We start from the raw sequence: 72,089 nt of genomic DNA on the forward strand, positions 1-72,089 counted from the left end.
TATTCTAAGACATACTGTTAGTGGGCAGGGATTTTGTCTTACGAATCTTTGTACCTCAATAAATATTTATAAAATTGAATTCTCAGTTTTGTGCAGCTGAAATAATGCCTCATATTATATGGTCACTCTGGCAGAAAACACCCTTTAATTTACTTGTAGGAGACTAAAATTAATTTTACGAAAAAGGATTAAAAAAAAAAGCATATAAAAGTTTGCCAAGGGGGGGAGGATACTTGCCTTCAAGTATATCAGTAACAATAAAGACTTCCTGATTTTTATCATTCCAAGCTTCATAACTACAGACATTGAAGCTCAAATTCTTCTACATAATTAATTCCCATTCTGTGTAAATATACTGGTAGATGTTATGAAATTGTATTTGCCAGCACTCAACTTAGTCTGTTTTGAGGAGTAGAAGCTTTTGCTCCTGAACAGTGAAACAGAGCAAATGCAGAGCCCAGAAGTTATTTTAACTACAAACAGTGCTTAAACCTTTAATTAGCTTAAACATGTCTAGTTAAGTCACTGTGATCAGTAATTAGAAGACCTGAGTCTACTTAGCCAGCTAATCTTAGTCTATAATTCTGAACAACCTAAATCTCAGGACTGCAACTTCACTTCAGAACTCTGTAGAGTATACAAGATTTGGAAAGCTTTGAATTGTCCAGAAACTCCCCACAGATCAGTACAACTCTGTGTCTACAAAGTTCAACTATTATACGTCTCATCTCAAATAATTTGCAGTCTTGTAGTAACAAAAACAATCAGATTATTATCAAAACATCATTATGAGAACTTCTATATACTGGGCTTCTTAATATACATGCTAAATTTGATAAAAACGCAGAGCATTATTTCACTTTGGAAACCAATAATTAAGAATGATCTTTCCAGTTCAAAACCATTAATCTCAGAAATACAACATCTCACTTTGGCCTCCATTACCATTTTATAAGAGTTAGAAACATGACAATGGTTCATTCCTGGGGGTTAGTACCAAAAGAACCCCAACCAACCAAACATACACACACACACAAATGATGACAATGCTGCAGTGCAAGAGAAGAATGCAGAAAGAAACCCCACCTACACCTTGTTCACAGTTGTTAAAAAAAAAAAAAGTACTGCTTAGATTCTGTTGCTAAGAATCACAACAAAAAGAATATTGAAAAGTGTCAAGATGTAGAACTCTTTTTCCTAAGGGGACCTCATCACAAGTCTGCCAGCTGTAGGAGGAACTGGTCAACCTGCTCTGTGAAGGGAGGGAGCATCCTGCAGGTTGAAAATCCTGTCACTCAAGCATCAGGGAAGAGGAACTCAAGGGAAATAAGCATTTTGCAAAAGGCAATAGAAGGGAGATTCGGATCAGGGAAAGAAATGTTTTCTGTTGTTTTAGAAGTACTAAGGAGGCGGAAGAGTGAAGAGTGACCATAGAAGTGAATTCCCTTCCTATTTTGGTCTATGCCTGCCTTAGGGAAATCTATTTATAAAGATCAACACTAAAACTAGACATATCTTTAAACTTGGTTTTTAAATTGTGGGGCAAACAAAAGTCTATTTATTATAGGGTGTGATAGAGATGAGGCCTCACTGCTCCCCTTTTTAAAGCCACTAGGGGCCTCAGAAGAATAACAGCAAACCCAAGAGCAACACCTTGCGTTAGTACAATACTTGACAATGAACAAAAGGACTTTCACATACATTGTCTCGAATGAGCACCAGCGGCACCCTCTATGTGGACAAGGCTAGTTAGCATTTCCCTTTTACAGAAAAGGACACTGAAGCTTTGAAGAAATTGCCAGTTGTTCTAAAAAAACAGAGGTCATTCTTGAGAAAGAGAAGTCTGACCACATTAAAAAAGAACCACATTCACAGAATTGGGAAGTTTGTCAACAACAGCCTGCTCTTAAAGCTACATTTTATGGTACTCCTTTTGTTCTACAATGGGATTTTATGACTGTTGTTCTTGTTTTTACAAAGCAAGAAGTTCGAATACCTGACCAATGGCTTCAAAATCAGAAATCTGGTGGCTCCTAAGCTGTGAGAGTTTAAGGGAATGGATCATTTGTAGCAGACAAGGATTCTGAACACTTTGCACTAACCGACAGTGTTTCCCCAGAGAAAGGAAGTCACCTTGCCTGTTCTGCTTGCTTCCTGGTAACTCCCCAACTGTACCAACTGTCCAGACTATAAGGGAACCGTGGCTCAGGGAAGGAGATGGGAACCACCAGGTGTACGGACCCTTCGAATGGGTCACAAGGTACTACCTCTTTCGTACTTCCAGCTGCCACACTACGTTTATTCCCAGAGGGGTGGAACTTGGCCTTGCAAAGCTAGGTCTAATTCTGTTCCTGGAGGTGATGCAGAGAAGTTAAAGCCTCTGCTGTGTTTGCTGAGTGATAATGGGATATTTATAAAATAGCTAGGAGACAGGATTTCATAGGGTTTAGTTCAAAGCATTTCTCACTGATATTTTTTCCACTCATTGGACAGTCTTTATTTTTTACCTGCAAGGAACTCTGAGGTAAGAGAAATGCTTGGAATAAAGTTTTTTAAAAAAATATTTTATTTATTTATTTGTCAGAGTCAGAGAGAGAGAGAGAGAGCGCGCACGAGCCGGGGAAGTGTCACGCAGAGGGAGAAGCAGACTCCCCGCCGAGCAGGGAGCCCAATGTGGGGCTCGATCCCAGGACCCTGGGATCATGACCTGAGCCAGAGGCAGACGCTTAACCACTGAGCCACACACACGTCCCTTGGAATAAAGGTTTGATACTGATAATTCTTAAAATTTTATTTATAATTGAGAACCTTCTTCTGACTGATATCTTTGACTTCCAATGTTTAATACCAGAGCGTGAACACTGGCCTATACTTTATTTTCTCCTGAGCTAAATGATGTTGCCTTGTAAAGGGGAAGAGTACATCTCAGTCACAAACTTCATGAAGAAGATCACCTAACTGGCACTATATGAACTTCTGGCATCTGTGTCCAGGAATGTGCATGTAGTACTATTTCAGGTCCTCTTTACTGATAATTTAATGCTGCCTCTAAATTTAATGCCTATTGCTTTTTCACCAGAAAGCAGTTTTTACTGATGATAATGATGATGGTCATTAGGGCCTGAGAGACTTTTAAAAGGATCTAAGGATGAATGAATAAATAAAAACCATGATGACTTATTCTGCACCCAGTGCCATTAACTTAACACACATGGCCTGAGCACACATGGGCACGGTTCTTCTCCCTCACAAAACTGCACTATTTAAATACATGTTACATTTATTTTTCAAACAGAATGAGTATAATTTATTCAAAGAATATCATGAAATTGTGGAATGTTAGCAATCAAGTAGGCATGCTGCAAAAAGAAAATATGTTTTACCAGGTTGATTTTTTTTTAAAGATTTATTTATTTATTTATTTGAGAGAGAGAGACCACATGAGAGGGGGGGAGGGTCAGAGGGAGAAGCAGACTCCCTGCTGAGCAGGGAGCCCGATGCAGGACTTGATCCCGGGACTCCAGGATCATGACCTGAGCCTAAGGCAGTCGCTTAACCAACTGAGCCACCCAGGCACCCCCAGGTTGATTTTTTTTTCCCCTAAAACTAGTCCTGGTAGAACAACCACCAGATTCTGTCAGGCTCTATGTTTATTCCTTCCTTCCTAAATGAAAGGAGTTTATTCTTTGCTACATTTTCATTGCCTTCTTTATTTTATGTTTTAAATATATTAAAGAATGTCATGTCGAATTTCCTTCTAGTATTGCTTCAGGTTAAGTGGGGAAAAAAGTGGGGATCTTAGAGCATCATCTTTTACATTATTAAATGAATACAGATCAATTAATATTTCATATTCATATTCATAAAAATGTGAATGTATAGACCCTGACCTTAAATACGAATATACAGGTACAAAGAGATATTCCGGAATTATTTTTATAAAGACATACGTAGTTTTTTCTCAAAGGTAAGGTTGTCACAAGGTGGTATGTTATGGCCATTATGGTGTATTTTATTTCACAAAGGATTAAAATATAGAAAAATCCCAAGGCTGCAAAAAGATTTAGTTATGCTCATCAGGCACTGAGTTTATTAGTACAGTCTCTGTTTTTCCCTTTATGAGCCAATTTCAAAGCCAATGGATAGGCCTCCTAATGACATGTGTAAAAGTAGCCACTTCTCTATTTTCCATATACCTATTTTCCTTTTCTTCTTGTGGCAGACACTGTAACAGTGAAAAGGACATTAAACCAGAACTCAGATAACAAGGATTCTATACCTAACTATTCACTCAGGGACCAGGGGACCAATCATGGGATGGTGACCAGCACCACCTGTGACTTGCTGTCTTCCCCACAGCATAAAGAAAATAGCACCACAGGGTTGTCATAATTCTGTTTAGTCTGCAAAAAAAAACCAATCACCAACAGACCCAAAGAGAAGAAGTGAGCTACAGAAAGGTTCTGGCTTTAGACAGATCCAGTGTATTAAAATTTGTATTTAAACAAAAGATAAATGAGGAGGTAGTTATTCACTTTACTTTAGAAATATCTGATATAGGAAATGATGCATTTTAAAAGCTCACTCCCATAAAATGTTCAAAGCACAATTCAATTTGCAAATATTGAATTAAAATACACCTATAGCAAGGCCCGAGGTACTGCTGCGTTTTAAAACCCACCGAGAGGCTTTGTACACAATTTAGGCTAATACGATAAAGGAATAGTACATCAAATTGGGATTGATTGTTCTGAATCAAATTCAGTCAGTCTTATTTACATGCGGCTGGTCCAATGAAAACCAAAACTTCTATCCGCCTGGAAAGACTGAGAACTCCCCGTTGCGGGAAACTGGAAACGAGCCAGTTGCTAGGCTTTGAGTTTGGACTCTGGCGCATGACTTGCTTCAGGAGAATGAAATGTGCCTTTTGGTTCAACCCCCTTGCATTGGTAGCCAGCCACGAAGTGAAAGATACCAAGTGCGCATTGCTGCATTTCTCTCTTGGGAGGCTGGGTCAAAGCCCTTTTAGTAAAATGCTTTGGGAACATGAGGAGTTGAGCTCCCGTTTGAGTCAGAGCTGGTTTGGGGGTGAGATTTTGGCTCTCTGCTACGTGTGTGTACCATGGAGTCAGATTTACTTTGGGTTGATCTACACACTGTAAGTCATCTCTAAAGTGCAGTGTTCATGGCACTGTGTACACAAACCTCTGCACTAATATGTATGTATATCATGTATACAACATGGTTTGGAATACAATAGAGGGTTATAGAGTCGAAAAGAGTAAATTTCTTTAAACACTTTAATCACTTACCGGGTAGTGAAGGGTTCACATGAAAGGTGTAAGAGAAGTGAGATGAGCAGAGGAAATCGTGGACTCCCACCCCCCACTCTCTCACTGACTGGACTGGGGGCCAAGCCTCCCACACTGCTCAGGTCCTTCTCCCTCTCTCTCTGACAGCCATCGATGATGGGATCCCACAGTGTGTACTTCCTTTCAGCTTTCTATTAGCTCTCTTACCTGCCTCTGGTACTTTGTCATGAAAGCTGTCTTTTTGTAGAATCTTCTAAAACGCAGTGGTGCGGCTTGGCTATCTTCAGAGTCTTCTTGCTTGTGGAAACACAGTCATCGGGTCTTCTAAAATCCTGTTTAAATCAGGTGAGGAAGTAGAAGGTGATGTCTATTTTAAGGAAATGGACTTCGGTGTCCTGGATGCAGAACTGGGTGCCACAGCTTCACATTCAACTTGAAAGCCCTCAAATATCTTCACTCAAAGTAGAGTGCTTCCTTCTAAGTAGTTCGCTGGCCCCTGCAATAATGCAAACTGTGCCACTCAATCACAGCCTCTCTGGGAAGATGGAGAGTTACCATGACCACCAGGATATGACCCGTGTCATCGGCATTGCCATGACACTCGTGTTCTTCCTGGAGTAGAAGAAAACAAGCAGGATGTTGATGTCGGACTGGATCTGCTAGTATTTCAGAAACCTTATTAGGTGTCTGTATACACACCTAAGTAAATTTTTAGCAAATTAAATAAATATGTAAGAAATGGGAATAGATTAAAATACAGAGGATATATAAGGTGTTTCAGTTTACTAGCTCTTGACTAATTAATTAATTAATAGGTGTTGCCCATAATCACCAATATAAATTATAAGCCTTATTATGTATGTTTGCATTCTGAATAGCTTTTGTATCTTCACTTTAATGTGTTTGGCAGAACCAAGACAGAAAAGAGAAAAAAATTATATTACATTTAAAAACAAGTGTGGGCTTATACATTCAATTCAACATATTCCTTTAGTATGTCATCCAACTGTAAATGCAAAAATACTGAAGTGTATTTATCTGTGCAGATATACTCATACTTAACTCATAAGGGCACAGCATATCATCTGTGGTGACTTAGTGTGTGGTGTCATGCTTTTCACTGACTAGTCACAATTCAGGGTCATGACAATAACTTAACTCTTAGAAACAGTTTGCTTTTTGTATACCTTTACATTTCATAAAGACTTTTATGAGGAAAGAAGAATATTTTTATATTGAAAAATGCAATTTGTTGTGTATGTAAGAAAAGTATGCTCATAGCTACTATGATAGGTACTTGGATGTGTTTCATGCATTTGTAATGGATTTGTGTAAATCGAGGCTGAGACTACAAGAAGGAGGGGACAGGAAAACATCCTGGGCTCTGACGACATGATGCTTTAAACAACTCAGCATAGCCAAAAATAAACCAGCCCCTTTCCCTACCCAACACCTCTTCCTCATTTTGGGAAATGGTATCTGTCCACTCGGTTCCCAAGGCTGGAGAACTGCCTCTCGTCCTTGTCTCTCTGTCTTCCTTAGCAGCCTCTCCCAATCTCATTCCAAGCAGCCACTGAGTCTTGTCATCTCCAGCCCCTTAAAAGCACTTAAATATGTCCATTCATTCTGTCTCTTTACGTTTACCTTAATTTAGGCCACTGTCATTTATGTTGCTTATATTTCTGTGAAGCCTCCTAATGGGTCTCCCTACCTGTTCCCAGTCTTCTTCAATCCATCTGCCACACTTCAGTCAATGTAATTTTTTCTAAAATATATCTGCCTTATTTTTTTTTTAAGCCCCTGCATGCTTAATATCACTCAGTGGTTTTTGATCTAACATTCAAGTTCCTTAGTGTGGCTTACAAGGCCCTTCAGGATCTGGTCTCTATTTATCTCACTCAACTGTACATGCCCACCCCTCACTCATAGATGGGGCCATGGACAATTAAGAGCTGTTCATCCAACTCTCGATTCCAACTTCATTTTTGGTACTGTCTACTCCCTTGATACAGAAGGACTTGTTCTAACTCTGTCTGGCTTCATTGTTCCTGAGTTTAGACCTATCTTTCACTGGGAAAGTCTTCCCTGGATTTCCCGCAGTCTCTTAAATGCACTGTGGGTGCCCCAATTACATACATTCAACATCCAACAAATATCTGTCAGGTGTCCCCTGTATGCCCGGTAGTAGTTTCAGAGGTAGGCGGTGTTGAAGATCACAAATAGATAAAGATCTTTGCCCCCACGGAGCTTTCATTCTCCCAGAATTAGCATGGTGACTTAACTCACTATCTACCTGATTTTCTTCCTCACTAGATGAAGAAGGGCTCCCCTGAAGTTTTTGTATTATTATGATTGGCAGTGTCCAATCAGTAAATGTTTAAAGACAGACTAGCAAATGTGAAGCAAAGAAATGCCAATATATTTCTTTTATCTTAGGTCATTATAGTTATTTTGAAGCCAAAATAATTGTTTGGAAGTAAAAGAACCCAAACCTTTTTACATGACATGGGGATTTGATGAAAGACATAGGAACATGTCTTCAAAATTATATATAACCCTTTCTCGCCCTAACTTGCTTTTAGCCAGAGTCCTATAACCTCTTTTAATATCTAGGCCAAACTGTTAATTTTCTGACCAACAGAGTGTATAACGGAGTCTGTGAGAATCAATATCAAAGATAAAAACACTAGACTTCTGAAAGAGAAGAATCAACTGTTTGAACAATAGTATTAAATATATGCTTCCAATGGGCCTGAGGTGAAAAGATAGATATTTTTCTTGCAAACCTAAAGCAGCCACACTAAACTCTTAAGCTGTCCTTCAGAATTAGAAATAAAAATCTAGAAGACAAGAAAAGGGTTTTTGATGTTTTGAAGCCTCGTTTTCTTTTTCTAAAGCGAAAAGAGAGACCACAGCAGTGTTCTGCTTTTGATAAGAATACATTGGATGGACTTGAAAAATCAGAAGCTAATTACTTTTAAGATGATCTTGGGCAGGAAAAAATTTAAGGTGACACGGAGAGCTGGAGTATCTAACATTTAGTATTCAGGTCCCATAATTCCTTTGCAAAGCAAATAAGATTAATATGTGATTTTTAAAAATGGTCACTAACATGCATATTTCTTATCTTCATATGCACCTTCTAAACATATGCATCTTTATTTATTTATTTATTTATTTAAAGATTTTATTTATTTGGCATAGAGACACACAGCAAGAGAGGGAACACAAGCAGGGGGAGCGGGAGAGGGAGAAGCAGGCTTCCCGCTGAGCAGGGAGCCCGATGCGGGGCTCGATCCCAGGACCCTGGGATCATGACCTGAGCCGAAGGCAGACGCTTAACGACTGAGCCACCCAGGCGCCCCATATGAACCTTTATTTAAACAGGTTTATATTTTCTGCCTTCTAGGTGCTTTATATTTATAAGCCTATGCTATTCTTCCGAACACTGTTGCTTGTTTCGTTTTTGTAGAGATCACGAGTCCACTTGATATTAGTGACTTAGACTTTCTTCTGCTTTGTGAGTGTGGGTAATAGCTTTTTTGTATACCAACTCGCTTACACTGCAGTCTATGCTGGTAATACTGTACATTGCCTGACCTCTGAATGGAAAAATAATAACAAGTTAAAACAGTCATTTTACCTGAAGTCGATAAGGCCGTAACACTCAACCTGCTTTCAATTCACATACTCAATTTTCATCCACTCACTCTCGACTTTAAGAGGAAGGAATAATGACAGGTTACAGGCACTTTATTTCAAAATTCACTCACAAAGTTATTGACAAGCATTTTTCACAGAAACAGCTCTTCTCTCTGACCCTCGTGAGCTGTTTACATGAAAAATGCTCTTCCTTGTAGATTAATGAGAGTGGAACCTAATTCCATACCAAACATGTAGCAATTGCTTTAGCATCTCTGTTTTTGATATAGGAACAAAAATAGGGATAATTTGCCTCAAATTGCAGTCACTTCAGTCATAATAAAATCTCAGAGAGTACTGTTTGCTTTCAACTTTCATTAGGTAAGCTGGGGCTGTTATTAAGGCACCAACACATAAATGTTATATTAGCACTTAACAGAAGCATAGCATTCTCCTCTAGGAGATAAATTCTACCCTTGTCAATATAATTCCTTACTGAGCGCAGTAAAAGAGTTTGAAAAGATGAAATAGTGAAGCTTTGCACTAGAGGAAAAAAAATACCCTGTTCATTCAAGCTTAAAGGCCATTTTACTGGCCCAAGGTGCCAGGGTACTGTTTAGAAAATAAGTCCCAGAGAAACTCTTGTAGGTCAAGTCAAACATTGAGACAAACTTTCAGACATGTTCTCTTTGCCTGAGGTTGTTAAATCAGTTACTTTAAATTTCTGAATGCTTTCAACTGGCATTTCAACTCTGTGTAGAAATATAAGGATTTAAGGCCAAGATGGAGTTCATTTCCAGAAAGCAAATGATAATCCTTACGTGTAAACCACTGTACACACAGCACCCACACTTTTTTTTTTTTTTTTTTAGTTTGGTAAGCCCTTTCAAAATGTCAGGTATTGTGTATAATCATCGTGATAGAGCTGTTGAAATTTAATCTGAGTTTATCCATACTCTTACCGCTACGCGTCTTAGGCATATTAAAAATAACTGTCTCCTATGTAGGCCTAAGAGAAGTGCTGTCACCTTTGGAGAAATGAGGACCACTTAGTCATCTAAAATGGAAAATAAAGGAAGGGGAGGGGCATCTACCAGCTTGGCCATTGCTAGGCCTATCATTGCCACGATCCACCTTCCCCAGCCTTTCAGAATCCTTTATCATACGTCATTCAATGGTCTTAAGGTCTTTTAAGAAGGTTGTTGTCATTTGGATTGTTTAGAAGCCTTAATTGCAAACAGTGGACTGTTTCAACTACCAAGTTCAAGCCATAATGTTCTTCAAGTGACATGTGAAATGTAAAAGTAGCTCCTGTATTTGTAAGACACACGATTACAGACAGCAACATACAGTACGTGATTATGCCTAACGATGGTGGTGATGAGGGCTATTTGGCTTCATGTTCTGTTCATAGGGTTGGATGTATTTGTATTTGCCGACTTAGGTTCCTAGTCTACTAATCTGGGACATTACTGTCATTCAGCCTTTCCCAGAAGGTTAATGCATTTCCATCCACCCCACCTCATATCCTTTACATTCTGGTAATTCTGAAAATGGCCTGTAAATGTTGACTGCGGCCAGACAGAAGGAGAAAAGAAGTGTTAAGTGCTTTCTGCTGAGACTTCAAAGTCATGGGTATAACAGACGTTCACTTGTAATCAAGTTTTGAAATGGTAGTTTTGATATATAACATTTATATGAACAAAACAGCAGTTTCCTCTTCAAGACCAAATTAAAATAACTTTCAATCCATAAATATGAAGCAATTATCTTTTTCTTAAAAAACACATTTTGGGTGTAAAATGGGAACTAATGAATATACCAACAGTTTAATATGCTGACAAATATTTTACATGGAAGTTTTTAGTTGGCTTCAAAACTTAGAAAGGCTTTTTTTTTTCTTTCGGTAATATATATTTAAAAAATAAATTCAGGTCAGAGCTAGCAACTTCTCAACCATACCAGTGACTGTGAATTTAAATATAATTTATAGGGAAAGTAGCAAGGGCCTACCATCTAATTAAAGCAAATACCTAACTATAAACTCTTTAGTATCTTACAGATTTTTGAATCCTCAGCACCTAGCATAGAGCCTGGTACCCAAGAAGTGGTCAATGGAGTATTCATGCTAACACTTTTCTGAAGGGCAATTTATATCAAATTCCAAAACGTTCATTCAACTTGACCCTGAAATTCTAAGTGTAGAAATTTATTCTAAGAAAATAATTAGAGATGTTCACAAAGAAAATAACCGGAGTTATACAGGATGTTTACCATAGTGTTATATATAATAGCAAAAACTGCTAACAATCAAAATATCCAATAAGAGATTATTAGTCAAACACATTATAGTATATCACATAATGAAATATTACACAACTATGAAAAACTGTGTTTTAAACATTTAAGGGAAAATAAAATATATTTTGTGGGAGAAAAAGAGTTCAAAGACTAGTAGGTATATTAATAAAGTGCATATGTAATATGTGTGTGCATATAAATACATACATATACATGCATACATAACTGAATGAGACAGGAAAAATTATCTAAGGAAAAAACCCCACATGTTTCTTGTAAGCCCCTGCTGGCTTATAAAGATAGAGGATGCTAGGATGGGTCCTTTATTTACTGAGTGAAGAGCTCCAGGTGAGGACCCAGAGAGAAGACAGGCCAGAGCTGAAGACAGGGCCGGCCCTGTGCAGCAGGGCTGGTGATGCACAAGGAGTTGAGGTAGTTGGCACTTAATAGGAATTAGAAGCTTGGCAAAGAACCCAGATGTCTAATGGAGATTTTTTATTCAGTTTTTCTATGCAATATGTATTGTATCCTTTGCCTTTGCCTCCTCTTGAAAACTTCAGAAAAATATTGTTTTTCCTCTTACCTGTGAAGGTAGGTAGGTTTGCTTTGAGGGGAGGTGACCAAGTGTTGACTCTGCTCAGGGGCAAATAGCAAGGCTGCCTAAGGGTCCTGACCACATCTGGGATATTTCTTTAAAAAGAAATGCACCAAAATATTAGCCAGTCCTTAGCTTTTGGTAGAGAGAGAAGAAGGGGATTTTCATCCCCTTCTTCATATTGTAATACATTTTCCAAATTTCTGTAATGAATGTAATGTATATTGCTATTGTAATTGTTATATTATTATTGTAATGTATATTACTATTATAATCAGAAAATAGTTATTTAAAAAATAAATTGATGTCAGGGGTGCCTGGGTGGTTTAGTCATTAAGCGTCTGCCTTCGACTCAGGTCCTGGGATCGAGCCGCATGGGGCTCCCTGCTCTGCGGGAAGTCTGCTTCTCTCTCCACTCCCCGCTGCTTGCGTTCCCTCTCTGATTCTCCCTCTCCCACTCCCCCTGCTTGTGTTCCTCTCTCGCTGTCTCTCTCTCTGTCAAATAAATAAATAAAAATCTTTAAAAAAATAATAAATAAATAAATTGATGTCACATGAGTGAATAAATGAGTCAGTGAATGAATGAATTTAAAAAGTGGTAGTTGTGAGAAAGACTTTAAAATATATTCAAAAGGAAACTCCTCTAATTTACAATGATTATAAGAAACCTCAGAGCCTCCTTTCAGTTACTGGTTACCTTCTGAAATAGGACACTTGGTTTTAGAATACACACACACACAATATATATGTTTTTGCTTAATGAGTTTTATAATGCCTGATTAGTCAAATAATAAATTTGCTTATAGTTTTTCTTGAAACAATTTTATCCTTTCAAATCAATATCTTAGTAATAAATTTTAATATATATGTATTACTTGTGCCTACAATAAAATAGGCAATGAAGGTAATTTAAAAAATTCCATTCCTATATATTTTCCATTGAAAAAGGGAATCTAGCAAAAAAAGCATATGCATTTAAGCAACTAATGAATGGAGTTGTGTTGACCTTACTGTTCTCCCAATTGTACTTCCAGTGATTGAGATCACTGATACTAGCCAGACAACTAGGGTTGACTCCTGGCTCCACCACTTATTGGCTGTGTGATCTTAGGGCAGGCATTTAATTCCTAGTGTCCTATTCTGTAAAATGGGATAACACTAATTCCTACCTCAAGGTCATCATGAGAATAATACAAAACATTTTTAGATTTGTTTAGATGATCACCTTTGATTTGGGTCCTGCCACCGGTATTTATGAGCATGTAGACATTGGGTTGATGCCCGCGATCCTGTAGTGCACCCACTGGTTAGAGCACTCATGTGGCACCAACGCCTGCAAACCTGGACACTAGATACTGCAGTTGATCTTGCATTCACTATTACTGCCCTCGGAGTCTTTTGTCAGCTCTAAAGACAAAACTTGGCTTTGTAGTAAAAATTCACCATTAAAGATATTTTAATAGAGTAAGACTTGAGTTTCTTAACTTAGGTAATAAACTGAGATTATGATTTGACATCAGGAAATTATATTGCAGTGGAGTAATGTACTACTTTAACTGTCTTACACTAACAGGGAGAGAACTTAGATGGACTTAATGTATAAATGATGCCCTTGTGCCAAGTAGAGGCCAAATGATAGGACATTCTTCTCAAAAGAAGGTTTTACAATGGTTCATATAGAGAGAATCCATGTCAAATTGCAGTATAGCTACACCAACCAGAAAAGGAGTCATACCCTAGGAGCCAGAATTTATTTGTTTAGGAGACACATTACACGAGTCCTACTTCTCAAGTATTATTTTGTAGTAGCTCATTAGCAATGCAAAGAAGTAAATATATAATAAGATATAGGATATTTTTATTTCATAATATTTATTAATCAGCATTAGGATTATTAGAATGACTGTCCTTCTAAATAAAGATGTATATACTTGTGACTGAATTTACAGTTATGTGTCACAATAAAGTGATGCTTTCAATTATAGTTGTATTGGCTTTGTAGGTTTATTTTTATTTAACCTTTACATTTGTTTTGGTTGTATAATTGATAAAAACCATAGGTAAAGGAGTTCGTGGGTAGTTTCATAGGTTCAAGTAACATTATACTAAAAATAATGCAGACCCAAAACTGGACATCTGCAAACATTTTTTTTTCTCAATTTCAAGAGTAAAAAGTTTGAGAATTGCTGTAGTAGAGTAACCTGCTTTTCTTTGCAGAATGTTTCAAACAATATCATTACCAAAAGTAACGTGCAATTTTGGCTGAAAATCTAATACATTTGGCTCCTATTCAAGAAGTCGATAGCTTTGTGGGCTTATTATCCTGACAAAGACGACAATGAGAGTGGTGAGGATGATTCTGCAAATCTACAGATGAGGATCCCACTCCCCATCAATAGGATGTGCACTGATTTATATTGACCCATGGACAATTTTCATCCGGTTATGATAATGACATGCATTTGCAAATTTCCATTCTCACATCTATGAAATGGACAATACCTGTATGATTATCTTCGAAAGTTAAGGTGAGGAACAAAGGAATATATGAAAGTAATTTAAATAGCAAGATTCTATGGCTACCCCAATGCATCATTATTATTTCATTAAGAATCATCTCAGGGCCTATTTACTCTTTGAGTTCTTCTTGTTCCTCCTGTTTAGGCGATCAGGAGTAGGTTATAAGCAGTTGGGAATAGGTAGTATATTAGTTCTTGGCGATCATAAAACGCAGCTGCTGAAATCTGATTGTTTTCAGAGGCTACACATCACGAAAACTTGGGCACCTCTTAGAGAACCAGGGAAGCTTTCAAAGGAAAAAATACTGTTACATCTCTTTGATAAATATAGAGGATATTGGTGCAGATGCCCAATGCAAAACAGAGACTGTGCCTCCCGGAAGCTGTCGCCCACAAAGAACTGAAGCTGAGAAACAACTCCAGCCTTACCACCTGAGCTTCTGCCCTTGAATTGATATTAAGTAACCATATCGCTCATTATAGCCTTTCATCTCCCTTTCTGATGCCTTTTAATTTTTAAACAGCCCGGCTTTACAAATCATCTCTTCTTTCATGTGTTCTCCCAGCAAAAGAATTAATTTTTGCAAGCAAAATATCTAAACAGTAAGCATAATAAGAATGAAACAGGTTCAAGCTCATTAGCAGCAGGGAGCAGATGTAGTAAAACTCTGCCAGTTCCCCTACATTGCCTTCTCAGCAGGGACTGGGCACCAAGCTGGGAGCTAGTTCCGCAGCACAATGCTTGGCTGCAGCGGCAGCAAGTGCACCTCTTTGGCTTCAAGTACAATCCTAAGAATTCACTTTGATTTTTGATTTGTCTTTGCAATAATAATGTCTAAAAGGACCCTGCAGAGCGAAAATGTAAAGTTAAGCACCAAGTGCCGGCTAATCAGGAGACCATAAGAATGTAAGGGATAAGAAAATAATTATAGATTATAAAGGCATTTTATCCTTTAAAAAATATTACCTTCTTGACAAACAGAGGCTCCGGAGTCTGGATGGAATCAGTAATTGCTCAAGTTAAACTTCCTTGAAATATCATGCCATATCTGACGTTCATTACAACGACTGTTGCCCAACGGATAGAAGAAAGCTGTGGATGGACCAAATCGATACACTGATCATGATACAAACTAAATGCACATGAGTTCTGTGAGAAAAAACACAATCTCAGATTATTAAACTAGGATTTCTTCCTTAAAAAGCACTGTTAAAATGAACCATCTTTTAGGAAACAGCATTATCAACCAAGCTGAAGCGGCTATAAATGTGAATATTAGCAAGGCTTTATTTTTTTAAAAAAAATCTCTGCTAGAAATTAGAATACATTCCTGGGACTATAAGTAATACTTAGATGTGCAAAACACTGTTGGACAGTATATATATATATCTATATATATCTATATATCTATATATCTTCTACAATCTATCCTGGACATTCAGAATGTGATTTCATATTAATGAATTTGTTTCTCCAACAGTGTTTTGCACATCTAAGTACTACTTATAGTCCCAGGAATGTGTTCTAATTTCTAGGAGAGATTTTTTTTTTTAAATAAAGCCTTATATATATTTTTTTCAGATAAGTGAAGATACACTGTAGAATCCAATTCATGGAATTTCCAATAAATCAAACTGCAACAGATCTAAATGTAACAATCAAAAACTTTATCTGCATAGTCTTACAACTCCATAAATTACTCGAAAAGCTGATACAGTGTGTTTATTTGCTGTGTTTGTGTGGGTTTAGTTTTTGCAACAGATTCATCCAAGTCTGATAGACAAGATGCTTTTAAGAGAATGACATTAACAGTGTTCCAGGAAAGCTACTCTAAATCTTTCAAAGAAAGAAAAAAGAAACTTAGAAGTGTAATTACTGGGAGAGAGGGAATGCATATTCTGAGTCTTCTAGGCTACTAAAATAAACGCGTAATCTTTCCTCTGAAAAGTAATAGTATTGGCTTCAAAACCTGGAGCAGATCTAAACCTACAAGCAAGAGTTAAACTTACCCATTTCATGAAAATTCACAAGGCAAGGTCAAGAGGATCATTAAGTAAGAAGAAGTTGACCTTAAAAAGTCACCTATGTACTATGGTTGATCTATGCCCATGTTGACCTTAAAAAAGTCACATATATACTAAGGTTGATTGATTCCTTTGAATTGCTTCACCCATATGCCATTGTGGAAGAAGCATAAATGGTTTCCCGACACGTCTCCTTTAATGCAAACATTTTTGAGTATCTTCATACTCAACTAGGTCCCATCAGTTTATATCAGTTGGATCATGCATTTCAAAATTTGGGTTAATTCTTCAAACTCAACAGATTGTGGGTAATGTTGGAAGTCATGGCAATAGTGACCTAGGACTTGTGTATCCTTGAAGGTACGTACATAAGACAGTGGGTCACTTTGTGGTATCAGCATTTTATTGTGCAGTTTCAATAATTAAAAACAACTGAGCTCCCTTAGCAATCTCCAGCATAGATCCTATGGACAGTTTATATATGGAAATATGGAACTGAAAACTTCCAGGGAATTCTGCTTTTAGGTTTTATTAGGAATTAATTAAGAATAATAGAACCAAACTGAAAGAGAAGACACATGTAGAGAAATTGGCAGAAAACACATCTTTTAATGTGGCAGTAAAACCCATCCACAAAAACATAACTAAAAAAAAATAGTGCTCTCTAATATTTTACAGGCATAGAAACCACGGACAATTGCTGACATTATATCTACCTTTTGGAATAATTTCGTCTGGGTTACCTGTCATCCAACCTGGAAATCAAGTGACAAGAAAAGAGTAGTAACTATAAAGTCCTTGAAAACAACCAGAAAAACAGGACTGAAGGGATGCTCATCAAAACACCATTCTGCCTACTGGTCATGTATGAGGAAGAGACAGCAGCAGGATACTCAACAAACTGGGGTATAGTGTTCTGAAGTGTGATATTTCCAAACATCAGTGAGGGCACAGAAATACTTTAAATTACTGCGGAAGCAGAGCCTAGAGCAATATGGAATTAACTGTGGATGACTATGACATTAGGTGACAGAGCAGCCTGGTATGCAGCTACAAGGAATAGAGTTGTTTTTGGTGGGGGAAAAAAAAAACCACAAAAAAACATCAGGCTGATTATTGCCTAGAACGTAGAGTTGCAAATAGTGACGAGCCATTCAGGTAGTAGCTACTGCCACGTAACATGACAATTTTCACATGAAAATGTCTGAGTGGAGAACATATTAAAGATCACGGAATTATAAAACTGTAAGATTGGACAGAGCCAAAGTCCACATCTGTTCAATCCTCTAAGGTCCTCCTTGCTCACCAGTTAGAGAGTTAGCAACTGAATCCACGTCTCTGGATGCCTGGTCTAGCCACCCACCCTAGTCACAGTGCATTTTAGAAGCATCAGCTTTAAAATAGAGGTGAACTTCTTAAATTAGAAGAAAACCTGTACCAATTCCTTTATATCTTCAAAGAAAATCTGTGGAGGGGGCCATATGCAAGGTGTGAAGTATGTATACTCAATTAAAACTTTCAAGGGATCGGGCACCTGGGTGGCCCAGTTGGTAAGCATCTGCCTTTGGCTCAGGTCATGATCCCAGGGTCCTGGGATTGAGCCCCGCATTGGGCTCCCTGCTCAGCGGGAAGCCTGCTTCTCCCTCTCCTACTCCCCCTGCTTGTGTTCCCTCTCTCGCTGTATCTCTCTGTCAAATAAATAAATAAAATCTTAAAAAAAAAAAAGCTTTAAAAAAAACCCACTTTCAGTGGATCTTTAAACATAAGACCCTGATAATGTCTTTGAATTTCTAATCCATTTTGGTGATTCTTAGTCCACCACAAAGACCTATTTTGATCTCACAGGTCACCTCGTCCAACCTTTTCATTTCAAGAAGTAGAAGGTCTCTTCACTCATTTCCACATAAGTAGCCCTTTCTATTCTCTCTATAAATGCATTCACTGATACTCAGGGCAGGATGAAAAATTTGGGCTACTAACTCTTCTCCAGAATTCCCACCACTTTGCTTCTACCAGTTGAATTGTACAGTTACAAATTATCAGTTGTCCTTATTCTGAACTTGAATATGCTAGTTGCAATTGCTATTGACATTATGTATTTTCAATTAAGTATTATATAATCCTACGGAATATGGATGTGAAACAAAGTAGAGCTGTTTCTATAAAACTTAAGTTGAATATTGTTGGATAGGCTTTAGAAAAGTGGGCTGTTACTAAAAACATGCTGTCAGTGTTGGTGAGAATATAGAGAAATTGGAACTCTTTTTTTCACTGTTGGTGGGAATGTAAAATGGTGTAGCTGCTATGGAGAACTGTATGGAGGTTCCTGAAAAAATTAAACATAGAGTACCATATGATTCAGAAATCCCACTTTTGGGTATTTATCCAAAAGAACTGAAATCAGGATCTCAAACAGATACGTGCATTTTCACGTTCATTGTAGCATTGTTCACAATCGCCAACAATAGGTGGAAACAACCTAAGTGTCCACTGACAGATTGACAGATAAATAAAATGCGGCATACACCTACAATGGAATATTATTCAGCCACAGAAAAGAAGGAAATTCAACAATGCATAAGAGATTCTTAATCATAGGAAACAAACTGAGGGTTGCTGGAGGGATGGCGGTGGGGGAATGGGGTAACTGAGTGATGGCCATTGAGGACGGCACTTGATGTAATGAGAACTGGGTGTTATAGAGACTGATGAATCACTGAACTCTACCTCTGAAACTAATAATATACTATATGTTAATTAATTGAATTTAAATTAAAAAAAGATAAAAAACCCCATCCGCCCCACTCAAAACCCTTGAAGACATCATGCAAAATGAAATAAGCCAGTCATAGAAAAACAAATACTGCATGATTCCACTTACATGAGGTGTCTGAAGTAGCCCTACTCATAGAAGCAGAAAGTAGAATGGTGGTTGCCAAGGGCTGGGGAGAGGCCGGAAGTGGGAAGTTGCTGTTCAATGGGCATAAAGTTTCAGTTATGCAAGATGAAAGAGTCCTAGAGATCTGATGTATAACATTGTGCTTATAGTTAACAAAACCGCAATGTATACTTACACATTTGTTAAGAGAGTAGATCTCCTGGTGGGTTTTTGTTTTTGTTTTTTTTACCACAATAAAAAATGCTATTAATTTGGGTGCAAAAGATTAGAAAAATTGTTAAATTCTAGAAATGTTTTTCACTCAGATTACTTCATAAGTGTTTTTAATTTGTTGCTCCATTTTAAAGAAAAAGAAAATAGAAATTGTAGGTAATGTATTATGAGTAGGATTTATGCAACAAATATCCAATACCAGCAGGACATGCCAAGACAAGACTTAGGCCCTACACCAAAAGACTAGTGAACTAATGTACATTTATTTGTTTTAATTTAAATGTTTTAGGGCATGTGTAGGTCATCTGTTAATGATCCCCCAATTTAAACAACTTATTCAATCAAATAGCTTAAGTATAGGTCCCGTGCCTAAGTTATTAGTTGAGATACCCCCCAATTTCCCCTTATAATGCATAAAAGATGATTTTGTCCTAAACTTTAAAGAATAGGTTTGATGATTTGGTCACTTCCACTATAATCTTGCTATTTATTCTGTTCAGTAACTATCTCTTGAGGGCCTGCTTTGTGCTAAGTATCATGTCCCACATTTTACTACGTAGTATGGGAGGTCTATGAAATTTGGACTAAAACTCGGGTTCAAAGCCTGGTTCTTTAATATCTACCTCATTAAGTTGCCTAGAAGATTAAATCGTAGGCTACTTGACTCATGGTAGGTGCTCAATAAATATCAGTTTCCCCAAATAAATCACTGCATTGAATCACAATGACAACTGACAAGTGGGTACTATTATCCCCATTTTATAATTATACAGCTAATCATTTGGAGAGCCTGCCTAAAAACCCATCTGTCTAAAGCCTGTGCTCTTTCCATTGCAGGATGCTGTTTCATTATGGTCTAATTTTGAGTAGGATTCCATTCTGGATGATTTAGCCAGGTTGAGTTGCAAATGCACCGCCAATGGCTGAATGAATTGGTGTAAATGCTAAAAATGATGCAGACAGAATTTCTTAGTGGTACCCATTTATAAATTGGGGAACAGCCGCCAGATGCAGTGGTTTAAATTTCATTAGTGTTTATGCCTAGCTGCTTTTTTTTTTTTCCTGGTGGGAGGGTGGGGGGCAATAATTAGGTTGTCTGGATGCTTCTTGGGTCTGCTTCTTTTATTATATTTTTGATTTATTATATTTTATAATTTAAGAAGTAATCTTACAAAGTAATTTCATTAGAAGTTTAAGAGAAGGGAGTGGCAAGGGCACAGTCCTACTTTTCACCAGTTAGAGTTCATGGTTTCCGTGCACTCTGATTTCAGGAGGACTATTGCCCTGGGATGTGAAGAAGCATTAAAAGTAACATTGTTAGTGTTGTTATTGTTCTGCCTTTCTAGTTGGAGGAGCATCATCATGGCTGGACTGGACAGAAACAGACTAGAAAGAGAACATTGGTGCCTTTTTCTTTAAACTTGGAAGTTTACAGTCGGCTTCCCAAGCAACAAGATGGTCACCTCTTTGCTCTCATTCTTACTCTAAAAGTAGCATTTAAGTGACTTGTCATGATTAGGCGTTTTTAGCATTGTCACCAGCTTTACTTCATGCTACACTTCCGTTTTTCTATCACTACTCTCAGATTGCTACCACAAAGGTACTGGTGTCTTGGTGTCCCTTTCTCCATTTTTCTCATATTCCTTTTGCTTCAGAGAGTCTGATCCATAATTTAAGAGCCAGGCAAACCCCAACACTGGAATTATCTGCTAAACTTGGAATTATCTCTCCCTGTTTGACTTTTCCATTGCATTTGTTATGGCATTGATTATAATTTATAGTACATTTGCAAATCCCTTGAAGGCACTTTTGTAATTTTTTTTCTCAAAAAATAGTTCGTTTGAAATTTTGATGAATTTCAAGATGTATCATCAATCACTTTATAATGAAGCAAATAACAAGCAAAAGTATAAATTCAATGTAATGGGCCATATTTCATTGTGCATCAAAGGCATTTTATATCAAACTGACGTGTATCTTGAGGTATATACCATTGTCATAAACTCAAGTAAGCTCTCCCTAGAGACAATGTTTTTCTTTTTCTGTTGTGTTCCAACAGCCAAGTCTTTCTTTAAGTAGCACACCCAGAAAGAAGAATGAAGCATCATTCTACGTAAATGGTGACTCAAGCAATGACCGCTTTTGAAGGCCTTCTCTGTTTCAGGCATTGATTGCACTTGTCATTTGGAAATTCCATGAGCATCTTCATCTTATAAATGATTAAGATTAGCATGAGTAAGTAACTTGCACAAGATCACCAAGAGGCAGAACAGGGATATGGATCAAAGTTCATCTCAAGTCAAAGTCTGTGCTCTTCCACTATGAAGACCCTTCCTGATACTCACTCTCCCCACAGCTGAGATGGATCTGACTTCTGATAAGGCTGGTGGGAATAACTTGTGTCATTGATTTATGCCCTGTCTTATTTTTGAAAGGACTTAAGACAGGGGTGAAACACAATCATGTTCTCTGCACAAAAGAACAGGGTTTGTATTGTACAGCCCTAGTTTAAATCCCGCGACCCCCACTTGATAGCTGTGAGAAACTTGTTTCCTCATTAGTAAAAGGGAGTAAGAGTGCCTAACTCTTAGTGCTGTTGTAAGAACTGCAGGCAGCAACAGTAAACCTCCTGGCATGGTGGCTGGTACGAGGAGAGATCATAAATCTCAGTTCCCTCTTCATTCTACCCTATCTTTTGACCATGACTTGCCTCTCTTTAGGTGGTAGTACCATTTGAAAGCAAAATAGCTCTATTTTTTCCCACTGACCATTACTGTCAAGTTTAACCATTATTGCCCTCATGTGTGAACAACTAAAGGTGCCACCCCAAGCTTTAGAAAAGGTCTTGAGTGACCACATCCATTTTGATGGAGTTACGGAACCTGCTTGGGATTAAGCTTGAGTATTGATCTTTATAGGCTTCTTTGCTGCTTCTTGATGTATATTAAGATACAGATAATTAACTGACATTATTTTTTAAGACTATTGAATTTGTACACTTATAGCAAACCTACACAATTTGTGTGCATCTGTAACATCAATATCATTCATTTATTTATTTACAGAGCATTTTTAAACACCCACTATTTGCCAGGCACCATGCCAAGAACCTATGTGTTGATAAGAAATGAACATAAGGCAGGCAAGGTTGTTGCTTTCTAGAAACTGCCAATCTTGAAAGGGGGAAAGACAGAGGTGTAAGTTAATGCTTGTAACTCAAAATGATATGTGCTATATTGAATAATATTAAAAGATCTAATAGATCAAAGAGAATATTTCACACATTTATAACACTAAATTCTTATCTTCCATCTCAAAAGTAGTATTAATAACAAGCGTAAATATAATGTATGTGTTAAGAAACTAAATTTATAATACCTATGATAAATATCTGAATAGTAAAATATTTTCATGAAATAGTATCATTGAAATAAAAAGTTTTTCCGAGCTTTCCCCTTTGTAAGAACAATGCAAAGACAGAGACATTGGGACACTCACTAAATCTGTCTTTGTTAAATGACCTCAACTTCATGAAAAAGGACTTTTTTCATTTAACATAAAAAAAGGGATTTTTCTTTAACAAAGAAAAATCGTATCAACAGACATGCAAACCAAAGATATATTACCAATATTTGGGTACTGTTTACCTGTTGCAATTATTGTTTAATACTTGCTCATATATAAAATTAGCTGCACATATTTCTCTCTTATTTTTGGCTTTCACTTATTAATCTAGACGGTCATGGAACTGTTCATGGGAAGTAATGAAGGTAGTTGCATGGAAAGAACAGGAGGAAAAGTGTTTTAAATAAGACCCTTTCAAAGAATATAAAGAAAAAATATTTTTCAAACTAAGCAATTTTAGAGTTAGAATAATACAAACAGTTTTGGTTTAGAAATCACAACCAGAGCATTCGCTGGGAGGTTGCGAAATGCACCTGAGGAATTTTTCCCACCTAATGCATGATGAAGAAAACATCAAGAAAGGTTAAGTAATTAGTCAGTGCCAAGCCAATATGTGACTGCGACAACGACACCCACTTGTGAATAAGACTTTCAAGAAGGAAAGTCAGAACACACAAAAAAGCATATCGCAAATATGATGAAACACCAAGAAGGAAGAGGAAACAAATAGACGTGGCTCAAAGAAGTTCTCAGCAAATGGTGTGGCACTCCGCTTCCTTCACACTCCTATTTTGATGTTTAGTCTTCATCAGGAGAGCCGATTATAATTGACATTTGCTCAGAGCACCTAAGATGACATGGTTCAAATGAAGACTCTGATGCCAGTAAAAGGGGATGACAAGAAACCCTTGTTAAAAATACTCATTTACTTGTTAACAGAGTTTTTCTATACACTTCTTTTTTATGCTGCCCTCTAGGATTCATTTTTATTTATTTCCTCCTAAGATTCCATATCTCTTATGACAGTCTTCTCATTCATGTTGCAGAAATGAAAGAGCCTGGGGTTTCCTGACATTAGTGCTTTTAAGATATGCTCTATTCCCTGGTTTCGAGCAAAAGTCAAAGGAAAAGATAATATATAAGTACAGGGAGACCTGAAGCTTGACAAAGGATCTCCCTCTGTCTAGAGAGCAAGAATACCTCTTCCTCATTAGGAACACAAGCCCAGAAGCCATGAGCTGCCATCAGCCCCTGCTACCCCAGGCTTCTTCAAGTTGTCAAAGTACACAATAGCCCTATAGTGTCTGAAAGCATGAAAACTTCTCATACCCCAAAATAACCTACTTTCCTGGTCATCCTTTTTTCTAACACAAGGCACAGTATGTGTTCCTGTAGTCAAATGTACCAATCAGCTATGTATCTGCATACAGGATTATAAGATCTATTAACTGCAGATCCTGTGAAAAGGCGATGATGCTATAGCGCTATTCCAGGCATTGTACTAAGGGTTTCACTTGTATTATTTCATTTAAACTTCACAGTGACTGTATGTTGAAACACTAATGTACACCATTTAACAGAAGAGGAAACGAAAGCTAAGGAAGGAAAGAGGCAAAAGTTTGGGTAAACAGATACCAAAAGTCTTGCGGGCACTGAACCCATATTGGAAGCAGAAGAAAGTTAGATTCAAGTATGGGAGACAAAGAAACATTTAGACAGCAGGCTAAAATGCCCTTTTATCCACACACAACTGCCTTAAGTCTGTAGATCCAGCTTCTTATAATGGGTTGTTAAAAATAACACTCAGTGTTTACAGGTAAGGCTCCACAGATTATTAAAATATTTTAAAACTCCCCCACAGGTTGGTAAGAGTGCCCTGGCCATGCTGGCTTCTCACCCAGGATGCCCTTGGTATATAGCGAGTAAAGAGTTCATGCTCTGCTTTGCAGAAACCTGCTCTAACTCTGACTAGTTGATGCCTGAGTCAGTCAATCTCTCAAAGCCTTCCCGCCTGGGCACAGCCAGTGGCTCCTCCAGGGATGCCCACAGATTGGCTGGTCCTCATCTCTTCTGAAGCTGTGGGAACTTCAGTCTTCATGGGACTTTGGCTCTGAGGGAGCCAAGGAGAGACAAAAGAACCTGGAAGGGTGGGCTGGCTGGTGGGCCAAGAGTGGGTGCTACAGTAGATTTTAAATATTTTAAATATCATCTCCAATTGGGAGACTAGGAGAGAAATGCAAGTACTGATAAAATGAGGTATTCCTCATTTAATAGAATAGGGTTCTCAATCGTATTTATAATGGGATCCACAGGAAAAAGAAAAACTTGCTTCCAAATGCAAACATGAAATCTAAGGTAAAACAGTGTAAATAATTCTCAAAAATATTAATAAGAGGGGCGCCTGGGTGGCTCAGTCGTTAAGCGTCTGCCTTCGGCTCAGGTCGTGATCCCAGGGTCCTGGGATCGAGCCCCGCATCGGGCTCCCTGCTTGGCCAGGAGCCTGCTTCTCCCTCTCCCACTCCCCCTGCTTGTGTTCCCTCTCTCGCTATGTCTCTCGCTCTCTCTGTCAAATAAATAAAATAAAATCTTAAAAAAAATATTAATAAGAATACTGTGCTATGCTAAATAGATCATAAAATAAATTCACCACAAGTGAAAATAGACTATGGTGTCAGAAACTCTGCCACTTCTGGTGAAGAGATAAAAGAGATAAAAATGCTTTGGCAATTTGTTATTTTTTTGGGGGGGGGGTCAATATTAATCATATACCTAAGTGAAAGGAGAGATTTTAAGGTAGAGCTTTAAGATAGGCAGAGATTTTAAGCTTAGTAAGAAAAGGGTAAAGTTCTTAAATCCAGTAAAGTTCTGATTATTCATTAGCCAGAATAGCTTTCAATTGCCCCATTTTTTTGGGGGGGGGGGAGTAGCTGTGTAGCAGGGTACTTATGCCGAGGGAGAAGAAATGTCAATCAGTTGAGAGTAAGATATTAGCACAAACCTCCCAAATTCTGGGTAGCTGATCTATAGAGTAAGCTTGTAACAATTTATGCATTTTTTGACTCTGAAACTCAGTGGTGGCTCTCTGCCATGTTTGAGCTTGCTTTATAAGGCACTTGACAATGTGTTGAAAAGAGGTTTGCTGAGTTATTTGTGTCCTTGCCTTTTTTTCCCACACCACCAGCAAGTAAGTTCTTAAGGGCTGAGAGAGCATTGGCACCTAAGTATCCACTGGATGGACTTGAATTTATAACATCATTTCTAAGAAAACTGCATTTTGAGTTCAGGCAACTAAGTTATAAGCAAAGTTCTGGGAAAAACTTTATTCAGGTAAATTGGTTACTACTTGAAAGTATTATCTTCAACTGAGTAAGTCAACTTTATTTTTTATTTTTTTTTTCTAAGTAAGTCAACTGTAAATCAAACACCTCTTGGGATTCTTGAATGAATTATCTACTGCTTTTGTACTTTTGAATTTTTTGAAATTATATCATGAACTCCTACCCTGGTTACCACTAAAGATTAAATTACATTGGACTTCACTCTCCAAAGGCCCAAACAAAGAATTCCTGGACTCAGTCACATGAATTCTTCTGAACACAGTCCTCTAAAATACAAGAAATGTTAATACTATAATTCACAGTAGAGCTCTGCTATCTTTAATGTAATAAAATGCAACCAAAAACTCATATGACTGTAGGAATATTGCTGTCTAGTGTTGAAATGGATCATTTAAAAAATTGGAACTAAGTGCTGAACAGGGAAATCCACAATAAAAATGGCAGCAGTAAAGGGAAAAAGCAGCTTTCATAAAGAATGTCAACATTTCCTTTCATATGGATGCTTCTGCTAAAATATGTTAATCTGATCATTTTGATTTACTGGTTTTGCTTAATATTTACAAAAGGCCAATCATGTAGAATTTTACATCTTGTAGGAGACATTCCATGGATTTTTAGTATAATCCCCACCCCTCAAAAAGGAGGAAAAAAAATTACTGATTAATGGTTGTGGTCAGGGATATGAGTACCATAAAAATGAGACAAGATGGTAACACACTCCTTTTGTAAACCACAACTAGAACTTTAAAAGGTGGCAATGAATCTTATTTTACACATGGAAAATGTATACATGCCTGAAGTATATGCAATCGATCTATCTCCGCTTCAGGATTTCTAGGTATTTCAGAATATTTTTTGAATTAAGACACATTACCATATTAAGCAGTGGTGGTGTGTTGTCCCCATAAAAGCAGTTTTCCTTGACCACTGACCTGAGAAATAGCTACATAAAGTTCTTTGCTGTTTATTGTCAAGACAGTGAAGAGCCAAGGGACCTCCTAAAAATACAAATGGAAGAAATCTTTTGCAGCTTTCACCATCATTCATTCATTCTGGAAAGAGTTATTAAATCCCTAGAAGTAGTTGGGCTTCACCTGAGTAGCCAGTTTGTTTTCATCTCATTGACATGACAGGTTCTTTCACTGACTGCATTCCCCTTTTTTGCATAGACTGCTAGAAAGCTCCAAGCCAAATCTGACAAGGACACAAAACTTTATGGCACATATTTTTATAAAAAAGAAACAAAACAAACTAATCTCAACCCCTGCTGGTTTCATTTTATTTTAAGTTAACAAACATTTAGTAAGCATGAGAAATGAACCAGGTACTCTACTTGGGTTTTCTTTTTCTTTTTCCAATTTCTATATTTAATAAAGACAATTTTTCATATTTTATATACTTTTCTAAGCTATCGAATATAGAATACTAGGTTCCTAATTTTTAAGGGTACAGATTGCAGCCATAAGACCACACTTCTCCAAACTAGAGAATTAACTTGCCTCAATTCCTGGCAAGAAAGATGGTTTTCTATAAATTCCAATCACATCATATGGTTTGGTGCAAAATGAACTATCTATATGCATGAAGCTAATTGCTTAATAGCCCTTCTAACATATGCTTTCTGAAAAAAAATGTACACACACATACACATACAACAAATGTACTGGGTGGGATCCTTTGCTTAAAGGTCTCTGGAGTCTTAGCAGAAAGTTGTAAGCAAACCAAGAAACTTGCATACAAAATTATTCATTTATTCTATCCTTTGAGTCAAGTGTAAGTCAGGAAGAACTATTCATCTTGGAAAACTATCTATTCTTTCTTTAAAGCAGTTTCCTCAGGTGAGTAAATATGAAATGTGTTAAGTTTTTCTTGAAGGATACACCTTCCTATATTTTGAAATTAATGGCAAGCATAACAGGATCAGAAATCTTTATCTGAAAAGTCATCATGGAAGAAAGTTGCCTGCTCAGAATTCTTAAAAGTTGAACATAGGTAACATACTACCATAAGTACAACTGGAAAATGATTATAAAAAATATAAATGCATTCTTTTAAAATAGTACTCCAAGTATGTCTAAATATAGAAATTATTTTTAAAATAATTTATTGTCCTTTTGATAGAGTGATATTACAAAATTTAATGCTCTACCTTAAAAAAACCCTGCCTAGGAAGCTCAGTCAGAAGTCAAGATTCAATGTCTTAGTTATAGAATAATCAGCTCCCTCACAGTTTCATGCAGAAAGTAGTGCAACTTGTATCATGGAGGTGAGAACTATCTCTTAATTATTTCTGTATCCTAATTGAATACCTGACACAGTGCTGGAAAAATGAGTAAGAATTTGATAAATGGCATTGGTTGAATAAATAAATGAATGAAATGATCAAAGGCAATTTAGAGATAGAAGGGAATATTTTTTAAGAAAATTGAGGTCATAGTTGAATTAACTGCCATTCATTTTAACTTGTGGCTGAGAGAAAAATAATAAGGACTAGAACCCAAATTTCTTGACTTCTAGATCAATTATTTTTCATGTCGTTATTTTTTTTTCTAATGTAATTTAAGGATGACAGATTACCAAGATTTATCTGGATAGTCTTATGCCATAAAAAAGAATGGAGTAACTATAACACATTGGCTGAATATAATTCAGCAAAATGGCTGAAAATAAATGACCCCGGGGGAAGAAGATCCTTTTTGAATAGAACAGGAAAATGCTGAGTGGGATGCAGGAGGAGAATGGGTATATGATAGAAGAAAGAAAAAAAATATATATCTCATAAAATGAGGGCACCAGCGCTTGAAGAAGGGTAAGGGTCTGCCATTGTGATGCTATTACAATGTAGACTCCAGGCAGTTGGTTTAATGCAGAAAGATTCGGTAAGAATTAAAGGTCGAGCTCTTCAAAGGGGAGGTTCAGTAGATTGGTTTCTCTTTCCCCATTGGAGAAATATTGGCTTCCTCAAAGAAAATAAGGTAGATTCCAAGCAATGGGGAACTTAAGCCAAAGGCCCAGAGATTCTCTAGAAAACAAAGAAAGAAAGGATAGAAGAGAGAGGTTTTGAATAATAGGTGTCATGGTGGCATAGTCTGAGGGGCGGTTAGGTTTCCAAAACCAGGAAGATGACAGAATTCTAGGGCTAGCATGGCAAAATGGAAGGCAGTAAAATGTTTCTTTGGTGTTCTTGCCTTGTGTACTAGCCTACTTGTACCTAGGTTAAATTAAAAGAGGAAAATTTTTAATTAGCTCAAATTAGATACTAGACACTGGGGAGGGTATGTGCTCTGGTAAGCGCTGTGAATTGTGCAAGACTGTTGAATCTCAGATCTGTACCTCTGAAACAAATAATGCAATATATGTTAAGGAAAAAAAAAAAGAAGAAGAAGAAGGTAGCGGGAGGGGAAGAATGAAGCGGGGGAAATCGGAGGGGTAGACGAACCATGAGAGATGATGGACTCTGAAAAACAAACTGAGGGTTCTAGAGGGGAGGGGGGTGGGAGGATGGGTTAGCCTGGTGGTGGGTATTGAGGAGGGCACATTCTGCATGGAGCACTGGGTGTTATGCACAAACAATGAATCATGGAACACTTCATCTAAAACTAATGATGTAATGTATGGGGATTAACATAAGAATAAAAAAAATTAAAAAAAAAAGCCTAAAAAAAAAAAAATTACTAAAAAAAAAAAAATTAGATACTAGATAATCAAAGAACTGTCATTCCTTGATTAGATTGTACCTTAAAAAATGACTACTGTGGGAAAAAGATCATTCTAAAGAATCAATCCATTAATATTTTTGCAAACAGATGAGTTTTGTATTGATTAACTAGGTATTTCTTTAGTCAAATATTTATTGCATGCCTACTATGTATCAGGCATTTTTCTGGGTCACGTGGCTGGCTCAGTCAGAAGAGCATGAGACACTTGATTTCAGGGTCCTGAATTCGAGCCCCATATTGGGTGTAGAGATTACTTAAAAAAAAAAAAGCATTATCTAAATGTTGGAAATGTAATGGTGAGCATTGCTGTATGCTCCCTGCTTATAGATAGTATTCCAATTGTACATTGCAAAAGGAAAAGAAAAACAACAACAACAAAACTGTACCTTCATGAAGCAAGTCTGTACTTATTTTGTGCTGGGAAATGTATAATATTTATTACATATTAGGATAACATGATGGCTGCTGTATGCATCCATTTATTTGAGAGAGAGAGAAAGAGCACACATGCAAGTGAGGAGGTGGGGAAGGAGAGGGACAAGCAGACTCCAGCCAAGTAGAGCCCAACTCGGTGCTCGATCCCACAACCCCACCAAGATCATGACTCCAGCTGAAATCAAGAGTCAGGAGCCCAACTACTGAGCCACCCAGGCACCCCATGATGGTTGCTTCAAAATCCAAAGACAAAAACTTTTATTTTTCTGATTATATAACATACTATAATTGAAGAAAGAAGCTGGAAATTACAAATGTGTAAAGAAGAAAATTAAAATCACCTGCAATCATACCAACATCCCCCTCTTTTTTTTTTTTTACTATTTACATCATTCTGGTATAATTCCTATCAGTTTATTTTACAAATACACACATGCATATGTATTTTACCTGACTAAACTCATATTGTATAAAAATTTTCAATTTTTTCTTTGTTTTTTTTAAGTGGGGTCCACTCCCAGCATGGAGCCCAATATGGGGCTTGAACTCACAACCCTGATCTCAAGACCTGAGCCAAGATCAAAAGTTGGATGCTTAACTGACTGAGCCACCTAGATGCCCCTAATGTTTTTCTATTCTATGAGCATTTCTATGTAATTAAAATTTCTTAAAAATTATATTTAATATCTGAATTCTACTGTCTCACTCTTTTTTTCTTTCCAAACTCTAGCCAAATCTCTTACTATCATTAACTGAATAATCCATCCTATCTACATTATTAGGAGCTTCTGTCATATTTGGTTCATGGAAATATAAGGTTAATTTTGTGTTTATCTCTTCCATTTTATTAATCTGGCTGCAGTTGTACCATGCCATCTTAAACATTGTTGTGTCAGAAAAATATTTTCATATTTAATTGGTCATATCACTCCTTATCAGTATTTTGAAAACCGTCCTTTGCTATTTTGAATCCTAAACATTTTAGAATAATTTCTTCATGTTTCTAAAATAATCCCACTAGAATTTTGACTGATGTGCTCAAGTTATACCTGTAGTTAAATGCCATCTTTACAATATTCCCATTCAGAAGCTTTCGTTTTGTATGTTACACAGAAAGGTTTTCTAATTCCTTCCAGACAGGGGTCTTGTGCAATTTTTAAGAATATAACCAATTATCTTGTAATTGTGATTATTGTATGAACTTATTTTCCCACTTCCCCACCCCCGAATCAAGATATTATTGGTGGATGAAAAATTTAAAAATATATTATTTATATTGTATCCTGCAATTTTAGTTAATTCTCTTTTTAGTTCAAGTAGTTTTCCCAGTTGATTCCCTTGGATTCTCCATGTGAGAATGTGCTCAACACAAATATACACTTACTTAAGGCAAGAGTCTGCAAATTTATTAGAAAAAGTCATATTACATAAGGCCATTCCCATTATCCCAATTTATCATATTCTTCTGAAACAGGATGAGTAAGCCCTGGGCAATTTTAGGTATGTTTGACCTAAATTATATTGTATGTGGTTATGCATTTCATGAAAATGATAATTTGTTCTTTTTTCTAATAAATCTTAGTATTTAGGTGCCTTGCTGAATTGTCTAGAACTTCCAGAATAATCTTAAATTATAGTGCTATTGCTAGGCATTTTTGACTTGTTGCAGATATTGATGTGGACTGTGTCTGCTATGTACAATGTAGTGGCTGTTTTTTAGGCACATCTGAAAGGCCTTCATCAAGCATAAATAATGAATAGTAGCTGTAGTGATACGTTAACTCTTTTTTTTTTTTTTAAAGATTTTATTTATTTATTTGAGAGAGCGAGAATGAGAGAGAGTACATGAGAGGGGGGAGGGTCAGAGAGAGAAGCAGGCTCCTCGCCGAGCAGGGAGCCCAATGCGGGACTCGACCCCGGGGCTCCAGGATCATGACCTGAGCCGAAGGCAGTCGCTTAACCAACTGAGCCACCCAGGCGCCCCTGATACGTTAACTCTTAATGGCACTGGGAAGACACTCTTTGTTTCCCGAGGTAATGTCTGGATTTATCAGTATCTTCAAACAAGCTTCCATGCTAGAATGTGCTCAACACAAATACATTTTCACTTAGGGCAAAAGCCTGTAACTCTTTTGGAAAATGTTGTATTATTTTAGCCTGTTACATTGACCCAACTTATCATATTCTTTTGAGACAGTGTAATCTAGCCTTAAGCAATCACTGGGTATGTTTTAGCACTAAAACGGTTTCTGAGTATCATTTAGAGCTCAGTGAATTTTATCAGTATTTGCATTCTTTGGTAAAGAAACTTTCTCTAAGATCACATGATATCATTCAGTCTAATATAATTTTTACATGATTTTAAGTAACTGGGCATTCAGTGACAGGCCAGTTTTTACTCACAGGCTGATCCAGTTTAGCACTCACAAACAACCAGCACAAAGAAATAATTTATTTCCTCTTGGCTTTAACCAAGTCAATGTCCTGAGAGAGAGCATAGTGCTAATATACCTGAGCACTTCAGTGAGAGATGGAAAATCACTTATGGGCTCTAATAAAAAGACTGCTTCAGGGGAAAAAGGAGTCTGGAAAAATCTGTTGTGGGCACATAGCTCTGCTGAGCAATTCTTTCCCATATCTGTGGGCAAATAAAATACAATTTTCCTCCACTTTCCCTTATGGGAATAAAAAGGAAATATTAAGAGGTTTTTTTTTTTTTAAATATACATATCTCTGGTTTTGTGTAGGTAAAGATTGTTAATAGTATCTCATGTGTTTCAAATGTATAATTATTTGATTCAGATGCCTTCTTATTTTCTAAAATTCGTTTAAGCAATTTGTGCTCTTTTCTGCCAAAGATTTCATTAGATTCACAAATAAAACAATATAACATTGTTAAACAAGGCGTGGTAAGCTTTTTCAATCCCACTGTGGAAAAATGTATAAAAAAGGCAAATTATTTCTAAGCACTTCCAGGGTGCCACTATTCTCCATTTGACCCATGTTAAATATTCTCATTACAATTACTTCAAATGAATACAAAATCTCAATTTAATCCCAACCCTAGGGAAATGAAACATACTGCTCTGAGATGAAAGGCCTAATGTTACCTAGTTATTTGAATGCACTGCATGTTCTTAACATGGATCATAAGCAAACTGTATTTTAATAACTCAAATCATTGCACATTCACAACAATATCTAGCTACCAAATAAATGTCATAAACCTGATAATGCAGAATAAATAAACAGAAACCTGCATATTTTAACTGTTGAATTCAGGATGGAGTCCCACATGGTTCATGTCGATAATTTTCAAAACTCTTAGCTTTCTCTTAGTAACATAACCAATTATATAATTAATCAGTAGGAGTTAATTGACAATGAAATCTAGAGCATAGCTTTTTGATTATCTAACAGCACAATTTTTGTTATGTCCGCCCTCTCTGTGTATCTTTTAAAATTCTACTTTTACGTTAATTGTCATACTCTTGAGTAATCTTCTCGTGGAAATTTTACATTATGTTTTCAAAAAGGAGACCTAATTTCAATTAACATTTCCTTGACAAGGTATAACAATATTGTACATCTAAATTTTTATTTATTTTCCCTTTCATTGTTGGCAATCCCCTAAGCTTGAAAACATTTTTCTTCTCTCTGATTTGACATTTGGCAAACATCAATCTTTCTTGTACTTAAATGCACCATAGTTGACAGGCTGCTTTTGTTCAAGAACTTCAGCTTATATACTGCCTTAGTATGCCAAAATTTCCTTCTTTATTCACAGAATGATCAGTTACTATCATCCCATCTTCGGAAATTAAGTAGGTAGCCTGAAAACAGATCTTTTTCCCCTGACAAAACTGATTAAATCAAAGTCCAACTGACGAGGGACTAAATTTAGAAATTTATTATTGAGCACTCTTATATTTCTTCTGTAAGAGTATTACATCTTAAGAAGATTAGTTGGATAAATATTCCAGTGCTCTTAAATATTATAAAGATAATTTGCTTCCATACAGGTCTTGCTTGTTTAAAACACAATTTTGATACTGTTTGTCTTTAAATAATTTGGGGCCATATGAAATTATTAAGATACGAATTGAATTCTGAGGTTTAGTCTTCATGTTTTATTTTTAGGAATGTAGGGCCTTTTGTGGGGGGTGAGAGGATGGGTCATGCCCAAACTATAGATAAGAACATTCAAGAGAAAAACCTTTAACAAAATACAGTGAAAAGAGTCATTCATTTGCTATATGTGTGATTGAATATTTTTAGATATTTGCTCAGTTCTAGATATTTTTTCTCCTTTCCATCAGTGGGAAGATATAACAAATCTTCCCCAAATATACAAAATTAAAAATAAGAAAGGAAAAATAAAATTTTCTTCAAACAACGACAACCACGTAACAACGTAACTACATTGCAGTGTTGCCTGAGAGAAGTTTCCTGTTTGATGATCCAAAGGAATAGCTGATGTGTCTTTCTGTTTTTGTTTCTGTCTTTCAATGTGTGAAAGATTACCAAAGGAGGAAGGATAGAGCAGGAGAGACAAACATCAAGAATGAGAACATTAGAACAGATCAGGGAAGGGGAAATTCTGCAAACGTAGGTACAAAGATCTGAGTAAAAATTATTCCCAAATTTTATTCAAAAGCACTCATGCATGTGATTCCATAAATGAAGGAAATAAAAAGTTTTAGTGACCAGAAACAAAACAAAACAAAACCCCGTGCCTTTTATACTACTGAGATGTTGATTTTTTAAAGAAACAGAAAATATGTGTAGAATGCTTCAAATTCCATATCACTTCAATTAATGCTAGTCTTTTTCTTGGCTTATTATTGGTCCTAAGATTTCTATCAGAATATTATCTACTCCATTTTAATCAGTGCTTCCGAAACTGTCTCCTGTGTTGGAGAAATCTGGAATTGTCAGGGTGTATTTGGTTCATCTGTATTTGCCAGGGCAGTAGGAATACAAGTAGTGTTGTTTTACTCTAAGTCATATGGCCGACAGTCTATCTTAAATGGGACAGGTCTAAGTTACCATGTCCTCTTCTTGGCTTACTCAATGCTTTTGGACATTTGTGACTAAATAAAGCTTGGTCGGCTTCTTCTTTCAATATGATTACATAGTCTGTATCTATAAGAACTTTTTAAAAAGAGTGATCTTATCAAAACTTTAGCATAAAGTTTCTATTTGGTTCATGGGATCACACTATAACTTTGAAAATACTGAACTCTGTTTCCAGATGTTTGTGGTGTATAGCATCCTTCCTTGTCTATCAACTAACAAACATTGAGCTCTAGATATGTGAAAGGCAGTTAGCTAGATACTGTGTCAGTCAGTTATAAATTGATAAATCTATAACTAAATGTAAAAGCCTTTAGTTTTTATGCTTTGGTAATTTTTTCACAGTAAAAAATTCACAAATTAAAAAAAAACCACAAAACTGTTAGACAATGTATCCTAAATTTTAATTTGGAAAAAATGGTCACTATTTTTAAAGAATTTACATTACTTTCTAAATAAAATAGAAAGTTACCTGGAGGTACTGTCAGAGAGTTTTAATACATAGTATTTAAATACATAGTAGGCTTTCAATAGTAGGGGTTGATACCATTTTAAAAATAAAACAATGGCAAGAGAAGTTGGGGAATGACTCAAACTATCATTTTTTACTTTGCAATTGCAGAAGTAAAGCATGGCTATATGCATTCAGTAAGCATTTTTATTTTTTTAAAGATTTTATTTATTTTTCAACAGAGGGAGAGAGACAGCGAGAGAGGGAACACAAGCAGGGGGAGTGGGAGAGGGAGAAGCAGGCTCCCCACTGAGCAGGGAGCCCGATGTGGGACTCGATCCCAGGACCCTGGGATCATGACCTGAGCCGAAGGCAGACGCTTAACGACTGAGCCATCCAGGCGCCCCAAGCATTTTTTTTTTTTTTAAAGATTTATTTATTTGACAGAAAGAGAGAGAGAGTGAGAGCACAAGCAGGGGAAGGAGCAGAGGGAGAGGGAGAAGCAGGCTCTCTGCTGAGCAGGGAGCCCGATGCAGGGTTCGATCCCAGGACCCTGGGATCATGACCTGAGCCAAAGGCAGACTCTTAACTGACTGAGCCACGCAGGCGCCCTCAGTAAGCATTTAAACAATACAAAAGTATACACAGTTAAAAGTGAAGGTCTCTTTCCCACTGGATTTCATTTATTTCTACTAGTGCAAATGTGCTTCTGGGATGGCATCAAACATTTGTGAAGACAGTGCATTAACTTTACTACACCAGCAGTAATCCTTCCTCAAAGGACTCAATTTCAAATGGAGAAAATGAAATATAACTAGAACTTGAATCATACCATTCTGTCCTTATGTTCACACTTATATTAAAACATACTTTTAGCAAATCTATTGGGAATAGAAATTTATGCAAGACGCAAATGTATAGAGAGTCTTTAAGACTACCCCTTCCCTCTTTGCCTCCCACAGGAGGTGATATTGGTGAAGAACTGTTATGGGGTCTTGACTTCATTCACTCCTGGGATCCTATCTTTAACTTACTGTCTGCTCCGAAAACTGTTTTCAGCTTTAAAATCCTCAAGATTGAACTGATGGCTTGGTCAGAAATCAGATAAGTAAACACAAAGACTTGGTAAGAAAAATGCCCATCATGTAAAATAAAGTATTAACTGAAAGGTAATTAATGCTACAAATCACACATTGATATAATTGAATGGATACATGGTAACTGAATAAATTACTTAATTTGCTAGTTACTGTAGAAATTAAAGTATTAAAATTCAGAAGTTAGAGTCCCTGTGATATCATTATACAATAAATATTTGGAATATTTCCATCTATCAAAATGCCATCTGTCCTATCCAATAAAAATGGACTACAACCCATATGGCTCCTTTCCCCATTGATTACTCTGATGAATGAGAGAGCAAAACTACTCATAAAACCATCATATTATATGACACTGTCATTAAAAAGATATGGAGAAAGGAAAAACACAAGATGATACTTAATTTGAAACTGTCAAGTCAATTTAGTAAAGTTTTAACAACCAACTTTATGATCCTAAAAAGTATCAGCATGTTGAATAATATTATATCAGTCCGTACTCTCCTAGCATCTTCAAGGAAAACCAAAGAACCAAAAAATTTCTGGAAAGAGTATAATAGCTTATTATTATATGTTCGTATTACTAATTATTCCAGTAAGAATATACTCAAATATCCTTTCAGGCATAGCTAATTAAATTAAAAACACTTTTCTTTCACTATAGAAAATTATAAAATGATCATTTAGCTTCTGATAGCAAGTCATTTTTAAAGCAAAAACTAGATACTTTTCTTATAAATTAGAATACTGGCCATAAATTTCAACTCTGCAAAATGATCTCTCCCAAACTCATTTTCTTCTCAGCTATAAATGCATTCTCCTATGACAGCAAAATAATTACATACAATGATTCTGTAGCAAATGACTGTAAGCAGTACCTAAACTGACATTAACTAAGCAGGAAACTAAATACCACTAACCGGAATACTCGAATTTTCAGTTTGATATGGTAATTTGCATTACATTTAGTTGTAGAATGGGTATGGTTGGCATGCTTAGAAATTACCTTTATTTTTCGAGATCTATAAAGATGACCAGTATTTATTTTGCCCCTTAGCCTCACTGAAAATATTATACAATCTTTCCTTGGTGAAACTTTTTGAAAATTGGGACTTAACATCTGTGGATAAGTGAGAAGAGATACATTATGAATAAATACTTTTATTCTACATTAAAACTGAAGTTTAGCTTATATAATTTAAATTTTTATATCATCTTATTTTTAGCTTGCATTGAATACCAAATGAAGCCACTAGGGGCGTGGGGGAGGGGAATCTGTGAAATAGCTCAAATTCAAGTGTGTCAGCCACAGCAAAAATAAAATAAAGCACAAATCCAGGAAATATTTTCCCTATCAATTGGAAGCTCAGATATTGGAGCGTTAGAGCCTGTTGGATTCAGAGAAACTGCAAGTGTAATAATCAAAGTAAGAGGCAGTTAGTACTGACTGCTGGCAAACTCCACCTTGTTATCAGGTGCAGCAGTGAGCAGGCTCCTTCATGGAAGACAAGGCGTCTCCAAAGCAAAGTTTGCCAAATCAGTAACAGGCAGCATCTAAGGAAACACATCCACCTCTACAAATATGAAAGCACATAATTTTAAGAGCGATTTCAAGTTTGGGATTATTATCTGTTACTGTACCAATGCCACATGATTTTAATTGTATCTTTGCCTTATAGTTTAATATCTGGCAGTCTGAGGCTTTCTTATTCTTCGCCCTCTCCTTCCCTATATCCCTCTTTCTCCTCTAGTTTCTTCTTTTCAGTTTCTTTCAGGCTTTTTTTGCCTGCTTTATTCTTCCATATCTACTTCAGAATCATTGTGTTAAGTACATTCCCTACGAGACTTGATTTTAATGAAATTAAGTTTATTTTAAAAATAAAAACTATTTAAAACCTAAATCATTTCCATTCAGAAACATGGTGTATCTTTCCAGTTTTTTAAAGCTTCATCCCGCCATAAAGATTTATGGTTTTCTTTATAGAGGTCCTGAAATTTCTTATAGTTTTTTGATGCTACTGTGCGTGTTGTCTTTTTTCCTCCATTATCTTTTTAAATTGGTTACTGCTGATATTTAGAAAGTAAAAGATTTTTTCATATTTCCTTTAGCAACCTTATGAAGCTCTAAATTTACTAAAACTCTTGCTAGTTTCACTGGTTGTTCACGTCTCATAGATTTACTTGGTAGATAATACCACTGCAAATAATGATGGTATTGCCAATGTAACTTTTAATATTAACAGAGAACAGATTCTTGTAAGTTCTTTCTAAATTAAATTCCAATCATCAGCTTAATCTATTATTTATTTTAAATATCCATTACCTTCTGATGATATAATAGTATAAGTCATGGTACATTCTAAATTCAGTATATTTCAGAAATGGCTTTTGCTGTCTCTGGGATAACTAGGAGTTACAACCTCAAACCAGGGTACAGATCTCATGCTGAAAAACATCATCTCTGTTAAATATTTTAGAAGAGTGGATAGAAAAGGCCCTTTTCAAATGTCTTTGGAGAAATAAGATAAAATGTATCCCAAGTGAACAAAATATCAGAAAGATAAACCCCCATTTCCAGAAAGTACAGTATACCACATGGACAGAAATGTTTCTAAACAGAGTATTTTTCAACATTTTCTAAGAGCTCTAAGCTGCTCTTCAATGAGTTTTAACTTATTGCTTCGGAGAATTAAGATAAAGTTAGTGATGACTATAACGTTCTATTAAGCAATTTTCTTTCTCAATTGTGCACAGCCACTTACGCAGCAGAACATAACAGCTCAATCAAATCTTATTATGCCAGATTTAGTTCAAAGCCTTACGAAATGCACAGAGAAAGACTTGATATTGTCTGAAGCAAACCTTTTCATAAATTGCTCTTTTGTAGACTAGAAATAAAATAGATACTGTAGGTACCTTGTTATGTGTCCTTACGTTCTTCTGCCAGGAATCCAGAGCAGTTGCAATGAACTTGCTGCTGGTTACGTAACAGTGAGCCTCGAGAATGTGGTGAGGTCCAGTGCCTCTATGCATGGCCTCCAGAATTTTCAGGGTGTGGTTTAAGGACACGGAAGCTTCTGCTTGTGTTCTACCACTCACAAGTTTCCTTGTGCAAGGTATTAGTGCAATTTCCCTCACAAGGTACGAGACTTTTCCGACCTAAAACAGGAGAAGGAAATTAAGGTCCAAAACAACAAAGTATACTTCTCTCCTCATTCCAGCTATTTCTGAGTTTTTACTCAACGGGAAAAAAGAAGATAATAATAATAATACCCACTCTGGTGAGTTATTCTGAGGATTAGAAGTAATGTATATAAAATATTTATTTTATAGAGTTTAGGTTCAGAGTGGCAATCGAAATATGCTAGCCATCATTATTTCTAAATTAAGACTTCAAGCCTAATAGATGTAGCTCTCAGAAATTAACCACTGTATTTGTTTTACAGAGTAAAAATAATATGAGGATGAGTAATCTTATACATTGAGCATTAAAAGAAAAAAAAAGCTCTTTGGGTATATGTGATTAACACTTTTAAAATATTATATGCTTAATGCACTGGACACAGATATCACTAGGGTATTATTTATTCTTGAGAAACATCTGAAATAAGATTAGGAGAAAGACCTTGTTTTAATGCTGTGTGTCCCCCAAGGATGACACTGTGTTTCAATGGGATGAGGGGCTGTGGTGTTTGGGTCCTGAAAGAGGGTTTTCAATATGTCTCTATAAAGTTGAAAATGGATTTGCACCTTTCTGTTTCAGAGACGAAAGGCGCGGTATTTTTGGCTCCTAACGGTTGATAGATAACATTTTTTCTGTAGATCATTCTCTATAATTGGACATGAATTATATGAGACCTTTTTACAAAGCATCTGCTTCCTTTTTCTGTTGAGACATCTACTAGATCTTGCTCCAAAAGAGCAAGGAGGATAATAAAGGCTCTTAACTCTCTGATTTTCATAAAAATTCTGTGAATTTTTTTCACCATTGGAAAAAGTAAACATATGAACTGTTCAGTATATAGAGATGCCAAATACAGAGTGGTGTTGAGTAAAAACTTTTTTTTTTCTTCCCCATTCCTGGGGTGTGTAATTTCTTTAATAGAGACTTTGCTGAACTTCCATCACAACTAAAAATTCCTCAGTATTAAAGCTCAGTGAAAAGAAATCTCAGTGCCTGGAAGACAAGGCAATCAAATCATGTGACAGTCCCATATGCAACTCCAAATCTGTCCTCATAACTGTCTGTAGAGCTCACAAAAGAGTCACACATGTAGCTATTGGAAGAATATCTTACACAATTTGGCACACAAGTTCTAAGATTAGCAGCTGAAGAGGGGGAGGAGGAAGAGAGGAACATAATAGATTAACTGACACCCATCCACTATCTTTCTAAATTGTTTGGAATGTTTAAAATATTATTTTGATCAATCTATATATACACCCTCAAATTTGAAAGAGAAATGCAAAGCATGTTGTGGTTGAAAGAACAAATGGTTTTTTTAAAACACACACACACAAACGCGCGCGCGCACACACACACACTATGAAGTATATGTCACTGAACAAGGGAGTCCAGCCAGCTCCCAAGTGGCATGATAACATGATGAAAAGCAATCCAGGATGCTGTGAATCAAAAAGGCATGGGTCTATTTTTAAAGAGGTCTGTGTCTCCCCACCCTGTTTGCCAAGTATAGTTTTTCTGGAGAAGTTCAACATCCAAAGTAGGTGAGCTTCTAGATGTTCCAGGAGATACCTACCCAACATATACCCTTTATGAGTCTTAGGCTTCTCCATACATCATCCATGTTAATCACTAAGCAAACAGAAGAGCTGTCCAACTAGTTCACTTCCCCTATTCTTGAACAGATTGTTTGAGACATAATATGAATACTAATTAATGATAAAATATCTGTGAGTGTTTTGAAATATGGACAAAAATAGCACTTTGAGACAGGCGCCTAGATAGATCTTATGCAACAAGCCCTACTGGTCATATAAAGGGTCAGGGTACAACTCAGAGATATGAGAGCAAAATTGGCAGAGTTCTTGGCTCCAATACAGTGGGAGACTGTGGACTACTTTTTCGTTTTGTTTTGTTTTTTGAAGGGGGTGTTTCATATTCTTTTTAACCTTTTCCGAACCTCTGTTAAACTGGAAGAGTATAAAATGAAAACTCTCTTCACAGAAAAAATGGAGAGAAAAACAGTCAGAATTTTGTTAGAGGTCAACCGGAGTCGATAGAGGAACAAGACTCCACCATGTCTGACCCAGGATTATGAGTCTGGGCTCTGCAGCAAAAGAAGTAAAAGCAGGTTGGGTCTGCCCCAGTGCTCAGTGCCTGAGGCTGCCTCAGGATCTCTGATGCAAGGGCTGAGGAAAGTCATTTAAAAGAATATGATCCCTCTTCAATCCTCATTTTACAAATAGTTTTCTTAGTCTCAGAGAAGTGTACCCACAGAGATAGAGGAAATATAATTTTCTGTTACAGGGAAAGCCTATTATTAGATTCAATTATGAAGACAATTAAAATAATATCTTCTGTATTAAGAACCTAAGCTACTGCCAAAACATATTATCGCCCCTCCTTTCCTTCTAAAACTGAGTACTGTACTTACTCCTTAAAACTTGTGTAAGTTGCCCCATCTGGTCTCAGAAACTTTATCCTTTAACACACTAGTCTTTGTATTCTCCTCTAATCTTGATACCTAACATGAATGTTTAAATAGTGCTTTATAATCTTGAGACTTCACCAATTATAATTTGTTCTAATGACAAAGAAAAGACAAGAGGATTGTCTTTATATAGAATTTGGATTCTATATAATCCAAAATGAAATATAACAACAAAATCATTTATATTTGACCTTAGAGGTTTTTTTTTAACTGAATTGTACCAATGGATGTATAAAGTATTAGAGAAATTCATTTATCTCACTCAAAGAAAGGACAATGTTTCATGAAAGTCTGATGTGGGAAAGAATTAAAGTTGACCACAGTCTGTATTTCATGTTCACTCAGTCCTTATCTCTCTGAGAATTAGATATGGATTCCTACACTTTTCTGGAAGTAGATGATACTTTCCAAGACACATTCAAGTTTTGCCATGTTCCAAACCTTCTTGGAGGCATGAGAAATGGTCAATTATTTGCATTTCAAAGGTTTTCTTTGAGTTCAACTAAATCTAGAAAGAAGAGAGATGTCAACAAATTTGTCACCATCAAATGAGATGTTGTTAATAGTAGTTGCCTAAAATGACAGTAAATTAGGTCCATAAAATAAAAAGAAGGAAGATGCATAATAAAGACAATTCATTGTGGACATGAATTTTTATGATACCACACATTTTTATGCTTGCTTACATTTATTCATATTTCTCTTCATATGTATTCGTCTTTCCCCCCACCTCCACAGTAGACCTGTTGTTAGTGTGTGAAGGATACAGCAAGAACTTTCTTAAATTCTTAGGAAGAAAAGAGATATGAAAATGCCTTCTGAGTTAACTGAAAAAATATACACAGTGTTCTGGGGCGGGTCTTTTCCTTGTGATTGATTGTTAGGGTTGGCCTGACCCCTTGACTTGAGACTTAACATTTCATATTGGGTTCCCCAAGTATGGTTCCCCAAAGCCATCTCACCTAGAACTTCTCACCTGGACCTCCTTTATGTCACACAGAGATCCAAGGCTAACTGAAACACCCGCCTCTAAATCTAGGCCCTGTGCCTGAGATCCAAAACTAGGCCGACTTGGATCTCTGCTTACCGAGATGGTAAGACAGACAATAAGCTTAAAGAAGACAAAGGCTGTGTCATCTAATTCTCTTGTGCATTCCAAGTATCCTCATGTTGATGTTATGTTATGCAGTAAATTCTAGAGGGGGTGTTATCTTTAGAAGTGACAGCTAGCACACCAGTTTACATAGGGATACTCTGAATTCACCAAGAGCGCTATTAGAACTTTTGAGTTGGTTGGGTTTCTACCTTCTAAGTCTATGAGTGTAAAATAGAAGTTAAAGCAGTTTTATAAATAGAGTTGACATATAGAATCACTAGGAGCAAGAAGTGTGTAGGAAAGGATTTTTACCTTCTCAGGTTCTTCTGTTGCTTAGGCCCTAAAACTTGAAATCTTCCTTGAATCCTTTTTCCTTTTACCGCTCACTTTCTATCGGCCAGGAAATCCTGTCAGTTATACTTTCAGAATATATCCGGAATCCAACCACTTCTTACCAAGTTCCCTGTTACCATCCTGACCCAAGTTGCTACAATTTTTCATATGGATTATTGAGATAATTTCTTAATTGGTCCATCTGCTTCTACCCTTGGCAAAGTCCATGCTCAAGCCAGTGCCCGAGTGATACTCTTAACATGTAAGTCACATCCAGTCAGTCCTCCGCTTAAAATCCTCTTGGCTTCCTGTTTCACTCAGAGTAAAAGCCAAATTCCTTCCCCAGGTTTGTAAGGCCTGGTACAATCCTTGGCCCTCTCCTTTTACCTCTCTGGCATTGCCTTCTAGCATTCTCTTATAAAATGACTGCTTTGGTGACATTAATCTTGCTACTCCTTGAACAAGCCTGAAACCTTGAACACTTCTATTTTATTACATTCCCACTGGCTGTCTCCTCGGCCTAGATTGCCCTATGCTGGTGACCTGCTTTGCTAAATCCTTTAGTTCCTTCAGGAACTGTGCCCATCTGTGAGCACCCTACTTAATGTAACATCCCTTCCTCCCCCTATATCCTTACCTCCATTCTCCATCTCCCTTATCTGGTCTATTTCTTTGTCTCCCCCTAGTAGCATGTAAGTTCCATGAGGGCAGCAAAAGAGAACCCAGCACATAGTGAGGAGTGTTCGATAAATATTTGCTAAAAGAATCCCTTTCAGAAGCAACACAGTGAATGATAAGGGAGGGTTTTTGCCAAGAACAAATACTGAAAGTCATGGGAAAAACTATAAAAACTGAACAAAGAATAGGAATATCCCTCAACTTCCAATTGATTTATACAATTCCTTCCTTCCTTAAAGTAAACCAAAAGATTAAGGAAAAAGGTAATCCATACTTTCATGCTTTATTTTATTTTTTTTAAGATTTTATTTATTTATTTGAGACAGAGAGAATGAGAGAGACAGAGAGCACATGAGAGGGGGGAGGGTCAGAGGGAGAAGCAGGCCCCCCGCCGAGCAGGGAGCCCGATGCGGGACTCAATCCCGGGACTCCAGGATCATGACCTGAGCCGAAGGCAGTCGCTTAACCAACTGAGCCACCCAGGCGCCCCATGCTTTATTTTAGATGAGCACAGAGCACAAGTAGGGAACAACTAGGAGAGGCATTATAGTTGTTATTATAGGATAGGAAGTGAAAAAAAAAGTCTAAATAACTAATAGTATGATACAATAAAGGATTGACCTAGGCATGCTAAAAACAGTAAAATATGAAAATTTAATTCAAGATTACATACCAAATATTAAGTGTCAACTGTGATCATTCCAAGGATATCTTAACAAGAGTTTAACCTGATATTAATGGCTGAATTTTATTTAAAATTTCTAAACTTTATCTTAAGTAAGAGTATAAATCAGTGTTTCACTTCTACCTAGTTTGAGTACAAATGAGTTCTGTAGAATCTGGGACATTATCCCCAACACCTAGCACAGGGTCTGTGACACATAACAGGTACTCAGTAAATGCTTTTTAACTAATAGAGAATGCACAAATCAACATACTTTCTCAGTGCGGTAAATTCACCTTGTTCGTTCTTTCTCTGTGTTAACTGTAGAGCTTCCAATAGCATCTTGGTAAAGGAGGGAAGGCAATAAAATATCTGTTGTATCTGCCTGTCTCATATATAAGTAAAGGCAATAAAACAGAATTGGCCAGCTCGCTCTTCTAAAAACTTATTATTAAACGATGTAAACATATTTTCTTTCAGCCAGTAGGGTAAGGGGCCCAAGATCAAGTGGAGATGAGGCACCCCCCCCCCACACACAGAGGATTTCTAATCATGGAGGTGCTAATAAAGCACAAGAGACAAATGGTTGATCCACACCAGAGAATTTTGTTTCAAGGAATAGCTTTGGTTCTGAGCAAAATTCCTCATAATTTTAACACGATGTAACGAAGAGCGACTCATGGAGGTTGGTGCCCAAACAGGCAAGTCCTGAGAATTAAGTGTGTGACTTATAACACCTGTTCATGTGGTGAGTCACCAAAGGACTAGGAATAGCTCTGCTCAGGATGTCCTCTATACCACTTGTCCACTTGGTAGAGATCATGAAAATCAAGAGTCCCTAACAAACTTGAATATTTGAACATTGTATTTTTAACTCAACCTATATCTAGATGATCATCTAGGTGTCAGCATAATATATGACTTTTGTAGATATTCTGCAATACCAGAACACACAGATTCAACCAAGGATAAGCAGTTGTATAAAACCCAAACCATTCATTTTGGTAGAAAATAGAAAATCTTTATGAACAGCAATAATAACTAACATTTACTGAGCTATTATAATGTGTCAGTTACTGTGCTAAGCATTTTATCTATATAATCTCATTTGATCTTCACAAACCCATTGGTAGTTACTGTTATTATCTATTTTAAAGATTAGTGCACTGAAACTTGGAGATCAAGTAACTCGTTCAAGGTTACAAGGTAGTACACAGCAGACTTGGGACTCAAGTGTGGGGCTATATGATGTTAAAGCCACTGCAGTCTTATCTACTAAATCACATTACCTTTAATTTTTCTCACCTCTGGCTTTGCTGATTATCCACGCCCAACCAAACTTTGGGTATGAAACACTTCTATACAACATTTAGTGAAGTTTCAGAATAATATTAAATAGATGGTCCAAAGTTAGAAAGAAGAATGCAAACTTACTAGAGTCAGATTCATATGGTACATAGAGCTTAGGTGTTGGAAACTTGGGTTATGTGCCTTTGGATAAGTTACCCCGTGAAACCAGTTTTCCTATCCATAAAATTACAATTATGATATTTGTATTACATGGTTCTTGAGAGGATGGTGGATAATGCATGTGGAATTCTCAGTACTTGGTAGACAATATGTAAATAGTAACTATTAATTTAATGTTGAATCATCAGAAAATCATATGATCCCACAAAGCAAATGTTTTAGTAGTATATGGATTTGTTTTCTATATATACTTGGTACCTTAATTACTCAAGAATTATGGTAGTAATTTTTTCCTTTGATTTGGACCCTCTGTCTTCATATTCAATGCTGTCGGTTTAGTCACATGGATGAATTACAACTTACTGCTTCTTATAGCAGTCTGAGAAAGTATTAATTAATAATTTAATAGTAGTGAAAAATTTGATTTAATGAGTTCTTAAATCATAACAAATTACTATTCTTTCAAGGCTTACATTTATATGTAGCATAAAGTTAATTATGGCCATTTATTTATTTATTCAGTAAATTTTTACTGAATGCCTATATGTACCAAACACTAACTTTGCTGGGGATGCAATATAAAAATATATCACTCTACTCTGAAGGAATCACACTGGAGTGGGAAGATAGTTATGCCAACAGAGGGCCACTTCATTTAGAAGACCAGTAAAAAGGCATTACAGCAGTTTAATCAAGAGACAAATTGCTGAACTGGGGCAGAGGCAGTGAGTTGAAATGGAGAGTGCTTATATTTATTGATGATATTCAGTAAGTAGAATGGATGGAATGTGATGTTTAGTGCGATGCATATTTAGGAAGGGCAGGATGTAAAGGAAAAAATCTAGGCTGACTTACAGGATCCAGTTTGATTTAGAGGCACAAGTTGTAAAAGTGATGCATTAAACAAAATTTTCTCCTTAAAATGTAACTCATGGAATCATCAGTGATATTTGAATCAATAACAGGAAATGAAAGCAATCATGATGCTAAATTTAAGTAGAAGAGGATACATAGAAAAAAATAAAACAAAATGTTAACAAATGCAACTAGTTACATGACCACCATATAAATTAGGTGTGATGATTTATGATGATAAAAACCACTGGGACTACAGGCAGAAATTTTAGATTACTGGTTTCATGAATAACCTTGAATTTTTGTTTCTCTTTTGTTCTACAGCAAATATCCAATACCCCATGTCAGCAGCAGTGTATTTAAGAAGCATACTCATCTCACTAAGATGAGACTCAAATGTGGTTCTAACCCTCCACTTGGAGACTGGTGCCCCAGGTGCAATTCAGCACGAGTGTGCCCAACTAGTTCCAACTTGCTGCAATCACTTAGCAAGTGAAAAGTCTCTATTGCAAAAGGGATAGAGTCATTGGATTGGTCTGCTCTTTAAAAAGCTATTTAGAGTTTGAAGTGCAAGCTGCTTGCTGAACAAAAATCCTCAGACACAATCAGCCACAGAATTTCAACCAGACCTCAAGTATTTCACAAAGAAATGATATATCATTTGTCCAAAGAGAATGAAACACCTGTTTCTAAGAGTGATTTAAGTCAATAAGTAATAAACTCAATCTTTGTTATGAATGCTTTCTGGTGTCTGAATGATTATTGCCCTTTCAGAGGGCAAAGTGCACAAAAGACTCAGTGACCTTGTGACTTGACAGTCAAATAACCACCATTATGTTCAGTCAATGTAAATAAGCATGGCTGACAATGTGCTAATTGGCTGCCTCTGGTCAGCCAAGTGTACTTTTGACCTTAATGAGAACCTAATCAATTAATACTTAAGGCAATAAAGACCTCTTGCTGATTAAGTAAGACAGAAATCATCTTTTTTCAACAGGATTAGAGCTGCAAAATGGCAAACTTTTAATTTAATATATGATAATCCTCTCTTCTTAGGACCCCTCTCATTTAGCTAATGTGGTGAGATTGAACTCTGAAATGTGAAATCTTTGACTCAATGATTTATGTGTAATAGCCTTCTTAAAAAACGAACAAATTGTAATTCAGATACTAAAACAATAACTTCTGGTATGCATCTGAATTATATATTAATCAACTTATCGTGGTCATAGAGTTGAAAAAACACATGTTTTCTTAAAACTGAAAGAGTCTGTATTAAAATTCTAGAGAAAATAATGAAACTTGATAGAACTGTTACTCAATTTGGGACTTTTCTGGAAACTCCTAAGATGATAGTAGCTAGCATTTCAGGGGCGTAGAGTTTCCTTTTCAATTAAAAAGAAAAATGCTACTATTGGCTTTCATGAAGATATGGAAATGCTCCTATAAGAAAAATTTCTTTACATTACAACAGAAATTGTCACTTGTAAGTCACAAAGTGGAGTCTTCTGTAACTTGATTGCTCTAAAGCAGCATCTCCTTAAGTGCTCTGTACACTAGGTAAACAGGCTCTCTGCTGAAATGAGGCTGTAATTTGTAAGAGCATCCAGAATTACTTTCTGTTTACAATCCATAATATCTGAGTTGGCAAAGGAACACATTTTTCATTTTAGGTTAAAAATTTGTCATTTGGACACAATGACTAAAAATTTACAATTCCTCTCCTTTAACATCATTCTCCCCTGAGAATCGGTTTTCTTGTTTAAAGCTTTGCAGCTCTTTTGGCTCAGATGATACATATGAAAATGTATGTAATTTATATAGGAGAGGGGATACAGTTCCCTTAAAAAATGGTGAAAAAAGCAACAGCTGTGTATCTGCAATAACTTGAGGCTTTTAATACAGATAAATATGCAAATATGTCATAGTATTTTTAATGCACCATTTTTACACAGTTTAGTGACTGAAAACAGCAAACGTTCTGTGTATTTAGATTCATAATGAGAAATATGCATCATTCAAAACTGGAGTTATTGTCATGTTGTAGCGAGTAATAAAAAATATATGGCTTTGGATGGTAAATAAAACAGTGCTAAGTCAGTACAAGAACACCGACAAAGTCCAGGGTGGTAGTTGTGTAGATCTAATACCATGTCATCAGTATTGTTGGAAAAACTACAAAGCACACTCATACTCCTCTACCATGAGATAACACACAGATTAGCTAGTGGTATTTCTCAAATAATATGAACTGGTTAATATGTAGCTGTATTTCCCAAATAACAAGGCAATTTAATCTAGACTCTGGGTTTTGAAGATGAGACCCATTGGGTTTCAAAATTTAGATTAGTAATTTAGGTCGTTAAATCAAATTATGTATTTTGTACAGAATCATATGAGAAATCCATACTAGAGTTAGAATTAAATCCCACAGGCTCATTTTGATCTTATTGTACTAAGCTTTCTTCCAATATTACCCACAATGACTTTTCCCCCACATTTATTATGAAAAATGTCCAACAGAGAAAAGTAGAGTTATAAAGTGAATATCTATGCCTATCACTGTTAACCTTTTACAATACTCGTTGTATCATATATCCTTCCATCTACCACCTATTTTTTTCTTTTAGACTTCGACTGCTTTTGTTTTTTTTTAAATATACCTTATTTTGGGGAGGCAGTTTAAAAACTGTGCAAGTGCAGAGAGTTCCCACATACCCCTCAAGCCCTTCTCCCTTGTTTTTGCTATTAACATTGTGGATTAGTGTAGTACACTTGATACAATTGATGAACCAATAATGATATATGATTATTAACTAAAGTCTATAGTTCACATTCGAGTTCACTCTTGCTGTGCATTCTATGGGTTTTGACAAGTGTATAATGACACCCACCATTACAGTATCTTACAGAATAGTTTCACTGACCTAGAAATCCCCTGTGCTTCACCTCCACCTCATACGCATCCTTCCCTGAGGGATAAGGGTTAATGTCTTTTTTGAAGAATGCGCCAGAGGTGAAGCGTCCTTCTCATTCTATCCCATGATGGAGTACATGCAATGAACACAGCTTAGCAATGGTGATGTTCCTTGATCATCTGAGTGAGGTAGCGTTTGCCAGATTTATTCATTGTAAAGTTACTCTTCCTCCCTGTCCCACTTTATTTTTTGGAAGGATGTCACTAAGACCAGTGTATACTTGAGGGTAGGGAATTATTTATTAGCAGTATGGACTCATGTATATTTATTTTATACTTGGGGTTTTGTTGCTATAATTTGTCCAGCTTTGGCCACTGGGGGCTTGTTCCAGATGGTCCCTCTGTCTACTTGATAGGTCTCCATCCTTTCGTTTTTTGAACACTTCCTTACTTTCTGACATTATTAGACACTCCTGCCTCAGCCAGAGAGTCAGTTATTTCTTCAGGAATCGTTTTTTCTTTGTTGTTGTTGTTTTTATTGGAGAACGGCATTTAGAAACTAAGATCTAGGTGCCAGTGTCATCATTGCCACTGGGGTGTTACCACAATGATTTTTTTTTTAACTAAGAATATAACACAAGGAGGCACAATTTGAAAATTCAGCTCTCCTTAAATTTAAATACCTGAGACAAGTTGGAAGAAAATTACCATTTAGCTGTTCTATTTTATCTAATGTCTTAGAAAAAATCCATACTACCCTCAATAATATTTTTACTTATGATTTTTCTCAGCCCTATTTGGACTTTTATGAAAACGGATTTATTTTAAAAAATGACAGAAACATCAGGAATAGTTATAAATACTCATGTATCTATTCAGTTTTATGCTGTCTGGGCAAGACATATGAGATGTCTTTGTGTGGTGCGGTAGTAGTTGCTTTGGCTTTTAGCTAAAAAATGGTCCCTTGGGATTTCTCTGTACTTCTCTCCCCCTCTACTTCTGAATACCTTTCCTCAGTCTTTACATGCATAAGGTAACCAAAATGAATTCATTCACTAGTCGCATCTGACATTTGGGAGTGGTAATGAAGGTTCCTGTATACACTTACAAAGGTAAAGAAAAGTGTAGTACAGTTACAGTTGTACAGATAGCCCTATCAGCGCCAGTCAAAATGATAGATCAGCAAAATGGTCTTACGTTTAGTGAAAAGAAAACTGTCCTGGGAATCAAAAAATGTAAGATATTTCTTATGTATATGTGTGGATGTATTTAACACGCTTCTGTTAAGAAGAAAAAAAAATCAAACACTGTAGAAATACATAGCAAGGAGAATTCCTTGGAACCCCAAAACTCAGAGATAACCACTTTTAATCTTTCAGACCATTCCATTGCCCTCTTTTTATTTATATACACCCACATTGGGCAATATACCTAAGACATCTTAAATATAAACAAATGTATATGTAACTTTCCATGAATGGGACCATATGATACATGCTGTTCTGCTATAAGCTTTTTTTATTGGTAAGAATGGAGGTCTGTCCTTATCAATAAGTGGGGATATATACATATATCAGCCATTTTAATTCTGTATAATATGCCAAGGTACTATTATGTTATGATTTTTTTCTTTTTCTTTTTTTTAAAAAGATTTTATTTATTTGAGAGAGAGAGAGAGGAGAGAGAGTGAGCATGAGCAGGGGGAGGGGCAGAGGGAGAGGGAGAAAGAGAGAGAGAGAGAGAGAGAGAGAGAAGTAGACTCCCCGCTGAGTGGAGAGCCCAATGAGGGCTTGGGCTAGATCCCAGGAGGCCGGGATCATGACCTGAGCCAAAGTCGGATGCTTAACGGACTGAGCCACCCAGGTGCCCTTCTATGACTTCTTAACTTTCCTACTGCTGGATATTTAAATTGCATTCAAAGGTATTGTTAAAAATTATATAGAGACCAATGTCCTTATTGGTCATTGTCAGATTATCACCTTAGGATAAACTCCTAGGAGTAGGATCAGAGAGTAAAAGAATATGGACATTTTAATCATGGATAAATATTGCTAAACTGTCCTTTGGAAAGGTTGATCAATGCACACTCTCATCGGCAGACTATTCTCTTAAGATCTTGTTATTTCTGTTTCTAGGTTAAAACACCCTATGTTTAAGTGAGGATTTCTTACTTGTCCTGCATGAGAAGTCTTTCCTCAGTCTGGAACCTCCTCACTCATGATCTTTTTGAGTACCGATCTTACCCCATTACCCCTATTCTCTTCTTCCAGAGCACAAATGGACAACTCTCTATCTTTCATGTTTTTTAACCTGTTTCATATGATCCATGACTGAGTGGAAAACAAAACACATTTCCCTGGGAATTCAAACACACAGGTTTTCCCTCAAACAAATCTGGAGTTGAAACTGATTGGTGTGGTCCTGGAAACCCGAAGCAGATTAATTTTATCTTTGTCTTTGTCTTGCTGGGCTGCATTCTGGAAAATCACTTTAGCTCTATATTCCGGTTTACTCATTCTCTGTTTGAGTTGTGTCTAATCTGCTTAATCCACTCTCAGAATTTTTAATTTTCATAATCATAATTTTTATGTCTTAGATGTTCAAAACATTTTCTTTTAAAAATCTGCTTACTTTTAGTAGTCTCCTGTTTTTTCAAATACCTCATATTATGTATCCATAATTTGAACATAGAAGGTTCCTAGGGTTCTAATGATGCTATTTGCTTTTTTCTCCCTTTTTTTAAAATTTATTTTTATTTATTTATTTTTTTAAATTTAAATTCAATCAATTAACATATAATGTATTTTTTGTTTCAGGGGTACAGGTCTGTGATTCATCAGTCTTATACAATACCTAGTGCTCATTACAACACATACCCTCCCTAATGTCCATCACCCAGTTACCCCATCCCTCTACCCTCCTTCCCTCCAGCAACCCTCAGTTTGTTTCCTATGATTAAGAGTCTTTGTCTCCCTCTCTGGTTTCATCTTGTTTCATTTTTTCCTCTCTTCCCCTATGATCCTCTGCCTTGTTTCTTAAATTCCACATATCGTGAGATCATATGGTACTTGTCTTTCTCTGACTGACTTATTTCGCTTAGCATAATACCCTCTAGTTCCATCCACATCCTTGCAAACGGCAGGATTTCATTCTTTTTGATGGCTGTGTAATATTTCTGTTTGTGTGTGTGTGTGTGCGCACGTGTGAGTGTGCATGCGTATGTGTGTGTGTGTGTATACCACATCTTCTTTATCCATTCATCTGTCGATGGACATCTAGGCTCCTTCCATAATTTGACTATTGTGGACATTGTTGCTATAAACACTGGGGTGCATGTGCTCCTTTGTATCACTACATCTCTATCTTTGGGGTAAATACCCAGTAGTGCAATTGCTGGGCCATAGGGTAGCTCTATATTCAACTTTTTGAGGAACCTCCATACTGTTTTCCAGAGTGGCTGCACCAGCTTGCATTCCCACCAACAGTGTAGGAGGGTTCCCCTTTCTCCGCATCCCCATCAACATCTGTCATTTCCTGACTTGTTTTTTTTTTTTTTTAAAGATTTTATTTATTTATTTGACAGAGAGAGACACAGGGAGAGAGGGAACACAAGCAGGGGGAGTAGAAGAGGGAGAAGCAGGTTTCCTGCAGAGCAGGGAGCCTGATGCGGGGCTCGATCCCAGGACCCTGGGATCATGACCTGAGCCGAAGGCAGACGCTTAACGACTGAGCCACCCAGGCGCCCCCTGACTTGTTAATTTTAGCCATTCTGACTGGTGTGAGGTGGTATCTCATTGAGGTTTTGATTTGGATTTCCCTGATGCCAAGTGATGTTGAGCACTTTTTCATGTGTCTGTTGGCCATTTGGATGTCTTCTTTGGAAAAATGTCTGTTCATGTCTTCTGCCCATTTCTTGATGGGATCATTTCTTCTTTGGGTGTTGAGTTTGATAAGTTCTTTATGGATTTCAGATACTAGCCCTTTATCTGATATGTCATTTGCAAATATCTTCTCCCATTCTGTCTGTTGTCTTTTGGTTTTGTCAACTGTTTCCTTTGCTGTGCAGAAGCTTTTTATCTTGATGAAGTCCCAATAATTCATTTTTGCTTTTGTTTCCCTGGCCTTTGGAGACATATCTAGCAAGAAGTTGCCACGGCTGAGGTCAAAGAGGTTACTGCCTGTGTTCTCCTCTAGGATTTTGATGGATTCCTGTCTCACATTTAGGTCTTTCATCCATTTTGAGTCTATTTTTGTGTGGTGTAAGGAAATGGTCCAGTTTCATTCTTCTGCATGTGGCTGTCCAATTTTCACAACACCATTTGTTGAAGAGACAACATTTTCCACTGGACATTCTTTGCTGCTTTGTCAAAGATTAGTTGCTATTTTCTTTTGTATTTATTTTTTTGTTTGTTCATTTATTGTCCTAACGACTCTGATGATGCTTCTCTGTGGGGTGGGGGGATGGGTTAGCCTGGTGATGGGTATTAAAGAGGGCACGTACTGCATGGAGCACTGGGTGTTATAGGCAAACAATGAATCATGGAACTCTGCATCAAAAACTAATGATGTAATGTATGGTGATTAACATAACATAAAAAAAAAAAAAGAATGGAAAGAAAAAAAATCCCATTGTTTTGGCTTCAGCTTATCAATTTCCTTTCTCCTTGTTCCCCTAGAGAGTTCTGTCACTTTCTTATGAGCTCAGTCACACAGTGTAAAGGATATTTCTTCTTTCTTTTTCTTTCTTTCTTTCTTTCTTCTTTCCTTTTTTTTTAATATGGCATATCTAGTTGTATGTTTTGGGATTTTTTTTCAGACTACCTAAGGTTGCAAGAAATTTAAGATGCATAGTTAAGTGTGGATTTCAGATAAACAAGGAATACTCTGTTAGTCTACGTTTATCCCAAACATTGTATGGACCACACTTATACTAAAAGATTATTCATTGTTAATCTAAAATTTAAATTTGATTGGGCATTCTGTATTTTTATGTGCTATATCTGACAACTCTAGAATCTAATCCATGATATTGTTGGAAATGGAAGTTTGGGTTATGTTTTAAGCACAGTTTTGAGAAATTAAACATGGGAGACATATATACATTTGAGAATATGATTTTCTCAAATGTATCAATTTGGCTGATACACACAGTTTTAACCTGAAAATTCTAAAAACAATATTCCATTGTCTTTACCTCTGTAATTTGGAAAAACCCTGAATCCCTCAGTATCCCCACTCCCCTGTACTTTTTAAGTGATCTTCTTTCTAAATGTTTTTTTATCCCTGAGATTTAATAATTTAAAATATATATCTTAATATTGCCCACTCTTTTTTTTTTAAAGATTTTATTTATTTATTTGACAGAGAGATAGTGAAAGAGGGGGAGTGGGAGAGGGAGAAGCAGGCTTCCCGCTGAGCAGGAAGCCCAATGTGGTGCTCCATCCCAGGACCCGGGGATCACGACCTGAGCCGAAGGCAGGCACTTAACGACTGAGCCACCCAGGCGCCCCAATATTGCCCATTCTTAAAAGCATTTAAAAGCAAACTGAATCTTTTTGATCTACAGAGTCAGGATTTTTCTTCTTTCGGAGACTTTTTGAATTTTTGTGGGTTTTATTTATTCTGTACCCTACCCCCTTACCCCTGCCAGCATATAATAACCATATGTTAGCTTTCTATTTTTCTTCACATCTACTTTGGTATTTTTAAGTGCTTAACTCTTCATGACTTCTTATTTTTGTGTGACTTTTCACAACCCTGTCCTCAATCCTGTCTGGGTTTTCTACATTGCTGAGTCTCTTCTTTGCTGTTTTTAATACATTTTTTTTCTTGTGGTGTTATTTTCCTCTCAATTTCTTTCTTTTGTTCCACTAGCTTCTTTTTCACCATATTCCTTATATTATCCTTGTATTATCCCATATTTGATCTATTATTTCATAAAATTCAATTTTCTTGAGTGTGCAAAATAGTTGCAAAATTTTGATACCATTTTTGAAGTGCATTTTCTTCCGAAGTATTCCCTCTATCTGATTTTATATGTTCTGTTTCGTTGCTTCCTTTTTTTCTCATTTTAGTGGGATCAGAATTTATTTGATAGCTCTCATTTCTAAAGGGGGTCCTTCGATTCAAGCCTACCTTATTCCAAATAGTGTGGGTGTATTCCCATTGCCTTTCCTTTCTTGAATGCCCGAATACTCAGTAAGTTTTCTATTCAAACATATGCAGTAGACACATGCCAATGTTCAGTATTATTTGTTTTGTGTCTCAGATATCAGAGGGGATGGGAGGAAGAGTGAGGAAATTCTGTTTTTGACAGCACTTCATTCATTCTCCTCATACATCAGTAGAATTCAGAAGTGGGTAAGTGCTTCACCTTGTGTTCCCATGTTAGCATAACCCAGATATTTTCCTGTGTAGTTGATATGGTTTGACCACACATTTCCTGTGTAGTTGATATGGTTTGACCACACATTTTTTTTTCCCCCTTGCCTCCCTGGCTTTGTTGACTGCTCCTTGCCAGTCTTGATCAAGCATATTTATCCATACAGATTATTCCCCTTTTCTCTTTTCTTTCCTCCTGGATCCAGAACAGAAATGATTAAGCTAGGACTCCAGGTTATTGTATTGAAACAATAAGGGAGAGGTACTCCTAAAGGAAACAGTCAACATATTTTTATGTGCCTTATTTTTACCCCTAATTTCTATCCCTCCAAAGTTAGGATAAAATTGGGAGAATATCAGTGAGGTTTTTAAAAATAATTTTATTCACAAATATGTTTCCCCTCATTACATTATTCTCCAGAAAAGGAGTTCTGTGTAGATGCCTACCATCTTATCCTAATTTGATTTGAATTATTTTATATTCAGATAATGCATTTGATCCCTCCCTAGTTATAGCATATAGCATTCATTCATTTTTTATTTTTGTCTTTGCTTCATTTGTTAATTTTTGGAGTTCTACAGAAAATAATTTTGTGCAACTTCCCTTATTTGTCCACCATTTTTCCTCTAATTGCCCATTTAAAACACACACACACACATATCTCAAGAAAGTCATTTTATCTCTTTAGGTCTCAACTTGTAAAATGAGGGGATAGCTAAATGACTAACAGGGTCCTGTTCATTTCCATGATGACACGAATAGAGTATGTTCACTATGATGTCAACATACAACAAAAGAGCTGAATAACAAATTGGCGCACTCTTACCTTGCCTAGTCCACATGCAAAGATTAATTTATTCCATAGGCAGTATTCCTATTTATGACTTCAAGTTTCCTTGCCTCAAAATTGGCCTTAGATACGTCCACAGACAGTTCATTTGCAGTAACAGGGGGAAGGCAGATAGAATATTGAGTGTGGAGGGGGAGGCTGTAGAAATTTTGCTCTGATTACTTCCATTATCTTGGAAAATTAAGGTCATCATCAGGGAGTCAAGAGGTAGGAGGAATTGTTGGAGGTCTGGGATGAGAGGAGACATTGTGAACTAGTTATCAAGAAGTGTCGAGGAGTGAACGGATGAGAGAATACAGCAAGATTGCTGCGTTAGCACAAATGGCTCAGTTAGGGTACATGCTCACAGATTTAAAGTAGACTGTCAGCATAACAGCGTTTTTTTTTTTTCTTTAGCCATGTTTAGGTGCCCAGGTGCAGGTAAATAGTGTGCAGTGAACCGGATTGCACCGGGGTTGGGGTTTTGTCAGGTAGTATAATGGAGGGAGGGGGAGAGAAAGGGGCAAGGAAGATGAGAGTGAATGCATGGAGTGATCATAATGATGGGCCATTACATCTACCCAGGGAAACAAAGATAGGAAGGACAACAGGGAGCTAAGAAGGGAGGACAAGAAAAGACTAAGAAGCATTAAGCGATTAATGATAATAGGTCCTAGTGGAATCAGAGCACTACAGGGAATAAACTAGAAAGATAGGAGGTGGCAAATAAAGAGTAAGTTGCTGGAAATGAGAATATGGAAGGCTTGCTGTTATTGGTAAAATAACAAGGCTCAGTGCATGATTATGAGGTTTGGTGTCTGTGGATGAAGAAGAGTAGGTAGGTATTGGAAGGACTACCTTGTCTATCTTGAAAGGATATTGTAATCACCAAGAGCTGACAGAGAAGCTGAAGTTAAAACATATAAGGAATGAGGAGAAATAATCTGAGGGTCTGTAGATGACTAAAATAAGAACTTCTGCAACATTTTTCTTCTATGCATTTGCAAAGATGAAAAATATTGACAGGTTCCAGTGTTGGCCCAGTGTGGGAAGAGTATGGCACATTTTCCTAGTCAGTCTGGCAATATTTATCTGTATTCTCATACTTTCACTCAGCAATTCCATTATGGGGAATTCGTCCTACATAAATTGTTGTATAAGAATGCAAAGACTTTTGTACAAGAATGTTCAACTGAAGACATTTTTACAATAGCAAATAACTGTAAATATCCTAAGTGTCCATAAGTAATTGGTGAAATAAATTATACACTCATCAATGAAAAATCATACAACCATGAAAAAGAATGAAGAGGGTGACACATGTACAGATGTGAAACCATGTCCATGGTACCTCATTAAGTGGGGGGGCGTATAAAATGGTAATGCACAGAATAAGTCCTTTTTGTTGTTAAAAGCTATTTAAAAATTCTTGGATTTTATAAGCTTGCATGGGCTCTAAAATAAAAACTAGTTATTCTAATACAAAATCAATAAAAGGTATTAGACTTCATTAGGGTTCTGTGGAATACTCCAATGACTTACGAACTTGAGTTGGAGAATGAAGACAGTAGAAATTTGAAGTTCATCTCCAGATGAACACCGGCTGCCCTTGAAGACAGGCACAGAGGACTCATGTATGTATGGGTCTGGCCCTAGGTCCACTCTGACTACACCCACCTCTCCCCTCAACACTCACCATGCTCTAGCCATTGTTTTTTTTTTTCTCCTCTGTTTTCTAGTATGCTAAATTTACTCCTACTTTTTGCCTTTGTGCTTGCTATTTCCACTGGCTTTAAGATTCCTAGAGATCTCTGCCTGGTAGACTTCTTCTCAATCAAGTCTCAGCTCAAGCATCACCTCTCCAGATAAATGCTCCACTTTTCTGACTCAAGTTCATTCCCTTTTATTTTCTTCATTGTATTTCTCATTCTCTAAAGATACCTTGTTTGCCTATTTGATAACGTCTACAACCCCCTGCTAATAGAAGGTACTATGTTTTTTTTTTTTAATCACTGTACTTCTAGTATTCAGAAGAGTACCAGGTATATAGTAGGTGCTTAATGTTTATTGAGTGCATTAGTGAAGGAATGGTTAGGAGATAGTCATATGTCTAAGTGACTAAGCTTCACTCTTCTGGCTTGCTCCAGTTTGGATCTATAGGAAATTTCTGGGACATCCAACCACAAAACAATATTAGTGGCAAACCTCTGTTCCAACTGAGTAAGTACGGTAGTAAGGTTTTTTTGTCTTTTTCTTTGCAGGGGTGGGGTGAAGAGATGATGGTGGTGGTGGTAGTCATGGCAGAGGTGGTAGGCTTCACACTATATCCTAAATTCTGAGAATTCCTTGTCTCTCCTTCTACTCAAACCAATTCTGCTCATTACAATTTGGTACATAAGTTGGCTGAAACATTGCCACGTCTATAGTTTGAAATTCGTTCAGAACACAGAACACAGCCAATCCGAATTTATAGTAAGAACAGGAGATTAGTAGCTAATTATTAATTTCTTTCCTAGCATGCACTTTCTTTTTCTTCCTAATATTATTCTGAATGTCCAAACTGTAACATTTGAATAATATTGACTTCACTCATGGATTTAAGCCAAATTTAGTAATGGGCATGCAACACAGGCTTAAGCCAATGAACACATTGCAATTCTATGGCCTTATCAACTGAAATAGGATTGAGCATGTGATCTAAACTGGATCAATGCAAATAATCCAGTATTTTTGCTGTGAGAATTGAGATATGGATTCCCTCATTTCTATTTGTGCTTGGTGTATGGAGATAGAAAACCTGGAACTGTAATAGGAATGAGGAGAGAGACTGGAGCTGGTAGGAGATCACATAGGAATGGAGTAAACCCAGAGGAAGTAGAGCTGAGAGACGGAACCTGATGATATCGTGTGAATACCGGAGCAGACTATATCCGAAGTGAGATCTACTCAATTTCTGTATCTTAAAATCAAAATATTCTTAATAGATACCAAGGAAACTGTAGATCTGAAGTTGGGCTCTATTTCCATCTCTGATATCTGGGCTACAATCTGTTGCAAATAATGTCAGTGATCTGCCCAGGAGCCCTTTTACTCTTTCTGTTTCTATGCACTCATGTCCCTCTGGTGTGACAGCCACATCTCCCTGGGCCACTGGAACCACTTGGCTCACAAGTAGCAGAGAGCCTAGGAGTTTCCACTGACTGTCTAGTCCAGGGGTGGGCAAGTCCAGTTCCCTTGTCTGGGTTGGGACAACCCTATGGCATAATGTGTACTCTAGTGTCCCCATGCTGGATATTTGCCTGAGGCTGCCCCAAGCCAGGTTTCCTTCGTTTCCTGTCCTGCACGGCTCTCCCAAATCGCTTGCACACAGATCTTAATTCAGGGTCTGATTGGAAGACAGTGCCCCCTCAATGGGTGTGCAAGGGTCAGTTGTTGGCAGAAGAGATCCAAATATGAGAACTAGGAGAAGAGAAGTTTCTCTTTTGCCCAGTTTGTACTGGCTCCAGAGAGAACAGAGAGATCCTGTCTGCAGTGCAATTTCACAGACACTTCAAAGACGCAGTTTCTCGTGTGTGTGTTCCCCAGGATATACAATGTTTTAAAACTTCAGATTCATAAAAACCTAGGATTCCAGGTTTTAGCTCTTTAGAATGGAGAATTATTGCTCAAATACTTGAATTCCTTGTACCAAGGTATCTTCTCACAACATTATTCTTTCCTATAGTGTGCAATATCCACTGTGGGGGATTTGCTGTCTGGGCTGTAGGCTGTAGGAAAATATAGTGCTGTCGCAGGATATTCAGCTTAGAAACTACCGATGATGCCTTCAAAGTCTAATTTGTGGTATGAATATTTTCTTAGTTAAAAAAGAACCAGAAAAACACTGTGACTAATAGTATACTGGAATAACACCACCATATACGTGTATTTTAATATGTAATTAGAGGGAATAAAAGAACTAAGTGCTTTCTAATCTACTATTTATATAGAACTACACAGATTTCTGGCTTTAAGTTTTAGGTTCTTAGTTTCATCACATATCTATATCTATATATATACATATCTATCTATCTATCTATCTATCTATCTATCTATCTATCTATCTATATATGATGCCACATATCTGACATATTAAGTCAGCATTTTACTATTCATGGAAAAATAATCATTTCATTTTATAAAGTTGACTTATAGGTCAATATAACTGGACAAGAAGTAAGAGGTTTCACATTGGATTTTGGTGACATTTTTCAAACAGGAATAATTTTGGATAGTTAAAAACCAGTAATTATAGGCCATGTAATCTCTTAAAGGAATTTGCCTTATTATAATCATATGTTAGGAAACCTTGAGTGTTGTTGATATTCAGGCATCTACAATTCTTATGTATTATAAGGGTTAATCTACCCAGGATTTTGATGTCCTTTCTGTAGACCATCACTACTTATAAGTTGGTATAATTTGATGAGTTTAGATAAATAACCAGTAGTAAGAATTGTTGCTTTAATTAAAAAAATTATAATCTGGAAGTCATTTAGTTACTCAATAGCTTCCAGATTGGATCCTTTTTTTTTAATTATGTTATGTTAATCACCATACATTACATCATTAGTTTTTGATGTAGTGTTCCATGATTCATTGTTTGTGTTTAACACCCAGTGCTCCATTCAGTACATGCCTTCTTTAATACCCATCACCAGGCTAATCAGACTGGATTCTTACATACTGCTTTCTGTGACGTACTTAATGTATTCTGATAAATGCCATCTGTAGTTCATAGTGGACAAAATTGATGGGTAGATAATAAGTGGCTTACACAAATTATATCGTCTGGTGAGCTGTTGAGGGTGCTGGACCTGAGAATTCTGAAATTAATAGTTAAGTGGCTAAGAAAGTCTTAAGGAGATTTAAATGAAATGCTATTTATAAGTGGTATAAGTGTTTTACTCACCTCTGAATTTCACTACTAGATATCATACTTCCAATTAAAAAAATACAATTAGGCAAGTTTTGGATTTAGGGCCCATAATGAATGATAAAAAACACAACAATGACATGGGCCTTTAGTGTTAGTCCTGAGTTAAAATCCAGGTTTTTTCTACTTTTAAGCTGTGTGATCTGAGACTACCTAGATAACATCCTTCTAAGTCTTATTTTGATGTTAATTTTACTTTTAAAAATATTTATTTATTTATTTGAGAGAGAGAGAGAAAACTCGAGCGTGGGGAGGAGCAGAGGGTGAGGGAGAGAGAATCCTCAAGCAGACTCGCCACTGAGCCCAGAGCCCAATGCGGGGTTCAATACCAGGACCCCAAGATCATGACCTGAGTTGAAATCAAGAGTCAGATGCTTAACGACCGACCAAGCCCCCCAAGTGCTTCTATTTTGATGTTATTTTTAAAATGGGAATTAAAATATCTCTTTGGAGGCTGATTGTGAGGACTATTTGAGTTAATACATGGAAAATACCAGATTTATAATTGGCTCTCAACAAGTTATAGCTATTATTGTTGTTAGTGGTAGAAAACTCCCAAGATCAGAAAATTACTTATGGGTTGAATACTACTTTTAATCAAACTGGGATGTAAGGTTTTATGGATTGTTCACATGGCCTTCAATGCAGTTGGCTTCTTTGTCATCATCCATAACATTCAAATCAATAGTAATTTTCAATGCCTGTTATGTGTATGGTATTGTTTAGGCACTAACAGAATTCAGGAGATTCTTGTCTCCAAATAGTTTACAAGCAAGGGGCAACAGATGAGCCTATGGTACATTGTAAGACAAAGTATGATAAGAGCTCAGGCTTTTAAAGAAAGGGTTGTTATCTGTTTTAAGAGTGACAGGAGGAAAATGGAGGAAAATTGCAACCACTACCGTCATTTATTATAACATTAATACATATGAGAAAGGGAAATCTTTGTTCATGTAGCTAACAAATGGCAAAGGCAGAATTCAAACCCTATCTGCCCAATCCCCACACTGATGCTTTCAAATTCTATGCAACCACCATATGCCCTCTTAGATGCTGCAGTTTTCATATTATACATCATGATTGATACCAGTTTTCTTAGGGTGGAATGGATACACTCAGTTGTTGTTTGGCTGCTGGGGTTTTCCTATACAATTCCACTTGGATGGTAATCCTAACTGAGAATTTCTCCATTTCTTTACTTGAAAAGCCAGCATAGAAAGAGTGACCATAAGCAGTAAATGAAGTCCTGCTGTCAGGAGTGTGTGGCAAGAATGACTTCCCGCTTACAAAATCATTTCCTTGTCAGTAGCTGCCTTTCCTTACTACTGGGCAACACTTTATTAAGACATTTCAATAATTAGCTATGCAAATGAGACACCACCTTCCGGAGCAGATATTACTGAGAACTGAGCCATTTGTGGAACAAATTCCCAGATCTGCAACTCAGTAATGAAATTATTTTGGGCAAACTTATTCATATTTCTGTGGTTCTCTTTATCTCCTTGGATATTCGGAAATAGACAATGTTGCCTATACAGTTCTGTCATTTAATTCCTTTCTATTTCGCATCATAATTATTTACATAATAATTTTATTTGCCTTACCAATGTATGAGCTACTTCAATGCAGCAGCTAAAGTAGTATCTTGCACATGACCAATAATTATTGGATGAATGATTCATAAAACTGAAACATTTCCAGTGAATGTTTGTATGTTTAATGCTCAAAAAAAAAAAAAAAAAAACCACCCTAGCAGTATTGGATTATAATTCAGCACAGTGAAGAAAGCTTTAAAGAGTAAACATTTTTTAGCTTTTAAGTTCCTTGAAGGCAGAAGCTATAAACAAATGTCAAATATTTTTATGTTCAGATAAGAGTGGGATATAACAAATAATGTTTAATTAATGATTTTGAATCAATATAAAATGAGAATGATTCATAGTGCAATCAGCATTTTTAAAAAATTCCAAACTATCTGCTTTCTATGGCATTTTGCCCCTTTCCACTTCTCCCTCCCCTCTGGGAACTAGAAGAACCCCTGGAATGACCTCTTTAAAGGCTAAGCTTTCTCTATTGCACTTCAGTGTTAAATCTTTTTTCCTTCTGAAAGGTGGAGGGAGCTTCCTGAATGATTGATTGGTGAGGTGTCCCCTGGACACACTGGTGCAAACACCATGCAACCACTGATTGATGTGCTCGCTCTTTCACGAACACATTCATTTTCTCTTCTCTAACTCATACAATTTATTCATCCCATGATGCATTTATGCATCCATTATCACTGTCTTTCAATTTTTAAGCAGGTGAAGAGATGAAAAGTTAACACTTATAAGGTTATAAGGCTTATAAAGCAGGCCGGTCTTCAGTAAAATATCTGATCTTCCCATATATCCAGAAGAATATTTTCTGAAGGGTTTCTTTTACTCTGATTAGTTACAAATTTAGAACAACTTTGGGAAGGGGGGGTGGTGAAGACTTCTACTACGTACTTGGGCTGAGTCTTTGACTAACACCAGGGCTAAAAGAAGGATCAGAAGATCAAAATTCCAGTTAGGGGCCTATCATTGCTTGTGAGCTTGGCAAAGTCAATTACACTTCTTAGAATTCAGCTTCCTTATCTGTACAATGTGAAGAATGAACTAGAGCTTTGAAGCTTTGAAGGCTCCTTCTAGTTACAATGTGCAGTGATTCTGTAACTGCCACTGATAGGTAGTGACATCATGAAGAAATCTGACACTCCTGAGAAATTCAAACCAAAGTCATTACTCTTTTCGGGGGAGGCTAATCATGGTACATATTGTTAATGTGATTTAAATATGAACAACATGCCCACTCTGGAGAAATATGAACAATTTATAAAAGAATCTATCGTATAACTCAAGATTCTATAAAATCAGAGAAAATTCTCCAATCCACATATAGTTTAGGAGCAAACATTAATCTTAAAAACATTTCTGGGTAACTGTTTTTGGGTAACTGGGGTAAAGAAGAGGCATTATGAGGGAAAGTAGAAATTTAGTTTAAAAATTGGTTAGCCTTGGGGCGCCTGGGTGGCTCAGTCATTAAGCGTCTGCCTTTGGCTGGGGTCGTTGATCCCAGGGTCCCGGGATCGAGCCCCACATCGGGCTCCCTGCCCAGCGGGAAGCTTGCTTCTCCCTCTCCCACTCCCCCTGCTTGTGTTCCCTTTCTTGCTGTCTCTCTCTCTGTCAAATAAATAAAAATTAAAAAAAAAAATTGGTTAGCCTTTGGGTTTACAAAAGAGAGAAAGCCTTAATCTGATACAAGAGAAGGTTGCTTTTATTTTCCAAGAAGACTTATTTCCATATGGCTTATCACTTCAATGAACTGCAAAACAGCCCTTTCAAATCAACCAAATCAATACATTTTCATTTTCATGAAATTAAGCATTTTGAAATGTCTTAACCCAAGAGTCTCCCACAGTAACATAATTTACAGTGTTATCTGTAAGAAATTATAATCACAGATTTAAGGAATGTAATGCAGGACATTTTGAAGCAAATGCTAAAAGCATCTGAGAGATAAGTTTCATTAGCAGGTCAAAACACACTGGTGAACTTTTATTCATTTATTAATTCAGATAATATTGGTTGAGCAGTTAATTGTCAGGTGCAATCTTTTGTTTATTTTGTTCATCTATATATCCTTACCAAAGATGACACATAGATGATAATTTGTATTTTGTGATATCAGCTACCATTACCCCACCCGTTTCCCTGTCAGTATCTCCCTTTTGAATAGTATTTTTCTTCAAAGCTCTGCCTGCCTTTTACTGAGCAGTGGGATTAGTGCCAGACCGCAGTAAGCAATTTGTTCATCCTTGGAGAGCACATTTGCACTACCCCATGATACAGGCATTTAAACGATTTTATTCGTTCACCTGTGTTGAACATTTAAGGGGGTAAATTTTCAGTCCAGGGATTTGGCTTTAAAACTCCAATTGATGTTAATGAGAATTTGTAATGAGCCCCTTCTTCGTAATTAGTGGCACCATACCTGTGACTGTAGGAGGCATGGCTTGGACGTGGGAAGCTTAACGAGGTGATAACAAGGAGAAAATGTTTAAGCCTGGATTTTGGCCTGGTCCATACTTTACTATGCAAACATACTTAGGAGCTAATGCTTTAAAGTAAATTTATTACCTGGCTTTTATGGCTGTGTAGACCTTCCCTAAGAACAATCTGTCTTTTCTATAAAAATACTCTTGTTCTACAGAAAAAGAGTGACACAGAAGAAGCTAAATCAACTGAGCAAGAATAGGATCAGATTTCCCCTCCTTGTTCATGTAGAGAAAATTTGATGTTGAAACAAACTATCTCTTGCTGTTTTGTTTGCCTCGACTAAGGAATACCAGTGCTCTTTCCACACTGAAGGGCAAAATTTTGTTCTTTAGGTAAACTGAACCCCCACATATCATTCAGGATATTACAGGGATGATTTAAGGAAATAAGATTCTGACTTTTATAGCATCGTACCTTCAATATTATCTGATCATTATGGTATGTGGGTAAAAAACACAAGTTTTGATCTTACAAATTCTATCCACTTGAGCTGCTTCTTACTGCAACAGCCCATGACCTAATCCAGGAAGAATAAAGTAATTGCAGAATAATAAAATTTTCACTGTACCTAGCAAGGGACATAAAAGTTGGATTATTGATTTTGTTTGAATGATGTGCTGTAATTTCATACGCCAACAGAGTGGAGAACAAATCCTGGCCTGCCAGCTTTCATTACTGGAATTCACTTTCTTGCCACCAAGTAACTTCTACCAAGTCACAAAATAAGTCTGGATTTCTCAACTTACTGAAAATGAATCTCTTTAGCCCCGGGTAATTAATAGGAATTTGAGGACTACAGATCTGCTTCATTTGGGAGCGGAGGGGAAATACCTGAACGTGGGTCTGTTACTATTTCTCTAGTTTACAATTATTCTCATGCCAAAGATAAAGTAACATGCATACAATTTCTAAATCTTGACTGTATCTCTTTGCTTTCTGGACCTATTGTTTTTAGTTCTTTTGGCTGGTTTCATTGTGCTAGTTTAAAAAATAGTGATGGTAAAAGTAAAAAACTGTGCATCAAAACAAGAAATAAAACCAGGTAGAGGTCAAAGTGGCTGGGTTTGATCATTGTATACCCCGTTTTGCTTCAGCTGTCATACATTCATAGAGCTAAACCTGTCTGAGAGTTAAATTGTACTGATTTTTAAGGGGAAAGGTGTGGATGACAATTTAAGTTCGATGTAAAGAGTGCAAAGGGCCTGATAACATGTCAGTTTGTCCATGATGCAATCCTTATGTACAAAAAAACATTAGAAATCCATGCGTAACTAAAGGTATATACCATGCAAGTGACAAACTATCTCTGATTTATTTAAATGGCAAGAGTTTTGTAACACAGATGATATATACCAACGAAATTAGAATTTCATCCAATCAAGAGGAACTATGGATATAATTCCCAATAATGGTTATATAATTAAAGGACAAGTAATACTTAAAGCTTTATGCATTATAGTTTTTCTTCTGTACTCTAATAATATCAAATGAAAACATGCCTAAAGTATCAGAGTTAACAATGAATAAAGATGGCAAGCTTACAGAACTAGAGGAAACTATAGAATTATATTACAAAATTCCTTTTGGGATATTTTGTAATTACTTGAAGAAGAAGTGGTCCATATCAAGACAAAGGCTAATATAATGGCTGAACACATTAAGATTTTATTGAAAAATGAGATGGCCTATGTATTTTCAGGGACTATAATCCCTCAATTTGTTTGAGAAAGCAGCCTTTTATGAACCATATTTATTCCTGTGGATGAAATTAATCTGCAACTTGGAGAAAACTTGAAATATTACAGGGAATTAGGAAAAACTGGTGATGAGAAAAAAAATTCGATCAGAAAAAAAATATCTAGATTGAAAAAGTTGGTATTTAGATTAGAACAAGTTTAGGAATGAGAGAGTTTTCATGGTCACCTTCCCTTCTGAAGGCATAAATTCCTTTCCTAAAAATAAAATGCAATCTTAGAAATACTTAAAAAATGCATGGTATAAATCTTCATTCCTGGGGGTAACAAAGGCATGGATACATTATTTTATGTAAAATTCTTTATGGTGGAATGAATAATTATTAAAACTTTTAAGACCTTCCACAGTCTTTATATTGGTTATTTTTTACTTCTTGTCTCTTTGCAGGGCAGATTTATAATCTTGGTATTGCTTAAATAGAGTGGAGAGTAGAAAGTAATATGCTGCTCCAATTTGAGAGTTAAGAACAAACTTTAAAAATAGCATATTAGCTCTGAATTTGGAGCTGATGATGTCCCTTCTGCTATCACTTAAGTTTGTGTGACATGCTAGGGAATGGGGAAAACTGGCACAACATATAATTAGATTAAAATACTTATAAGCAGAGCATGAGGTAATAGGAAGAACAGTCAACCAATGTCTAATAAAATTGTATAAGATATAATCTAGTGGCTTAACATTGCCAGAAGGCTAGAACTTTCTGGATCTTGAAACAGAAGGCCAGGCCAACAAGGAGTTCCATAACAGGGAAGAGAGGCTTATGGTTAAAATACAGAACCTAAAATGTCCTCATCACAGTGTGAGGTGTTGTAAATGTCAGAGAAAGTGACATTTGATAATCATCAAACTAAAAGTTTGGGCTTATTTTTCCACTAAGTTTCATATAACATGGCAGCTCAAATTTATGTGGGAGGCCAATATAATCTCAACGTTTTAAAAGTACAAGGAACACATTATGCAAAAGTTCTTATGTGGCATTTTACAACTAACACCGCTGAAAATTGTTCGAATTTCTATTTTCAGAATGAAGTTAGAGGAACGGTGTCTCATGTTATTATATACCTTCACCATTCACTAGGCACTTACTCTGTATCGTAAGTCTGGAAGGGACTGGGAATACAAAGACAGACAAGCTCCAGGATCCAAGAAACTCAGAATGAGAAAGGAGAAGAGGAGGAGGAAAGCATTGCAATAATAAACACAATAAAATATTGGAAGTGTTTTAGCAGAGCCACGTGTAAAACTGTGTGAGCATGCAGGTAAGGAGGCAATTTTTCACTACAATTTTCAACTTTGTATATGGCATTTTACATTGAATTTTTAGATGTATATTTCCATATACTTCCAGTAAGTTAGAGAGTTAGTCACTTTTGATTTGTGCTACCAGTAGTTTTCATGAGTTGTATCAAACAATCTACATAGGTTCAATTAGTCTTCCTTGAGAAGAAGGTTAGAGCTCTAAAACTGATGGCAGGCTGTGGCAAATGGAAGTTTCTTTTTGAAAAACACAGTCTCTATTTATACAGTTAAATAGAATCATGATTTTCACAACCTCCCAAACCAGATATACCAGTCTTATCCTTTGTTCCTCTATTTTTCTGTTCCCCTCCCCCAGTGAATCAGTCATGGATTTTCACCAATTCTGCCTCAGAAATGCCTCTTTAATCTACGTATGTCCTCTCTATCCCCACTGCCACAGCCTCAGTCCAGACTTGCACAATGTTTTCCTACCTCCCTTCTCTTTGTCAAGTTTTCTTTCTAAAAAGCAAGACTGATCATGTCATTCTCATACGTAAAAATTCTCTATTTGCTTTGTTGTCTGCAGGATACAACTCAAACTTCTGATAGTGGATACAAAATCCTTCATAGTTGGGTTCCAATCTACTCTGTCAGTGTGCCACATACACTTGCCACAACCAAGATCTTATACTTATCCTCATTCCCCAGATACATTAGTCTCCTTCACAGAAAGTAAAACTGGTATCTCTCTCTCTGGAATTTCCCTTCTTCTCTGGCAGTTTCCGAGACATCCAGTAGCTTGTCAGCTACCAGCTAAAATCTTTGGGGTTTCCTAGAGCTGGCAAGAGACTCTGTCATCAGTAATCCATAGAGCTTCAGTTCTTATCTTTGAAACTGCCCTTCCCATTTTGTTCTGTAATTTACCAGCTTACTTGTCTCCTTCTCCTTATTTCTACCTTATCCTACTGACTCATAACATATCTAGTTCCAACCCCATGCCTTATATAAAGTTTATTACATGTATACATCCAGGAAACCAAAGCCAATAAAACTATGGCACTGGTCTCAATAATAACACTAACAATATTACTATTAATAAATAATGTCGATAGCAAATAGTTACATAACACAATGTGACAGGCATTACTCTGTTTCACATATATTAGCTCATTTAATCCTCATGCCAATGGTACTAGTATTATCCCCATCTATAGAAGAGGAAATTGAGCCACAGAGAAATAAAACAGTTTGCCCAAAGGTGTTTAAGCATCTCCTGGTTTCCATGAAAGATATTCACTGGCTTTAAAAGAAACAAACTTATAAACAAATAAAAAAAGGTTTTTTGTTCAAAGTATTTTTGGAAATCCTGGGTTAAGTAGAGATAAACAAGTTTATTTATGGCAGGACTCTGTAGAGTCTTTACTCTGCCAACAAGCACTGTGACAATATAAGTGGATTAAGGGCATATATGCCCTGATTCTCTAGACACAGGCTTTTGATAGCCAAGAGTCTTGTGGAACTGAATGATCCATGAAATACACTTTGAAAAAACACTGCTGGAGGGTTATAGAAGCTGACACAATAAAATCTGTTATCAATTAATACTTGCATGTCTCTTTCTCTTCCTCTCCTTCCCTGATCCCAAGATAGGTCTTAAGTTCTGTGGTCCTGCCTAAGGTCAGAGGTGAACAAATAAACTGTCAAAGACAGTAGTTAATTTCCTTTCTGCCTTCTCTCCTTCACATTTACAGATACTGTAATTACATATTAAGAAACACTCTCTCTATATATTTTTACTGGTGTCAAGTATAGTTCTTAAACTATAGTACAAAGCTTTTTATACTATAGCTAGAAAACTTCAGTGACTTTATGTGTCCAGTTGAGGAATGTACATTACAATTGTACCAACCTTCCGTTGAGCTTCTACGTGTTTCTGAAGGCAGCAAGCAGGATGTGTACAGGGTAGAAATAAAGAGACCTGGCTCTGCACTGACTACCTGTGAGGTCTTACTCTGTGCCTCAGTTTCTTTATCTGTATATGAAGGATATTTGAGTAGCAATCTCTCAACAACAATTTAATTCTAAAAGTCAAACAGGCAAATTGCTCCTCCA

The 72,089-nt window shown here is 36.6% G+C and overlaps 1 long non-coding RNA gene across 1 annotated transcript; it reads right to left on the reverse strand.

Moving 5' to 3' along the window:
• Positions 1 to 5,911: 5,911 nt before the first annotated feature.
• On the reverse strand, positions 5,912 to 39,966 carry LOC110585461. Its single transcript, XR_002480626.1, has 3 exons — positions 39,947 to 39,966; positions 15,337 to 15,462; positions 5,912 to 5,924 (listed from the first exon to the last, which is right to left on the reverse strand). It is a non-coding gene; the product is annotated as an uncharacterized LOC110585461 (long non-coding RNA).
• Between the last annotated feature and the right edge of the window lie 32,123 nt (positions 39,967 to 72,089).

Source organism: Neomonachus schauinslandi, chromosome 9 (genome assembly GCF_002201575.2).
Source record: "Neomonachus schauinslandi chromosome 9, ASM220157v2, whole genome shotgun sequence".
NCBI classification, from domain to species: Eukaryota; Metazoa; Chordata; class Mammalia; order Carnivora; family Phocidae; genus Neomonachus; species Neomonachus schauinslandi.